Source organism: Schistocerca gregaria, chromosome 5, assembly GCF_023897955.1.
Source record: "Schistocerca gregaria isolate iqSchGreg1 chromosome 5, iqSchGreg1.2, whole genome shotgun sequence".
In the NCBI taxonomy this organism is placed as follows: Eukaryota; Metazoa; Arthropoda; class Insecta; order Orthoptera; family Acrididae; genus Schistocerca; species Schistocerca gregaria.
Window position 1 is genome coordinate 237180804 of NC_064924.1, and position 72089 is coordinate 237252892.

A 72089-nucleotide genomic window follows, 5' to 3' on the forward strand; every position below is an offset into this window, starting at 1 on the left:
AATTTTATCTTGCATAAAGGAAGTGTGGGGCCAGTGTTCGATTTGCTGGATTTTCTGAAAGCTGTTTCACTAATAACTGAAATAGGACCGTCAGAGTCAAGTACTTCCATAAATTTTATGTCATTTGTTGTGATGTGAATTACAAGATGTGCAATATTGTTCTGCTTCATGTCATGTTCGTGGAGTAAAATGTCCCTCATGTATTCCATTTTCACATAATTGATAGTCATGGCACCTACGTTGTCAGCTTCATAAGCATGTTTCGTGGCTGCCTGCAGTGCGGGTCATTGTCTCTTATTTCTTTGTTGTTGCATGTCATTACTGGGATTTGAAGATATAATTTCTAGCATTTCAGCGTGTCGACAGAGCTCAGCGCTATTTGAATCACACCAGTTCTGATTAAATTCGGGTCTGTTGTCACGACTATAGCATCTGTCATCTTGTTGGTAATTTTTATAATTTCTTTCTTGTCGGTTAAGTGGTGGAGAATTTCTCCTGGAATCGTAATTACGAGCTGGACTGTTGCCTCTGAAGTTGTTTTGTCTCCCTCGATAATAATTATTTTGGTTCCCATATTGTCTATTTCTGCTGTTGTCTCTGTGATGATTTTTTCTGGAAGCAATTGTTATACTGCCACTGGTTGTCATATGGGCGATATCTCTTTTGGTCATGATTTGCATTGTAACAGTAGCCTTGTTGTGTCCAGTTATTATTTCTGTCATCACGTAATTGTGATGGATGTGACCAGTAATTGTTGTTGTCTTTCTGTTTTCGCATAATGTGATTGACTTTCTCGATTTCCAATTCTTGCAAAAGTCCCTGAAAAGCTTCGATATTATCTTTACAAAGTCCAGCCAAAATAATATGTTTTAAGTGTTCAGGCAACTTAATGAAGCAAAAGCGAATATGTTCTGAGGGGCTGTATGGGTCTGACAAATACTGATACTTATGTAACATATCTTCAAAATATTTTACAGGGCTGTTTCATCATTATAATATTGTGTTTTACTCGATCTTGAGTAGCCTGAGACCAGTATGCAGAAAGGAAGACATGATAAAAATCTCCACTGTGAGAGTCGCGAATAACCAATCGCATTCTTACCGCTGGTTCATTTTCTAAGTTGCAACATATTAATTCTAATCGATGCTCTAATGATCAGTTAGGAGGAAAACAATGAGAAAATTGTTGAAACCAAGCTTGTGGATGTATATCATTACTAGAATTCTTGAATGTTTCAAATTTACACATTGTGATGAAGAACTTGCAAATCGGTGATTGTTACGTCATGTCGGCGGTTCCATCTCATTCGGTGCACCTTGCCAACTCGTTTCAAAATCTCCAAAATACCATGTGTTTTCCTTATTTCTAAGTCCCTCTTCCCTTGTCGGAGCATAAGTATCCTCTGAAATATGTCGTTCTTGTGTCACATGTGCCAACTGATCTTGAACTTCCTGCAGTTCTCTTTTGTGTTGCGTATTCATTTGTTTCTGACTTTCTTTGAGTTTCCTAATTTCCTCACACTCCTCTGTATCAGAGGCTACCAGTCTTTTATCATTCAAATCATCATCTACCTTCATAGATAAATTTGTTAACTGATCCGAAAGTTCAGCAACTTTTTCCGATCATTTACTAATTTCCTCCTTGTGTTCTTCTGAACCAAGTTTTAGAGTGTCCATTTGTATCGTAATCGTATCTACTGTGTCTTTTAAGTTTTCCTGATTTTTTACAAGTTGTGTGACTGTATCGTCAGATGCACCTAAATCAATTTTATACTGCAGGGTTTTTCTATTTCCTGCAAATGGGAAGCGCAAGTTATAGTAAGTATGTCATCTGCATAACACTCATATTTAACAGCTTACTTAATGTGGTGACTTAATTTTATGCAGCCATCTCACGTATTATATGCCAACAAATTTCAGAAATGGTGGCGAAACAAGAATGGATGAAGCAAGACACAGAAAATTTTATTGAAGCCATGGAGAGCTACCCGAAATTTGGGACGTACATAACCAGGACTTCAAGGATAGAATGAAGCAGATGTATGCATTGAACGAAATCTCGTCAATATTCGACACGTCAGTGAAAGAGGTACAAAGAAAGTGGCATAACTTGAAGACCCAATTTTGCTCAAGAAGTTAGGAAACTACAGAAAATAAAAAGCGGCTCTCCTGACATAGTGTCGGATTCTCGGTGGCCGTATTTTTCTGCAATGAAATTTCTAGAAAGTAGTGTTGCCACAACCTCTAACAGAATATCTTCGCTATCAACAAAGGTAAGTAGCTGAGAAGTTAAGCTGAGATTCCTTGTTTGTTTATTGTAGCTCCTTGTTGGGAAGTAAAAGTGGGGTAGGCTGCTCTTCATTGTGAGATTTCAATTTTGACTTTTACCACCTATCTGTATCATGTTAAAGAATTAACTGCTAAATACTGTGACAGTGTACTCTCATAATTTATTTATCCTCCTTGAGATGTTTGAGAACCTTGTTTTTATACCACTGTCTGTTTCCTCAATATTTGTGGAAACGATTTGGGAAGGCTTGGTGTGTGGCATCATATATCGAAGTTTGATGTCTTCAATTACGAATGTCTCTCTCGCTAGCAGGTACACTAGTCTAGATCTTGTTGTCTTTGAGAGACCTAGTGTTCTTTCTAGACAAGCCGATTTTACCTTTTCTAGTGTTTCTAGATTATTTTCTGTCAGGTGGTCTCATATAAACTCCATCCCATAGGGCAGGATTGGCAAGATTTTTGTGTTAAATAATTTCATGGCTGTTTCTAAGCTGAGTAAGCGGATGTTTTTTATGTCCTGTATTGCTATTGTTGCTTGGGCTGCACGTTCTGTTGTATGTTTTGTGAAGCATTTGGCTGTTGGTTGCAATGTCACCCCTAGGTATTTAAAGTATGATGATATTTTTATTTTTTGTCCTCTGATGCTGATTTCCGCATTCTTGGGTGTTTTGCCTCCTTTTCTGAAAATCACCATTTCTGTCTTTGTTATGTTTATGTGTAGTTTGTGTTCACTGCACTATTTCTAATTTCTATATTTTCTCAATGATTCTCTGCAGCTTCTGTATATGTGTTGAACCTACAGATATGTCATCAGCGTATGCATACACATATATATCTTCTTCATTTTCTCCAATTTGGAGTACTTCTTCAGTGGCAAAAATGTACAGCAAAGGGCTCATTGGGTCTCCCTGTAAGACTCCGTTTGATTGCAGAACGGGTTTCGAAAAAGAGAGGTTGTCTGATATTGTGATTAAGTTGTATTCGAGGATTGACTTGATTATTCTTGCCCATACACTATCCTCCCCCATTTTGTTTTCCTTTTTCGGACTATGAGATTTCTTTCCAGTAGGTCAGAGGCTTTGGTAAAGTCTATGAACACTGTGTAGAACATTTGTTTCTTTTCTAGCACTTCATCGATGTTGTTTAGAAGAAGCCTGACTGCTGCAAGTTTTGATCTTCCAGATCTGAAACCCATTTTTCATTCTGGGACATAACTGTCCATAGAGCCTTGGATTTTTTGTATAATTATCTTTGAAAACATCTTGAATTTAGTATTTTCCAGGGCTGTGCCTTTGTACTTGTTTGGGTCCGTTGGGTCTCCTCTACATTCATAGAGAACTTTTATTGTCGAGTGTCTCCATTGTGTCGGAATTCTTCCAAGTTCCAGGCTTTTGTTAAATAGCTTGGTCCATACATGTTGGAGAGCCTCTTTTGCATCTTTTATATGTTCATTCTGTATATTGTTGAGTCCTGCTGCTTTCTTGTTCTTCGGCGCTTTTATTACTTTTTTTACATCATTTAGAGGTTCCCATATATCGTCTTTTTCCTTAGTTTGATGTTGTTTCTCTTTCTTTGGGGGTGTTTTTATTCCTCGTTTGTTCAGTATCTTACTGAAGTGGTCTTCCCATTCCCTCAAGCCTATATGCCTATATTTGGTGTATGAGACAGGTTTCTTGGTCTTGCTGCTATGTATGGCTCTTTCTCTGCTTCATCTGCTTCACTTTTTGCCTCTCTTTCTATGTATTCTTTTTTTCATCTCTTCTGTTAGTTTTTTTGTAGATTTTCCTCTATTCTGTGTACAGTTTGTATGTTCCCTTGTCGTGCTGGTTTCATAATCTGTGGAGTGTTCTTAGAGCAGTGTTCCTTTTGCTGTAGCATTCAGCATCGAACCATCTTTTTACCGTTCATGTTTTTGGGTTTGTTTGTATCACTGAATTTTTTAGGAGGCCTTCTATTTAATCTGTTGCTTTTTCAAGGTCTCCTTCGTCTATTAAAGTTTCTATTTATGTTAATTGTTCTTGCTGGTTTGTTAATTTTTCTATATCAATATTTCTTTCTGTGATTTGGCGGATCTTTCTTGCTGGTGGTAACGTGACGATATTTATTTTTGTCTTCATTGGAATGTGCTTTAGTATAGGAGTAATGGAGTCATGCCATATTGGTTGAATACTTTCTATCTATTTCTCCCCTTGTTAATGCGATATCAATGGTGCTTTTCCCATTGTGGCATATGTATGTAGGTATGTGTCTATCGTTAAATAGGGTGAAACCATCTTCTTCTAGGGTTTCTATGACTAGTTTTGTTTTATAGTTTTCTGTGTCTATTTTGCAGTTGAGATCGCCTGCAATAATGGTGGGTTTACTGTCGCATTTTTTATGAGTGTGACTATTTCGTCAATTATTTCTACAGCATTTGTGTGCTGTTTCAAATAGGCTGCAATTATATTTATGTTTGCTGCTTCTACTAGCATACTATTTTCTTGTTTTGTGATTTTTTTGGTGGGTGTCATACAGGGTTTCAGTAGGATGATATTCCTCCCATGGGTAGTCCTCTTTCTGTCTTCTTTGCCATTAGATCACGCCAGCGCCCTGGGCGAATTCATATGTTGTCGCAGTGGCCGAGCTGTGCCGCCTAGCTGGCCGCGTGGACCACCCGACCGCCTTCCGAGCCTCTTGACCTTATACCATTATAAGACACAACCATGAGTTTGGATATTTTTCTAGCCGTGGAAAAGGTGTTAGAGTCAATGGGTTTAAAATGGAAACGCCTGACCAATTTAAGATTTGTAAACAAAATATTTTATCACAAATGTCTAATTTTCATATGTGAGGTTTGGGTTGGCTAATAAATAGAATAATCATTTCAATTAAGAATTAGTAGATATATTCCATTAAAAGGCCCATCTTCTAGTGACATTCCAGAAACAATAAAAATAAAAAATCCTGTTTTAATGTAAAAAATAATGATCATAAATGTTTTCTATGATTTATAAAATCAGCATTATATCCTTAAGTAAACATATAGATAGAGTCACAACATGTATACAACTGTTGGCCTTGGTCTTTCTTTATAAAAAATTTGAAAATTTTTAATTTCCTGTAGTGGTTGATAATGTACAAAAAATGAGACTAGAATTAATGTATCTATTAATGGTTATTCATTTGATGAAAGGTATCAAGTCTGTCCATTAAAAATAAGAAAATGTGAGGAAGACAAACATATCAAGTTACTGTATTTCAAAAATGGTGACAATTCACTCTATTGTTATATAAAAAACGTATCTACATTTACAACATATTAAGAAGCAAAATTTATTTGTGATATGTGTTTACTCCAGTTCAACAGTAAAGAAAAATTAGATAGTCACACATCAAAATTTATAGCTGACAAACCATTAAAAGTAGAATTACCACAAAAGGTTTAATATTTAAGATTTGTAAATTAGCGACATACACAGAAAGTTCCATTCATCATTTATTCTGATTTTGAAATATGGATGACTGTCAGTCGAAACCAAAAAGCTCATGTACAATGAAATATCAGAAATATGAAACATATGATTCCTGTTATTAATTAAGTATATCAGTGGAGGCTATACAGATCCTGCTGTATATAACGAAAAAATTTATCGAATGTTTCAACAAGGTTGAAGGAATTGGAAGAATTTATTCTAAAATCGAAGGAATGGGATATTAACATCTGAAGAACAATCAAGACATACATAATCTAATACATACTCATTATGCAGAGATTCGTATACAAAAAATAATATGTTCGTCATCATGATCATTTAACAGAAAATATAGGAATCCATTGTTTAATAATTGTGACAGAAAACTAAAAAATCCAAGTATTGAACGAATTTATTTACATAATCTCACATGATATGTTTCTCATTTGTTTGTAAAATGTCTTGGTTATGAAATAAAGTGTATAGATTTAATAGCATATATTGAAGAGATATATATTAACTATTGAAAGAAGATGGAAAATTTGATTATGAAATTTGACACATTTAAATCAATGTCTGCAAGCCTTGACAAAGTTTCATCAAATCCAAAAAAGAATCAAATGAAAGATATTAAAAACTTTTTCCAGAAAATTTATCCAATTTGGTAATCAAGAAGGGATTCTATCCCAATGATTATATGAGTGCTTGGAAGAAATTTGAAAAAAAACACAGGTTCCATCGAGAGCATACTTTTACAAGATACCAAATGACTGTGAAATACGTGATGAAGATTATAAACATGCCAAATTACTTGGGAAAAATTTAATATAAAAAATCATACTGAATATAGTGATTGGTATCTTAAAACTTATGTTTTGTTATTGGTTGATGTATCTGAAAATTTTACAGAAACATATATAAAAGCACATGAGTTAGATCCATTTCGTAGTATTCAACACCTGGTTTATCTATTGACGCGATTTCAAAATTGACTAACACAGCACTCGAATTGTTGTATAATTATAATATGCTTTTAGTGGTTGAGAAAAGTATAAGAGGTGGTATTTCCAAATGTTGTAATACGTATGTTAAAGCAAATAATAAATATATGATTGATTATAATCTAAAAAAAGATATTGAATTATTTGGCGTGATTAGATGCAACTAATTTATATGGTTCCGCTATGTATCAGTATTTACCACATGGTGGATTTGAATGGGATGAACGAAATAATTTAGATTTTGGAAAAATAAGTGAGATCTAAAATTGGATATATATTTAAATCTGATCTAGAATATCTAAAAGAAATGTATGATTAACATAAAGATTTACCACTTGCACTCTCTACTGCAATCTTACCAGCAACCCAAGAAAGTAAGGTACTGACTTTTTGTTTACTCTGGAAGACAAGCATAATTTTATAGTCTACTATAGCAATCTTAAACAGTGTCTATCTCTAGGAATCAAGACAAAAAATACACAGAATATTAAAATTTAAACAATATGTTATAGACTTGAACACAGGAATAAAGATAAAGCAAATAATGATTATTAAAAAAGTCACTATAAGTTAATGGATAAAGTTGTTTTTGGTGAGACAAAGGAGAACATAAGAATGACAGTAGATATAAAATTAGTTGCAGATGGAGGTAAGTGTGATACACATGTAGTGAAGCCATACTTCAAAGGAAGAACAATATTTAAAGAAAATTTTCTTGCTATCCATAGGAATAAAACAAAAATTATGTTTTATAAGCCAGTTTATGTTGGAATAAATTTACTTCATTTTTACAATGAACTGATGTATAATTGTGTGTGTGTGTGTGTGTGTGTGTGTGTGTGTGTGTGTGTGTGTCTGTGTGTCTGCACACACACCTGTATGCATATAGACTGAAAGGTTTTATTAAGACTTGAAATTGTTGATTGATCAATTTGATAATAGAGACTACTATACCATGGATAATAAATAAAATATCCTCAAGTAAAAAATATAGTCTTAGGAAAAATTAAAGAAGAATGTAATGTGCAACTAAAGGAAGAATTTTGTGTTTTAGGAGCAAAAACGTATGTCTACAAGGTTGGTGACAAAACAGAGAAGAAATCGAAGGAGTTAAGAAATGTGTTATTAAAATTAAAATATGGTTAGAAGATTACAAAGATTGTTTGCTTAACAATACAGAATTACGAATTTAATATGAAGCATAACCATGAATTTTATTCAGTCTTAGTAAAGAAAAAAGGCACTTGCCCACATGACAATAAAGGATTTAGAAAATAAAATAAATACATATCCATATGGACATTATTTGATCAAATAAGTTCAACATTTTTCAGAGTGCAGTTTAAATTTTATAAATAAAAATGTTTGCTATATAAATGGAGGCTCCACTGAAGAATCTCGACAACACTAACAACTCTTATTTGTTTATAAAGGCTAATGAGCTAGAAGTAAATAATTTGTATTACAATACTGGCTGTGAATATTTGAATACTAGAAATTGAGAAAAAGTAGTATGGAGCTCGATAACGAATTTAAGGTAATTTTAGCAGTCAGTTTTCTGTAGAGTAAAATATTAAGCTAAGGTATAAAGGACTGAAAAAATTGGAAACAATGATAGTCAGTTTGATAAACTAGCATTTCTAGTTTGAAGACACTGTGGGTAAACATGGAGCCTGAATTGCCAGTTGATATACTATGTGCAGTACAACTGCTAGAGGGTAGTGAGATACTGAATGCATTTTTTGGTGAAACATAATATTGTAAGTGTACAAGAGAGGGATGGAGGCAACATAGCACCCGTTAATGCGAATAATTTTGGTGCTGAAGAAATTACATATTTAAAGGGAGTGCTACTGGCTGCATTGGAATTTCTGGATGAGGACGACTGCCACACAGGGGTATAGGCTGTTGTGAGGTAGGAATACTGCTACCACTGCATTTCGTGAGAAATTGAAGAATTTAACTGGAACAGATAGGACACATATGTAGGATCCAGTGCTAGAATTTCAACATTTGTTGAAGGTCATTCCCTTCTGTGCCAGTAACACTAGACAAGATTCCAACAGGAAATGAAGCACTGATGTATTGGGGTCTGTATATAATTCCACAACTGCTGCAATCAATTTTGGAGGAATTCATAAATCTTGGTTGGCTGATGGAAATATACAAGAGAGTATTAGACCCCGTAGGCAAGAATCGTGATGAAGAAGCTTATGGATGATACTTCCTAGCAGATTAAAATTGCATGCTGGACTGAGACTCGAACTCGGGACCTTTGCCTTTTTCGGGCAAGTGCTCCACCAACTGAGCTACCCAAGCATGACCAGTCCTCACAGCTTCAATTCTGCCAGTACTTCGTCTCCAACCTTCCAAAATTCACAGAAATTCTTCTGCGAACCTTGCAGAACTAGCACTCCTGAAAGAAAGGACACATCAGAGACATGGCTTAGTCACAGCCTGGGGGATGTTTCCGCTGCAGAGTGAAAATCTCATCCTCGGTCCAGCACACAGTTTTAATCTGCCAGGAAGTTTCATATCAGCGCACAGTCTGCAGCAGAGTGAAAATCTCATTCTGGAAACATCCCCCAGTTTGTGGCTAAGCCATGTCTCCACAGTAGCCTTTCTTCCAGGAGATAGACAATAACTGATGGAAGCCACTCATTTGACACCCAGCACGAAAAAATGACACTTTGCGCTGGAAGAAGTTAGCTATCTGGACCATATCATTAGTAAGGACAGTGTGAGAACCACTCTGAAGTTAATACAATGGGTGTAAGAGTTTCTGGTACTAAGACCTACCAAGGAATTGCAATCTTTTTTTCGATCTCACAAATTATTATAGCAAGTTTATAAAGGGGTTTGCGGATACTGCCAGGCTGCTTACACAGTTGTTATAGAAAGGGGATTAAGTCTGTATGGTTGGAGGAATGCCAGGAAGCATTTGTTGAGCTGAAGAGAGTATCATAAAATCACATTCTGGGGTGTGTTTTGAGCCAAGAGGCCGATAGGCAAGAACATCCTGTTGCCTGTACATCAAGATAGGTGAACACGATGGAGACCAATTATTCCACAAGGGATAGGGAAATATTTAGCTTGATATACAGAGTGACATACTGTCAATGTTACCTGTACAGATGGACCACACTACTTTGAAGATGTTACTTCATTTGAAGAATCCACCCAGTAGATTGAAGAGGTACTCCATCTTCAGGACACGAGTGGCCTATCGGTACCATCCGACCGCCATGTCATCCTCAAGGGAGGATGCAGATAGGAGGGGCGTGGGGTCAGTACACCGCTCTCCCGGTCGTGATGGTGATATTCTTGACCGGAGCCGCTATTATTCGGTCGAGTAGCCCCTCCATTGGCATCACGAGGCTGAGTGCACCCCAAAAAATGGCAACAGCACATGGCGGCCTGGATGGTTACCCATCCAAGTGCCGACCACGCCCGACATGTGCTTAACTTCTGTGATCTCATGGGAACCGGTGTATCTACTATGGCAAGGCCATTGCCTGATTGATGAGGTGGCCATTAAAATTCAGTGAAGTTGAATATGAAGTAATTCACAAACGATGAAAGGAACAGGGAAATGCAGATGGCAAAAAAAAAAACAGCTGTCATACAGGCACTACGTCATGACCTTGGCCAATGATGAGCAGCACAGAGAACCAAATAAGATTATAAGTAGTATGGCAACCACAATGGTAACCTTGAGTGACAGAGCGTTATGCAGAGGGATGAAATTGGGTGCATGAGCAGTGGATCTGTCCAAGATGAAGCTATAAGTGTTACATAAGACCCATGATCACATTTTATTGGGCCATCCAGTTTCATTGGAGTGGATGTGTTAGGCCCATTGAGCCAAACACCAGCAGGTATCATTTTGTGTGGACTATGCAGATCATTTCTCTTATTACTTCAAAATGGTGCCAATGCCAGATCAACAGGCATTCAAAATTGTACAAGCATTGGTGAAGAGGTGGATACTGTGGTTTTGGGTGCCAGAGATGATAATTAAGGACCAGGGGACAAACTTCATGTCATATCTGATGGAAGATTTGTGTCAGTTACTGAAGGTGAAAAAAACTGAGAACCAGTCTACTTCATCCACAAGCTAACAGAAGAATGAAACGAGTTCCTCGAACAGTTGGTAAAATGCTTAGATATTATGTGAACTTACATACAGATCCATCCTTTGTGGTGAGAACGTACAACTCTAAAGTATACACTAGCACAAGGTTGTCTACATTCTAGGTGGTTTACAGAGAAAGATGCTGTCATTCTATATAATTAACCAGGAAAGTGGCAGGAGGTGAGGTGGTACAGGAGTTTTTCAGAACAGTGAAGCAAGTATGGAGGAAGGTCCAACGAGCAAATACTAAGGTGTTGAAGAAGTAGGAAGAGGCAGTGAAACGAGTGGGGACATTATCTTGACATCACATTGAGACAGCATCATTGCTAAATGTGGAGCTACAACTGCTGATGAAGACAGCAATTGGCACGTTCGGCATCTACAACAATTCAAGAGTGTACCAGATTCAATTCCACAGAGGTGTTGGTAAAAGCGAGGAGAGAGAAAGAGAAAAAGAAGAAGCAGAAAGATGAGTGATGGGAGAAGAGACCCAGAAACCTCAGGCTTGTAGTGCATTGAGGTCAAGGAATTAATTGACACATGGAGTGATTTTTGCAATTTTTGAATATTTTTCTTTTTCTGTAGTTTAGGCTTTTATCATTGTTTGGATAAAATTATGTGTGAATCGTACAACTCTTCAGGGCACAACAGAGAGACGTCTTTGCAAAAAGATGTGGTTGCACTGAAACCATATTTTCACAATCCCCTTCAGATTTAGTTATAAATTGGCACAGTGGATAGCCTTGAAAAACTGAACACAGATCAATCGAGAAAACAGAAAGAAGTTGTGTGGAACTATGAAAAAAATAAGCAAAATGTACAAACTGAGTAGTCCATGCGCAAGATAGGCAACACCAAGGATGTGAGCTCAGGAGTGCCGTGGTCCCGTGGTTAGTGTGAGCAGCTGTGGAACAAGAGGTCCTTGGTTCGAGTCTTCCCATGAGTGAAAAGTTTATTTTCGTGAAGTTATGATCTGTCCGTTCGTTCATTGACGTCTCTGTTCACTGTAATAATTTTAGTGCCGGTGTTTTGCGATCGCACCGCAAAACCGTGCGATTAGTAGACGTAAGGACGCGCCTCTCCAATGTTAAACGAAAACATTTGATCGCAAGGTCATAGGTCAACCGATTCCTCCACAGAAAAATACGTCTGATGTATTCTATACGGCACTGGTGATGGCATGTGGGTCACATGACAGGAATATGTTGTCGACCCACCTAACTTGTACACTTGGTGAATGGGTAAAAAGATTCTCCTACCTTGCCCGATTTAGGTTTTCTTGTGGATGTGATAATCACTCCCAAAAAAGTGATGAAAACATAAGAGTTTGTCACATAAACTGCAACAAATGAATGCAACAGTTTCACAGTTTTCCCTGTTCTCTGTCAAAACATATGTTTTTAACGTTTTCAAATTTTTCCGTGTGTAGACCGTCAAATCCTGCATATGTCCAAGCAAATCTCAACATGTCCTGGAATTTTGGAGAGTGAAGTTGATTATGTGTGAGTGCCTGAACTTTGATAATTGACACATGATCACGTAAACAATACTGCTCTGTGTACCTGTCAGCTATGCAAAATAATTATCGGAAAAAAATTAAATTTTTCACTGGAGGGAAGACTTGAAGGAAGGACCTCTCGTTCCGTAGCTGCTCACGCTAACCACAGGACCAAGGGGCTCCTGAACGCACACTAACCTTGATATACCTATCTTGCGCATGGACTACTCAGTTTGTATATTTTGCTTATTTTTGTCATAGTTCCACACAACTTCTTCCTGTTTTCTCGATTGATCTGTGTTCAGTTTTTCAAGACTTATCCACTGTGCCAACTTATAACTAAATCTGAGGGTGGGGGGGGGGGGGGGGGGAGGTGCGATGGGGGGTTCCCTTGTGAGTATTTCCAGGCACTCAGGTAAGAAATTGAAAAGTATCCAGTACATAGCTTGTAATTTTCTAGAGTTCATTGTAGCTTTTAGACCGTTATCATGCTACTTTTTTCGGAAATTTTAGCTCAAACATTTGTAAAATGATATTTGTAAAAATATAATTGTTGCAAGTATGTTTTGGTGGGAGTGGGTGAGGTGTGGAGGTATCATGACACCCTCCCCCCTTCGCCCGCCTGCCCTTGGATTTTCGCCCGCATTAAGGTGGTATACCGTACTTCCCCTGTAAACTGGCTTATGTATGCACGAATTCTGCGCGTCTATGCCTTGGTTTATCGGGCAGTTTTGCTTTGCAAGTGGAGCCTGAACGAAATTTCATTTGCTCATTTAGCTTGTCTGGGCACAGCGTCTCAGTCGCCTAGTTTTAATAAATCCGATACCTTTTTTCTTAGCTATGTAATCAAAGTAACATAAAATAACGTATACTCATACTGAGGCCATAAATTTAAAGAAACATGTGTTATTTTTTCGAAAGGCTTTACAGGGTGTTCATACGATAATACGTGCGTTCTACATGTAGCCACTGTCGGAGTTCAATTGTAATTAGATGAACTTTTCGTTTTCAAATGTTGCCTGTACCGCATAGTTTTGGTGATCTGAGAGACAAAGCTTCAGCAGTTCAAGGTTTAGGAAGGTGGGGATGAGAAGTGTTAGTTCGGTGCTTGTGGCTTGGTTAGGGTGTATTAAATTTTGCATTGGGTAGAAGTGGAACAGCATCTCTTGCTCACAATTGTACATGGTTGTCTGTGTTGCTTTTCAATGAAAACAATGTTCTCTATGTTTACTTACCGATGTTTGACAGTGGCCGTATTGCTAGTATGTGTATCATATGTAACAGGTAGGTCCAAGTGGTTGTTGATATGTTAAGCGTAGAGAAGTTATTGGAGGTTCTCACATTATTTCAACTTTTTTTGTCATTCTGTTTTATAAAGATGTGATTAATGTGATTATGCGGAATAGACCGTAGAATTTTTGTGATAATTTGTAGCACTGACAAGGAACAACAAACTATTTCTATCATGCTTTGCCGCAAGTAAAGTAAAGTTAAAATGTGCTTATGGCTTTGGTAGTAGCTATCTTTTAGAATTCAGATGCAGTCCTATCAGCGTTTCGTTACACTGCTATGCTGTGAGAAAGTATTTGAAGATTAATAAGCGTGAACATTGTCCGTATTAGGATGTAATGCGAATTTTATTTAATCGTGCCATTAGCAAATTTCGACTACTTGTCATTGTCAAACACCTAGCTGCATACATCGCCATGTATAACTAATACTTTATAAACCTCTCATTAAGATAAAAGATTATTCATGTTTTATCCTAATGTGAGGTGTGTAAAGTGTTCTTTATACATGGCGATGTATGCAGACAATGTAGTGCTTTCCATGTTGCTTTGACGATGACAAGTACTCGTAATCAGCTAATTGCACGATTAAATAAAAATCGCAGTTCAGTCTACTACTGAAACTGTTTATTAAACGTCTGTAGGCTGTAGAACCTGAGAAATACAAGAAAATTCAAATACAAAATTTTATTTGAAGACTCGTGATCAGCGCATATATCCCCAAAACTGCTTAAGTGCCGAAATATTCCATTGAAAATTACAAAAATGTATGTATAGTGTGAAGTTGGTAGAGCTCTCTCTCTCTCTCTCTCTCTCTCTCTCTCTCTCTCTCTCTCTCTCTCTCTATCTGGAATTGAATTTGCTGCTGTTTAGCAGCTTCATGGTATTTTTTTTAATGTAGCTATTGTATTTAAGTTTTCCACAGCAAATAACTTTTGCTTTATCAGTATTCTAATGTCATCACAGTCAGTATGGATCTTCTCTATGCTGTTGGCTAGTCATGTTTACTTACTGCCTAATTGTCCCATACTTCCATACAACCTCAACATTAATATTTGATTCTAGGTTTTTCGTGTGAAGCTGGGTGCCCAGGTTTCCTCGATGATCCTGATAAAGACAAATGCTGTTTAACTGAATATGGATTACCAAGGTGCTGCACATCTATAGAGTACCATATGCAGGTATTGAAAGATGGTGTTAATGGAGCTCTGAATGATTGGCAGGGCAACTTAGCATCAGGGGACTGGAATGGCAATAGACCACTGCAAGATAATAGAGATTGGGAGATCAGTACGTTTGACGGAGACTCAAAGTAAGTATCACATAATTTGCCTCGTTTATCACTGGTTTAAACTGTCTAAGATTCTCAAGTGTTGTATTGAGAACTGCATTTCTTCCTCCTCTGGTTTGAAGTTTAAATTAACAAAGAGAGGTAGATTTTATATTATTTGGGTGTTTAAAAAGACTGGAAAAGTGTAAATAATGTCTGTGTGTGTAGTTAAACTCAGTCCTTTATCAAGTTAAAAAAATTGCTTGCAGGTTTCCTACAATACTTATCATAATTGCTATGGCAGCACTTTTTGGAATTGTCGTTACATGTTACGTACTCTGTTTATGCTGCCCATGTTGCTTACTCTACAAGCGAAGAAAGAGAGGAGCTGTTTACAGGCGTATGTATTTGATTATGGTATAAAAATATTAAAATTCTCATAATGTGACAGTTATTTAATCTGACTAAGAAATGAATTTACAGGTGTTGTAACACCCACAGTGACAGTTCCACAAGTGAACCAGTCATCTGCAGCAGTTGTGCCCAATCATCCTCAAGAGGCGAACTTCCAACAGCCAACTACAGTTGGGGCAGGTTTGGTGCCCAGTGTATATAACCAGCCACCTCAGCCTTTGGAAACAAATTTTGCTGAGCCAGTCACAATGGGACCACCTATGGGATATAGTGGGTACAATCCAGTACATCATCCTCAAGGTAGGACATCGTCACACATTCTGGTAAATTATTTTATCCTCAAAATAAGATAACTCAAATTTAGTTAACACAAGATTGTACTAGTGGCTTGTTTATTTGTTGATCTGTGGACAAATTTTGCTAATTGTTTCAGACCTTGAATTCATAGTCCTAATAATGCACCTTTGAGTATTGTTGAACATTGTTATTCTTGACAGCTCTGCAACGACTGTTTTATGTAGTAGTTGCCACTTACACAATTTGCTTCTGAGAAATGCTGCTAATAGTTGACTGGCCTTGTAGTTCACAAACTGGACTAGGGCTGTGCACATAAGAAAGGCACTGCATGATGGGCAGAGACACCGAAATAAAATACTTTGTAACAGTTGCCCCGTGTGCTGTCTCGGTCCATCTCCATATTGTCTGGCAACTGGTCATGTTAGGTGCCAGGGGGGCCACTGTTAAAGCTTGTATCCAACATTAAAAATATTTATATTCTTAATATGCTGTCACTATCTCTTGTCAAAGCAATAGGCCTAGATGTTTTTAGTACTTGACCTACAAGTAATTGGTTAGCACACTGGACTCGCATTTGGGAGGACGACGGTTCAATCCCTCACCCGGCCATCCTGATTTAGGTTTTCTGTGATTTCCCTAAATCGCTCCAGGCAAATGCCGGGATTGTTCCTTTCAAAGGGCACGGCCGACATCCTTCCCTAATATGATGAGACCGATGACCTTGCTGTCTGGTCTCCTCCCCCCAAACAACCCAACCCCACAATTCGTACAAAACTATGAAGATGAAGATGTTTGTGTTAAATGCTTAACTGATAGCACTTGCTATAGACTGATGTCACATGGCTGGTGTCACATGGTACATACCCTCTAGCTGTTGTGCGTCACCCCACACCATCTGCCTTCGTGTGCACACTGAAGTCCAGTTCAACTTCCTGTGCATCTTATTTGCCTCTACGATTTTCACCCTCCGCGCTGCCCTCCAATACTAAATTGGTGATCCCGATGCCTCGGAACATGTCCTACCAAGTGGTCCCCTCCTCTTGTGAAGTTCTGCCACAAACTCCTCCTCTCCCCAGGTCTATTCAATACCTCCTCATTAGTTATGTGATCTACCCATCCAATCTTCAGCATTCTTAGTTAGCACCACATTTCGAAAGCTTCTATTCTCTTCTTGTCTGAGTTATTTATCGTCCATGTTTCACTTTCATGCATGGCTACACTTCTCACAAATACTTCCAGAAAGTACTTCCTGACATTTAAATCTATACTTGATGTTAACAAATTTCTCTTCTTCAGAAACACATTCCTTGCCATTGCCAGTCTACATTTTATATCCTCTCTACTTCGACCATCATCAGTTATTTTGCTCCCCAAATAGCAAAACTCCTTTACTACTTTAAGTGTCTCATTTCCTAATCTAATACCCTCAGCATCACCGGATTTAATTTGACTACATTCCATTATCCTCATTTTACTTTTGTTGATGTTCATCTTATATCATCCTTTCAAGACACTGTCCATTCTGTTCAACTGATTTTCCCAGTCCTTTGCTGTCTCTGACAGAATTACAATGTCATCGGCGAACCTCAAAGTTTTTATTTTTTCTCCATGGATTTTAATACCTACTCCAAATTTTTCTTTTGTTTCCTTTACTGCTTGCTCAATATACAATTTGAATAACATCGGGGAGAGGCTATGACCCTGTCTCACTCCCTTCCCAACCACTGCTTCCTTTTCATGTAGTAAGAAAAATGGACCTGCTAGACAAAAGCTTTTTATTAAATAGTTGGACTGGCATAGGTATAAGATTCCTGTGGGGCTCCTAGAAAGGAGATGGGGGGCTTCTGACAAACAGCATTTTGTTTGTGTTTGATCAAGACCTTGCTGACTTCTCCATTCATTGAAATGCTGGGCTTCCTTTATTATTGCTTTTTGTACCTGTGGATTATCATCTTAGAATATTATTCCCTTTCATTTCCTGTGTGAACTGACGTAAGTGACAAGACAGCAGTCCCAAGTTCCCAGAGCATCTGTTGAGTTGATAATTACATAAATCTTTGTGTAATCTTCTGGAGATTTACCTTCTTCTGTAAGCACATATTCACCTAATAAAATTCTGGGCTAGAGTGTGGTAGTGGCCCCCTTAATCTTGGGTGTGGTTCCAAACTGATCTGTAGTATACCCAATGGATACATTAGGTTCAAAAGGCTGTAATTTGGTTGTGTGTTGGTGAAGGCAATGAATATTAATCTGAAATGAAAATTATGGTAACAAGTTGATTTGTTGATTAGCCTGATGTTTACATCTGCGCCATATTTAGTGCACTTCCCTTATGAAAACGAGAACTGTAGGCAAATTCGAAAACCTATGCAGTATTATTATTTAGACATTTTTACTTACGATACCCAGTTTTTTTGCCCTCTCAAGAATAATCCAATGCAGTTCAAAAGCATAGTGATTAAGAGGGTGGTTTGAAAAGTCTGCCAAAAAGCAAGGAAAAATGTTTGTTCGTAAAAAAACTGCATGGCAATCTCGTGTGAGGAATATACACTTGGTCTAGCGATCCTCAAGTTTTTTCATCCCATTGGGAAAATAGGTTCTGTCAAACTCTGCAAAATACTCATTGACTACTACTATTATTTCATCATTTGATGAAAATTTCTTCCCTGCAAACCAAAATTTAAAGTTACAGAATGGGAAGAAGGCACTTTCACCATTTTTATTGGTGTGTTGGCGCATTATCGTGGTGAAAGAGCACTTCTTTTGCATGCTGACTTTGGTCTTTCTTCAGTCAGCTCGTTTCAGGTGTTCCCACTGTGAAGTGTAATAAGATCCAGTTATGGTTCTGCATTTGTCCAAGTTAGTTATGAGGATTATTCCTTGGGAAACCCAGTAGACAGAGGCCATTACCTTATCACTTGACAAAGTGATCTTTGCTTGTTTTAGTGCACTTTCACCAGACTTTGTCCATTGTTATGAGTGCCATTTTGTGTCTGGCGTGTAATGATCACTCCAGGTTTTATCAACAGTCATAAATTGGCATAAAGTGTCATTCGGATTGTGATTAAACTTCACTAGACATTGTATTGAAATCTTGGGATGGTTTTTGTCGACTGAGCAATTGTGGCACTCACCTTGCACACAGTTTCTTCATAGCCAATTCTCTGTGCAGGCTATTGTGTACTGTCTCAGTTGAGAAGCCTAAGCAAAATTATGAATTTTTATTCGAATGTCGTGGATTACGGCACGGATTTTTGTCAATGGTTTCCTATGTGGTGACCTCAATTGGACAGCTGGAGTGTGCTTTGTCTTTAGTGCATGTCCGACCACATTTAAATTCATTAATCAAAAAGTAAATGGTGTTCAGTGATGGCACAGTGTCTGCATGATCTTCGTCCAATTCTGTTTGATTTGTGTGACAGTCTAACTCTTCAAATGAGTGTTAATAACAGCATGAAATTATGTTTCCTCCATTTTAAAGTGCACTCACCACACCAACCGTTCAGTCTGTTGACAGTGAACTGTAAGCTGTACATTGTTGAAATTCTTTGTATGAACATTTGAATAATAAAGCTTATCAATGGTGAAAAAATGTATTCTGTTCCTTCATGGAAATTTACTAGAGTTCTGGAACCATTTTTGTACATAATTACTATATCTGAAGAAGAAGTAACATTCATTATGCCACATCAAGGTTGTCAGTAGCACAAAAAGGGTGCACAATTCTGCAACCAAAATTTACACCAAAGTGCACACCATCTTAGTTATTTAGCTAAATTTAGATTGTTGACTATTTTCAATGCTGCCTCGGTAACGAACTTGACGCATTGTCTCATACAGCGTAGCTGCTGAATGAATGATTCTATTGAGACATTGTCAGAGTTGTGAAAGGAGCCTTAGAAATTCCTGACCCCTCCTCCCATTGTTGGCAGTGAGAAATCTAGTGCGTCTTTTTGTTAATGCCGTGACATTGCCTCTGTTTACCTCCCAGCGTGTACCATTGGGTGACAATGGGTATAACATGTTCAAGTGGAAGTGCAGCACAATGGCTTAGCTTTGTTTTGTATGATGTAGTTTTCATTTCAGTTTATCCATGGTGATGGATCCTCTACGACGTGGAATATGGCAGAAAACAAGAATACACAATAAATATTTCCAAAATAAGAACAGATATGCTAATGTACCATCCACAGTTCCCAAAAGGTGCCCTTGTGGATGTAAAATCGGTCAAACTAAATCACGTCAGTCAGTTCTGCTAAGACATTCATCGGTTGAGTAGGAGGAGTTGGCCAACAATAAATCCTTTAGACTCCTCTGAAAGTAAACTTTATTCTTAGTTAAACTGTTTATGGCTGCAGGCATGTTATTGAAAATGTGTGTTGCTGAATAATGGACACCTTTCTGAGCGAAACGAGTTACAAACTTGGTGAAAGTTATTCTTATTTTGTGTACTGATTCCATGAACTGATTTGTTGATTTGAAAAAGATTTGTGTTTCATGGCAAATTTCATTAAGGAGTAAATATATTGGGAAGCAGGATCTCTAGTTCCTTAAACAGCACTTTGCAGGTCATTTTTGGGTACACACCACAGATGTTTTCGGGCTCACAGAACTTCCAAGAGTTGATTAAAAATTGGAGTCGATACCTGATTTCCGTTGTCTTTGTTTGACATTCTGCCAGGTTAAGTTATATAAATCTAAATATACAGTTTTGACCGCACTGTCGCATCAAAATATCTAGTAATTACAGTGGAATCTATATTTGTTTGCTTTCTGCAGATGGAATATTCCATCTCAGATGAAATAAAATATATGTATGACTAGGAGAGACAGATGTCACTCGTGTATAGGAAACTTGAGATATCTTTGGAGAAAGAAGCTCCTCTATAGTATCAAGAGTTCAGATGGAAAGCCAGTATTATGCAGAAAAAAGGGAGCCTGAAAGGTGGAAGGAATATATAGAATGGCTGTACGAGGGAAACCATCTGAACAACTATTATAAAAAGGGAAGAAAAAGTAAATGCGGTGGAAGACATGAAGCTGTGAAAAGAATTTGAAAGAGCATGGGAGTACATGATATGCCCTCAGAATTAAGGTGGTCCTTGGGAGAACAATCCATGACAAAACTGTTGCACTGGTATGCAAGATATGAAACTGGTGAAATATCCTCAGACTTAACAGAATAATTTAATTATTTCAGTTTCGAACGAAGGAGATGCTGACAGGTGTGAATATTAATAAACCATTAGTGTAATGAGTCATGGTTGTAGATTACTGCAGATCTCAGGAAAGATCAGTTTGGATTAAGAGAAATACAGGAAAAATGTGAAGTAATACTGATCAGAAGATGTATCCTAAGCCTGCCCCACGAGGAGTTAGTTTAGCATCCATTCGAATTAGGGGACAGTTGTGGTTGAGTGGGGGAGGGGCCAGGAGGCATCACTGTACATTCATACATACATTCATTCACACATACGTACATAAATTAATCCTGTTCCATAGCTCATGAATACGGCATTTCATAATCATGTCGAAGTGTCACTTTAACATAAGTTTTCTTTAAGCAAAATAATTAATTAATTTTTTTACAGTTACTACTTCATATCTAAGAATTCATCTATTGAGTAGGAGTTGTCATTCAGAAATTCTTCGAATTTGCTTTTAAATGTTGGTTGGCTATATGTCAGACTTTTAATACTATTTGGCAAATGACCAAAGATTTTTGTGGCAGCATAATTCACCCCTTTCTGTGTAAAAATGAGGTTTAATCTAGAATAGTGAATATAATCCTTTCTTCTAGTGTTATAGCTATGCACGTCACTGTTATTTTTGACTTGAGATGGGTTATTAATGACAAATTTCACAAGTGAATATATGTTTGCGAAGGCACTGTGAATATCCAGAGTTCCTTAAGTAAATGTCTGCAAGGTGATCTTGGGCAGGCTCCAGCTATTACTCTGATTACACACTGTGCAGTGAGTACTTTCTCTCTTAATGACAAATTGCCCCAAAATATGATGCCATATTAAAGCAGTGAATGAAAATAGGCATAGTGGGTCAATTTACTGACACGTTTATCACCATAATTTGCAATAACCACAATAGCATAAGTAGCTGCACCTAACAGTTTCAGTAGGTCATCGATGTGTTTCTTCCAATTCAATTTATCATCAATGCACACACCTAGAAATTTTGAGTATTCTGCCTTAGCAACAGACTTGAGTTCATAGTCTATATTTATCAATGGTGTTATGCAATTTACTGTACAGAATTGTATAAACTGTGTTTTCTCAAAATTTAATGAGAAAATTTGCAGAGAACCACTTTATCATTTTCTGAAACACATGGTTTGAAATTCACACAGCTGATTCTTGCTCCTTGGGTGTGATTACTATGCTTCCATCATCAGAAAAAAGAACTAGCTTTGCATCTTCCTGAATAATGGGTGGTAAGTCATTAATAAATATTAAGAATTGGGGACCCAAGACTGAACCCTGTGGGACACCATTCTTGGTACCTCCCCAGTTAGAGGACTCTGCTGGTTTTTGCAGACTATCTGTACTGTTAATTTCACCCTTCTGCATTCTTCCAGTTAAGAATGAATCAAATCATTTGTGCACTGTCCCACTCATACCACAATACTTAAGCTTATCTAGAAGAATTTCATGATCCACACAATCAAAAACCTTTGAGAGATCACAGAATATCCCTATGTGTGATGTTCAGTTATGCAATGCATTTAATATTGATCAGTGAAGGCATTATAGTGTTTTCTGTTGAAAAGCCTTTCTGAAAACCAAATTGACATTTTGTTAGTACTTCATTTTTATAAATATGTGATGCTACTCCTGAATACATATTTTTTCAAGAATTTTGGATAAAAATGTGAGAAGTGAGATTGGGCAGTAGTTGTTAGCATCAGATCTATCCCCTTTTTTATGCAATGGTTTAATAATAGCGTATTTCAGTCTATCTGGAAAAATGCCCTGTTCTAGTACATATGTGGCTGAGAATCCTACTTACTTGTTGGGAGCAAGCGTCTAGTAATCTGTTGGAAATGCCATCAATTCCATGTGATCTTTTAGTGTAGAGTCGATTTATTATTTTCCTAATTTCAGTCAGAGGGGTGGGTTGAATTTCAGTTTTATCAAATTGCATAGCTACTGCGTCTTCCATATACTACCTTGCATTTTCTTATGAATAGTTGGATCCTATTTTTGCTACAACACTTAAAAATGTTTACTAATGTTTTGTACTTCTGACTTCTTGTTAACAAACTTTTCATTGTGTTGGATAGAAATACAGTCTTTCTGTGATATAGGTTGCCCTGTTTCCATTTTCACAATATTCCAAATTGTTTTAATTTTATTATCAGATGTGCTAATCTCAGACATAATGCACATACTTATGGACTTACAATAACTTTCTTAATACAGTGCAGTAGTCTTTATAATGTTTCACTGTTTCAGGATCATTACTCCCCCTAGCTGTATGATACATTTCCCTTTTCCGTTTGCAAGATAATTTTATCCCTTTAGTAAGCCATGGCTTTTTACATGGTTTCTTACAATTATATTTCAGTGTTTTCTTAGGGAAACTGTTTTCAAATATACTCTCAAAGTTATTATGAAATATGTTAAATTCTAAATTAGCATCATGTTCCCTGTACACCTCATTCAAGTCTAACTGTTGCAAGCTTTCCCTAAAATTTTGAATTGTTAAATCGTTAATGGAACACACTATTTTGGAGGACTGTTTTACATTGCTGTATGGACCTATATCATATAGTATAACTATACTACACGGAGTACGTGTGGAGTGCACATGTGGTTTTTTTAGGTTAGAGAATTCCCTCCCTAGGCCCGACAAGACGCCTCCTGAGACGCGGCAAGGCAGGAGTAGGCAAAATGCAACAAGGAATAACAATATTAATGTGCTAATAGTAAACTGCAGGAGCGTCTATAGAAAGGTCCCAGAACTGCTCTCATTAATAAACGGTCACAACGCCCATATAGTACTAGGAACAGAAAGTTGGCTGAAACCAGACGTAAACAGTAATGAAATCCTAAACTCTGATTGGAATGTATACCGCAGAGATAGGCTGGACAGTGAAGGGGGAGGCGTGTTTATAGCGATAAGAAGTGCAATAGTATCGAAGGAAATTAACGGAGATACGAATTGTGAAATGATTTGGGTGAAGGTCACGGTTAAAGCAGGCTCAGACATGGTAATTGGATGTCTCTATAGGCCCCCGGGCTCAGCAGCTGTTGTGTCTCAGCACCTGAAGAATAATTTGGAAAATATTTAGAGTAGATTTCCCCACCATGTTATAGTTCCGGGTGGAGATTTTAATTTGCCGGATATAGACTGGGAGACTCAAACGTTTATAATGGGTGGCAGGGACAGAGAATCCAGTGAAATATTTTTAAGTGCTTTATCTGAAAACTACCTTGAGCAGTTAAACAGAAAACCGACTCGTGGCGATAATATATTAGACCTTCTGGTGACAAACAGACCCGAACTATTTGAATCAGTTAATGCAGAACAGGGAATCAGCTATCATAAAGCGGTTACTGCATCGATGATTTCAGCCGTAAATAGAAATATTAAAAAAGGTAGGAAGATTTTTCTGTTTAGCAAAAGTGACAAAAAGCAGATTACAGAGTACCTGACGGCTCAACACAAAAGTTTTGTCTCAAGTGCAGATAGTGTTGAGGATCAGTGGACAAAGTTCAAAACCATGATACAATATGCGTTAGATGAGTATGTGCCAAGCAAGATCGTAAGAGATGGGAAAGAGCCACCGTGGTACAACAACCGAGCTAGAAAACTGCTGCGGAAGCAAAGGGAACTTCACAGCAAACATAAACATAGCCAAAGCCTTGCAGACAAACAAAAATTACGCGAAGCGAAATGTAGTGTGAGGAGGGCTATGCAAGAGGCTTTCAATGAATTCGAAAGTAAAGTTCTATGTACTGACTTGGCAGAAAATCCTAAGAAATTTTGGTCCTATGTCAAAGCGGTAGGTGGATCAAAACAAAATGTCCAGACACTCTGTGACCAAAATGGTACTGAAACAGAGGATGACAGACTAAAGGCCGAAATACTAACTGTCTTCTTCCAAAGCTGTTTCACAGAGGAAGACTGCACTGTGCTTCCTCCTCTAGATTGTCGCACAGTTGGCAAAATGGTAGATATCGAAGTAGACGACAGAGGGATAGAGAAACAATTAAAATGGCTCAAAAGAGGAAAGGCCGCTGGTCCTGATAGGATACCAGTTCGATTTTACACAGAGTATGCGAAGGAACTTGCCCCCCTTCTTGCAGCGGTGTACCGTAGGTCTCTAGAAGAGCGAAGCGTTCCAAACGATTGGAAAAGGGCACAGGTCATCCTCGTTTTCAAGAAGGGACGTCGAACAGATGTGCAGAACTATAGACCTATATCTCTAACGTCGATCAGTTGTAGAATTTTGGAACACGTATTATGTTAGAGTATAATGTCTTTTCTGGAGACTAGAAATCTACTCTGTAGGAATCAGCATGGGTTTCAAAAAACAGTCGTGTGAAACCCAGCTCGTGCTATTCGTCCACGAGACTCGGAGGGCCTTAAACACGGGTTCACAGGTAGATGCCGTGTTTCTTGACTTCCGCAAGGTGTTTGACACAGTTCCCCACAGTCGTTTAATGAACAAAGTAAGAGCATACGGACTATCAGATCAATTGTGTGATTGGATTGAGGAGTGCCTAGATAACAGAACACAGCATGTCATTCTCAATGGAGAGAAGTCTTCCGAAGTAAGAGTGATTTCAGGTGTGCCGCAGGGAAGTGTCATAGGACCGTTGCTATTCACAATATACATAAATGACCTGGTGGATGACATCGGAAGTTCACTGAGGCTTTTTGCAGATGATGCTGTGGTGTATCGAGAGGTTGTAACAATGGAAAATTGTACTGAAATGCAGGAGGATCTGCAGCGAATTGACGCATGGTGCACGGAATGGCAATTGAATCTCAATGTAGACAAGTGTAATGTGATGCGAATACATAGAAAGATAGGTCCCTTATCATTTAGCTACAAAATAGCAGGTCAGCAACTGGAAGCAGTTAATTCCATAAATTATCTGGGAGTACGCATTTGGAGTGATTTAAAATGGAATGATCATATAAAGTTGATCGTCGGTAAAGCAGATGCCAGACTGAGATTCATTGGAAGAATCCTAAGGAAATGCAATCCGAAAACAAAGGAAGTAGGTTACAGTACATTTGTTCGCCCAATGCTTGAATACTGTTCAGCAGTGTGGGATCCGCACCAGGTAGGGTTGATAGAAGAGATAGAGAAGATCCAACGGAGAGCAGCGCGCTTCGTTACAGGATCATTTAGTAATTGCGAAAGCGTTACGGAGATGATAGATAAACTCCAATGGAAGACTCTGCAGGAGAGACGCTCAGTAGCTCGGTACGGGCTTTTGTTAAAGTTTCGAGAACGTACCTTCACCGAAGAGTCAAGCAGTATATTGCTCCCTCCTACGTATATCTCGCGAAGAGACCATGGGGATAAAATCAGAGAGATTAGAGCCCACACAGAAGCATACCGACAATCCTTCTTTCCACGTGCAATACGAGACTGGAATAGAAGGGAGAACCGATAGAGGTACTCAGGGTACCCTCCGCCACACACCGTCAGGTGGCTTGCGGAGTATGGATGTAGATGTAGATGTAGCTGTTCATTATGATGAGACAGACCATTCTTAACAGGAAAAGTTTTTATTTGATTAAATTTATCTTGGTCTATGAAAACATTATCTATCGGTGTACTGCTTTCCTGTACCACCCCAGTAGGAAAATCAATAACTGATGTCAAATTCAAAGAACCAAGTAATACTTCAGGGTCAAGCTTCCTATATTGGACTCTTTCAGAAAATCTTGGTTGAAATCCCCTCAAACAATAATTTGCTTTCCTTTGTGTGACAGGTAGCACAACAAAGAATCAGTTTTTCAAAAATAGTTGTAAATTTCCAGTGGGGACATACACGGCTACAATTATAAAAGTGCTATTGTTTAGTTTCTCACATGCACATGCTTGTATGTGTTGCTCTATGTAAAATTTTTTAGTTTCCAAATTTTTCACACTATGACTGATTATAACATATGTTGGCAGCTCTTCCTCTCTCTCCATAGTGTCTCTACTTACAAAATCTTATATCCACTACATTTACCATTTCCATACCTGTGACTATATAATGTTCTGACAGGCATAGTACATCTATTATACCCTCACTTTCTAAATCTCCTAAACACATATGAAGCTCATCCACTTTATTTTTTAATCCCCTGATATTCTGATGCAATATACTAACATTATTTTTCACTGTACTGTCACTGTAGTTTGATGTTGTATTTTTTGTCATTGGCTACAGACTGTCTTTCTAATCAATGAAGATGACATGACAAGATTTGTTTTATTTACAAACTTTTTCTTCCTTTTATTGTTACTGTGATTACTAATAATTTTGCTGTTCTGTTCAGATGTTTTATTAATGGTTAGAAATGGTCCACAAACTTTCATTGAATGCTTTTGTTTTTTACAGTTGCCATGCAGCCACCTCCTCCATATAGTGTTGCAGTTGCAGGTGATCCTTATCCCAAACAGGCACCGTATAATCCATTATATCAACAGTAAAAGAGAAAAAAACTTGAATTTTTTAACTCACTGCAATGACCGCATAATTTGGTCATAAATATTGCCACAGGGTGAAAGTCTGTTGTATGCTGACAAGAGTTCATAATGTCTATGTAAGGAATGGATACGAACCTCTTACTCAAATCTATGACTCCCTACCTTGCACAGTTTAGAATTTAGGAAAGAGAAAGGTAAAGAGAATTTAATAGTTCATCAGTAATAAATATCTAGGTACATTTCATGTATCATATTTTATAAATGTGACCTACTTATATTGTGTGCTTCCATATATCAGTGAATATATTTAGTGTGGGGCATTTGCCTCACAGATTTGAAAATTAATGATATTGAGCACTTTGTTTAAATTTTTATACCATTCTAAAAAGTAGTTAAAATGTTGAATTATATACTGCCATACTGAGCAGTACTTTTTTGAAGTGGGTGTATAGGAAGTTCGTTAGAATTCTGAAATTACATAATGTGCTTCCATATACAAGAATTGTATTACGTATTCAAAGACTTCAAATCGACACAGTCTTGTGACTTGCCACTAAAAGATTCATTTTTGGGTGCTATAAGGTGGGTGCCTTTAAATAGTCATCTACTTTTTAGAGTGTTTTTTATGTAACTATAATTATGAATTGATCTGGATTAGTGTTTGTGAATTGTGTTACTGTGTTAAATACCAGTAAAGATTCCTAAAATCATGACACTAGAGTTATAAGAAACTACTGTAGAGCTTTATCAATTTTTTGAAAAATAAAAGGATTTTTCTAGTTTTCTTTGTCTTCTTATAAAAAAAAATTGTGTGTACTAGTTGTCACGATAAGTTTTTGACAGTTCCCTTTGTAATTCACACTCTTAAATTTGACCATAGTAGTAGTTCAGCACTATATCATGCCTACGTGCACTTTTTTAATAACAGGAGCTGATACAGATATCAAATTCTTAAAGATGAACTTCACTAAGAAAAATGATCTCAAAATAAGTTTACCAAATTTATCTAAAATCCGTATATAAATTTTGTCTTAGAGTTGACAGAAGAAGTTGGCATTGTTAGGTGTAGGTATTGCTTCAATTCTGGATACTTCAGTTCCTTGAATGTTGTAATCCTTATTTTTAAACAAGGATTAGTCTCCATGAGAAAGTTAATTGCTCCAATACATACACTGTTTTTGACATCCAAAGTATACAAACACAAATTTCCTCACAAGACAATCCAATTCTAACATTAAATTGTTGCTGCCTGCAACTTGTAACAGAACTCACACTATACCAGACAAGTGTCAGCAGTTAAACTCTTTGATAAAATGTTTAATATTAAAATGTGTATCTTTTTCCATTTCCATCTGTGTTACGTAATATGGTTTTTATGAGGATATAAATAATGTTGTGTTTTCACAGTATTTAGTACTGTAATAAGCTGTAAGTCATAAGTTTATATTCAGCACATAATTTTTACAAAATATGGTTTGTCTACGATTCCCAATTTGAGAATTTGTATATAAATTACTAAATTTTCATAATGTTAACAATTTGATGTTACAATCTGTTCACAAATACATCTATTCCCAAAACTAGTCATTACTCCACTAAAAATCCATGTTATAAGAAAGATATGGGCTTCCGAAAAATCAGTAATATTAGTACATGTTAACAACAATGTGCAACATTTCTTTTTAGAAATACAGATAACTAAAGTTTTAATTAATTAAAACATTTAAAAAATACATAATGTGTAATTCTAAATTAACATAGGTATTGCACAAGGCACCATGTGGTGTACAGTGGAGGGTGTCCTGTAGAACTACTAGTCATTTCCTTTCCAGGTCCACTTGCAACAGAGTAAGGGAAAAACTGAAATCTATATCGCTCTGTACGAACCCTATTTTCTCGTATTTTATCTTCATGGTATGTTGGAGGTGGTAGAATAGTTTTACAGTCAGGGTCAAATACCAGCTCTCTAAATTTTCTGAATAGTGTTCCTCGAAAAGAACATTGCCTTCCCTTGAGGGATTCCTATTTGAGTTTCTGAATCATCTCCGTAACAGTGCATTTGTATGAAGCTACCGGTAACAAATTTAGCAGCCCACCTCTGAATTGCTTTAGATGTCTTCCTTTAATACGACATGGTAAGGATCCCAAACATTCGAGCAGTACTCAAGAATAGATCACACTAACATCCCATTAAACAGTATCCTTTACAGATGAATCACACTTTCCTAAAATTATCCTAATAAACCTAAGACGACCATTTACTTTCAGTACCACAATCCTCCATTCTCGTTCCATTTCGTACAGATTTGCATCGTTATGTCCAGATATTTAAATGAAATGACTGTGTCAAGCAGGACATGGCTAATGCTGTATCCAAGTGTTATGGGTTTGTTTTCCCAACTCACCAGCATTAAACTACAGGTTTCTACTTTTAGAGCCAGCTGCCATTCATCACACCAATTAGAAGATTTGTCAAAGTCATCTTGTATCATCCTATAGTCATTCACTTTCAACAACTTACCATACGTCACAGAATAGTAAGCAAACAATTGCATATTGCTGCCCATCCTGACTGCCAAATCATTTATGTACATTTGGAATAACAGTGGTCCTTTCACACTTCCCTGGGGCAGCATACCATTGTCACTGATGACACTGGCTGTCGAGCAAAACATGGTGTATTCTATAAATTAAGAATTATTCGAGCCACTCACATGTCTGTAAACTTATTCCACATGCTTGTACCTTCGTTAACGGCTGCAGTGGGGCAGAGTATCAAATGCTTTCTTGAAATGTGGAAGCCCTCTGTTGACCTTCATCCATAGTTCACTGTGTATCATATGGGAAAAGGGCAAAGTGAGTTTCACATGAGTGATTCTTCCTAAAACAATTCTGATTCATGGACATCAGTTTGGTGCCTAGTATCAATACTCTCCCACAGGCATCAACAGCAGAATTGAGAGTTTCTTTCCGATGCTGATAGTCTCGCAAGATCTGATGGACCCACTCATGCCCGCCCACTGATCCACACACCCAGCAGCTCTGTACTTTGAGGGCCATCTCCCACCACTATATAAAATGGTCCATAGCTCCACCCACTTGTGCTCAGAGCCACTTCGCAACATCATGCTATGCAGATGCCGCCTGGTCGTGGCTGTGTGTTCACTGTTAGTCTTTAGTACATAGAAACTTTTCCTTGTGGGCACTGTGATAGTTGGATCCTGTTTCTTGCTGCATTGGTTATAATGAGTACTAGTACATTTGGCATAAAGTAAAGCACATCTTCTGTTTGCTGTGTTACTTTTTTACTAATCATTACTGCTCCTGTGCTACTTTCCTTTGACAGTTGCTACACCACTCTGTATCCCAACTCTACTTCTGCTGTGTACGAAGTTGTACGTAATAGTAAACTTCTGTCTGTAGAAAATTTATTCTGTCCGAAGTGAGACTATGTTCCAGGATTCTGCAGCAAATCATGTTAGTGATATTGGTCTGTAATTTTGGGGGTCTGTTCTTTTTGCCCTGATATATAGGAGTCGCCTGCATTTTTTTCATTACTTGGAACTCAGCAAGAGATTCATGGTAAAAGTGAGCTAGGTGGGGGGCCAGTGCCTTAGTGTACCCTTTGTAAAACCAGCTTGAGATTCCATCCAGACCTATTGACTTATTTGTTTCCAACTCTTCCATTTGTTTCTGTGTCCAGGGATGCAAGGATGCTTATTACCAAGTCATCCACTTGCTCGTGTAACACAGATTCCTGCACACTTAGTGCTGGATGTTTCACTGCCAGGCCAGGAACATAGCGTCAGGTGTGAGGCTCTGCTGTGGCTGCCACCAGCAACATAGCATCAGGCTTGTGGGTCTGTAGTGGCCATGGGCGGCCATATAACATCCACATCTCTCTAAAGTACAATTACAAATGTTGAAGACTGATACCAGTCTACGCAAATCAATAATCATGGAAACTATTTCAGATTACTTGATACAGAAAAGAAAATGCTCTTGAAAAAATACCAGTGATCTTCCTCTTATACTACTCAGCTGCTGTTCTTATAGACTGCTTTATACTGAGAATTTAAGAAACTGATTTCAGGTAACACTCTCAGCTGCTTATAGACTGGAAAAGTTAAATTCTGTTTAGTATAATGTCTATTTGAGTTTACATCCACAAGCCCAAATGTTGTGATAAATTGTAAAAGGAGTGGCTTAGAAGCAACTGTTGTCAGCAAGCCACATTTGAAGCCTCCCAGGGGCTTGCCACTCTTTGGTGGGTTCATGCTTGTCTACCACGGGGCCCCAGCCTTTGCAGCATCTTTTCCCTTCCGTGCTACAAGTCTAACCTTATGCTATGTCTGGGGTGTCATTGGGAACATTCTGCGTTGTCCTACGCTGACATAAGAACAGTCTCACCACTGTTTTTCCTTCTGTTTTCCTTTCTTTTTTTTTTTTAGCTTCTCCTATCCTTCCCCCGCTTCAGTGTTTGAGTTTCCTCTTTTTCTTCTTCCTCCCTGTGCACTTTTGAAGGCCAGCCCCCAAGTCAGACGCATAACAGGTGACTGAGTAATGGGTAATTCCCAACCCCGGGTCAACAGGTAGGGTTCGCATGGTACAGGCCAGGCCCAGGGAGGGTAATGACCTGAGCTGCTACCCCAAATTGCCGATTGGTCCCTCTGTCAGAAGTTTGGGAGGTGTGAACAGTCACCTAAGGCGGGTGTGCCCCCTTGTGAAGGGAGCCCCGTGTTGGAAGGAGTGCACCGTTGGAGGCGCTGGCAATTGTGGGGATTGTGTCACAATGAGCCAATCATCTTCACAATAACTGTCTACAAAAGGTAAGCAGAGTCAGACCCTTCCAGCTGCACCACAGTTTGTCTTGGTTTCACATACTGAAGACGGTCAGTCCTTTACAACAGTAAATCCGTTTATTATTCAGAAAGGTGTTGATGCAATTGCCGGTCCTGTGAAATCCTGCTCTCATTTAGGGAATGGCACTTTGATTTTGCTGACTACTTCAGATTCTCAAGCACAACAACTGCTTCCCGTTTTGCTTCTCCACGGCTAAACTGTTGGTGTCGAGGCCCATAGAACCCTGAATTCTTTCTGGGGTGTTATTTACACTAGATTGCTCGACGGTCTGACCGAGCCCAAAACCCAAACATACGACTCTGATCAGGGTTCCATTGCTGTGCATCAGGTGATGAAAAAGGTGGATGCCTACTCACTCTTTTTCTCACCTTTGATAGATCGGTGCATCCGTCCAAGATCGAAGCAGGCTATGAAGTTATCACAGTCCAACCGTACATTCCGAACCCGATGCACTACTACTAGTGTCATTGTTAGAACCACACTTGAAGGTCTTGTCGACACCCAGCCAAATATGTAGCCCGTGGCAGCGAAGCAAATGCAGACAATTGTCTGCCTCCTTCTCCCCGCTGACATCAACTGCAATGGTGACCACACCGCTGCCTCTCGAGATTGTCCCATGTGTCTCAATGAGTGTGCTTCCCAGGACATCTGGGTAAAAGAAAGTTCCTTACCTTGTCACTCGCAAGCTATTGGCCAGTTGAAAACCCCGCAGTCTACCGTCTGGCACTTACGGTAGTGTTCTTGCTATGTCTTGCTCCATGGAGGACATGGCCACGCAGACATGTGACCTCAAATTCAGCTCTGAGGTTGTGAAATTGCCCATTGTCAACATAGCATTGCCGTCCCCTCATCCACCTGTGCAACAAGCCATCAGATTCTCACCTCAAGGGGCAAGCACCAGCTACACAAACGGCAGGCTAGAAAGGACAGGAATAGTACTCCCGTGAAGATTTCCTACGTCCATCCAGCCAATCAACACCTGAGTTTTCCTCTGCTAATCGGAAAGGCTCGAAGAAGTCCATCAAAGTAAAATGATCTTCTCCTTCGCTGACTCGAAGATCCTCTTACACAGTATTACCACGTGATACCTTTGCCTGGCCGACCTCAGTGTCGCTGGTGCGCACCACAAACTGTTTCTCTGCGTTGGACTCCACAGATCGACAGCACAAGAAGGCCGATGATTCTGTGGACTTCACAGAGCAGAATCCTCCTGCCTCTGTGTCCTGTAGCAGTGAGTCTTCACAGGTTGTCACTCAGCAGGTACTGAGGTGACACCCCTTTGTTTTCTCCTCATCATGACTCTCCTCCAATGGAACATTCGCAACCTTTGATCTAACAGAGAGGATTTATGGCCGATTTTAGAATCGCAGCATACCCTCTGCCTTCAGGAAGCAAAATTGCATCCTCAAGACAGCTATGAGCTTCTGAATTTCTTCCCAGTCCATTTTGACCACCTCGGAGGTTGGCATTCCATCTCATGGGGGGAATCATGCTGTTCGTACGGGATGACATTCATAGTCAATTGATCTCCCTGTCTACCCCTCTTCAAGCTGTTGCAGTTCATCTTTTCCTTCCTCAGCTGACATTTTCCTTTTGATGTCACCAGGGCAGACTTTCTCCAGCTTATTGGGCAGTTACCTCGCCCATTTCTGTTGCTCAGTGGCGTTAACCTTTTAACTGCTCTGGACGTGTTTACGCGCGCCACCAGGCCTTCTACCTAGTACTCTGAACGTGTCTTCGCGTAAAGACCTTTAGAGTACCAGGTAGAAGGACTGGTGGCACGTGTAAACACATTCAGAGCGCACAGGGACTGGTACAGAGGCGCGCGCGTTAACACGTCCAGAGCAGTTAAAGGATTAATGCACACCATACCCTTTAGGGTTCTCCCAGAACCTATCAGAGAACTGCCCTCTTGGCTGACCTTCTTAATTAACTTAACTTCTTCCACCTTAACACAGGAGCACCCACATTCCTTTGACTCTTAACACACCATATTCCCATATGGATCTATCCTTCTGCGCAGCCCAGCTAGCCCATTGTCTTGTGTGGTCCATTCTTCTGACACCTATTCAAGCAGTCATTTCCTGTGTGCTATCTGTTAACCCCACCTGCATGCCTACCAAATGGTAGCTTACTAAGGCTGACTAGCAGCTTTTTGCCTTCCTGACAACCTTCCACAAACACAATTTCCCCATTTGTGATGACCAGGTGGACGATCTTACAAATTTTATCCATACCGCTGCAGAATGTTCCATTCCTAGCACTTCCTCTTTACCACAAACTGTCTCGGTCTCTTGGTTGACTGAGACATGCTGTGATACAATTCGTGCCCGGAGATGTGCCCTCCACATTTTTTACCATCATTCTACGAAGGCAAACTGCATTCATTATAAACAGATGAATGCACAGTGGCATTGTATTATTCAGGATAGCAAAAAAGGTATCTGTATTTCATTCACCTCCTCTGTCATGTGGGCTAACCTCCAATGGCTCTTTGGGACCAAGATCCATTCCCCAATTTCTGGCCCGACAGTAACAGACAATGTCATCATGGACCCTATTGCTATCTGCAACACCTTCGGTCGCCATTTTGCGGAAATTTCAAGCACTTCGCACTATCACCCTGTCTTCCTCAATCAGAAATGAGCAGAGGGGGCTCAGGTAATGTCCTTCTCTTCTCAGAATCGTGAATGCTGAAATGCCGTTTTTCCTATGAGGGAGCTAGATCATGCTCTCACTTCATCCCGATTCTCTGCCCCAGGGCCAGACGCTGTTAACATTCCGATGTCGCAGCACGTTTCTCTTGGAGGGTAGAACTGCATCTGGGCAGAGGGCATGTTTCCCAGACGTTGGCATGAAGCCACTGTCATACCCATAGCTAAGCCTGGTAAGGACAACCAACCTCCTCCTACCTACCACCCCATCTTTCTCACCAGGTGTGTTTGCAAGATGATGGAACATATGATTCATGCCCGGCTAGTACGGTAGCTAGAGTCTTGCGGTTTAATAACCAGTGCACAGTATGGGTTTCGAGCGCACCATTCTGCAGTTGACCATCTCACCACTTTGTCCACCTATGTTATGATTGCTTTTTTGCTGAAATTCCAGACTGTGGTCATGTTTTTTGATTTGGAGAAAGCTTGACTCACCTGCTTGAGGACTGGTATCCTCTGCTTTCTACACACCTGGCTTCTGTGGCCACCTGACCAGTTGCTTTGACGAATTTATAAAAGACAGTTTCCAAGGTCCCTGTGGGTTCTGTCATCTCAGATACCTTTATCCAGGAAAAAAGTGTGCCTCAGGATTCCGTCCTGAGAGTCGTCTGCTGTGCTGTCACCATTGGTGCTATAATGCCCTGTCCCTCCCATGGGGCATCTCCGGCTCCCTAGTTGTTGACGATTTGGCCAGCTATTTGCAGTTCTCCATGGACCTCTCTCATTGAGTGGCGTCTTCAGCAATGTCTCGATTGTATTTATTCATGGAGCATCAACAATGGCTTTGGCTTTGCCACTGACAAAACACATTTTTGTGAAATTCTGGTGGCATAATTGGTTTCTCACACCAGTTTACATCTTGGGCTTGTTGCTCTTCCATATGTTGAAACTACAATATTCCTGGGGCTCATGCTCAATAGGAAACAGTCTTGGTCCTTCATGTCTTACCTGGCAGATCACTGTACATGGTCCTTCAGTGTCCTGTGTGTCCTCAGTGGTTCTTCCTGGGATGCGGGTTGAACCACACTCCTCAGTTTGTACCGGTCCTTAGTCCATTCGAAACTAGACTCTGGGTGCTTTTTTTGCACATTCGTCCCTCTTATGCTACTATGCACCATCGTGGCATCTGTGTGACCATTGGCACCTTTTACACTAGCCCAGTTGAGCCTGTATGCAGAAGCTGACGAACTACCATTGTCCTACCGCCGTGACTTTCTCTGTAGCAGATATGTACGCTGTTTGGCATGCATGGCCAACCTTCCTGTGCCTCCTTCGATGACACCTTTGATCACCAGTATGGGTTGCATCCCTCTTCTGTTACCTCATGGAGTTCACTTTTGGCTCTTGCTCCGGAAGCTTAACTTCACACTACCTACAACTTTTCCGGTGAACCCTTCACCATCTTAGCACCTTGGCTTACGTTCGCTTCCCATTAGCATTACTCCAGTCCGTGTGCACCTCGGCTTTTATACACTTCCTAAGGGCACTACTCCAGTCTCGCTCTGTCGCGTTCAGTTTCAGGACATTCGCATGGAACTTTGCGACTGTACCTTTGTGTACACTGATGGCTGTTGGACTCATCGAGATGCTGGGTGTGCCTTCGTAATTGGCGCCGATGTTTCTCAGTATTGGCTTCTGGTACACTGCTCAGTATTTACAGCAGAGCTGTTCGCCCTGTACGAGGCAACAGAGTACATCCAGCAACACAGGCTTTTCAATTTTTGTCTGCTCAGTCACTCAGTACCCTTTAAAGTCTCTGTACCCTGTACATTGCACGGTTAGTGCAACAGGTTTAGGAAAATTGTCACTTGCTCACTCTTGATGGAGCCATTGTGCTGAGTAAGTAGGTTCCTGGTCGTGTCAGTCTGACAGGAAACAAGGCTGCTGAAGCTGCTACTGAGACTGAAGTCCTCATATCTCTGTCCACTAGTTCTTATGTTCCCTCCAATGATATGTGTTGCCTTCTGTCAGGAGGTGGAGTCATTTTGGCATCGCCACTGGTCTTCCCATCATGGGAATAAGTTCCATGTTATCAAGCCTCTCCCAGCAGGTTGGATGACCACCTCTTGGCACTCCTGCCACAAGTTGGTCATTTTAACTAGGTTGTGTATTGGGCACAGCATTTTTAGCCATCGTCATTTAAGTGGCACTCCCCCACTACTTTATACACGTTGCACACAACTTTTAATTGTCCGCCTTTTCGTGACTGAATGCTCATTTGTTAACCTTTTATGTTCCCACTTCGGTTTGCTGTCTGAGATATCTGCCATTTTAGCAAATGATGCACAGCCTGTCGACGACGTTTTATGTTTTACCCATCGCAGCAATATAGCAAAGGCTATTTTAAATTTTAGTTCTTGACCTCTGTCTGTCTATGGTGTATTTTGTAGACCTTTTCTCCGCGTTCCTGTTTTTAGCTGTCTTCTCTTCTGTGATTTCACTCTTTCTCGGCATATTCCACTGATGAATTCTTCTCGGGTTATCAGCCGAGTGGTGGCGTCATCGTGTTGCAACATTTCAATGAGTTTCGCACCCATCATCTTCTGGCGAACTTCTGCTGTGTTCTGCATATCTATATAGCTGTTTGGCCATCGTCTGCTACTGTAGGCTGGCCAATCACCTTCCTCCAGAAGGGGGGGGGGTACCGCATTGGAGGTGGGGGGGGGGGGGGCACCGCGGACCAGTGTCGAGACCCAGTGGCTATCCAGTCCGTCTGCGGACGCCATTGCCTTCAGATCGGAGCGTTCCTGATTTATTTTGTCAATTGTGGGATTCCACGCTGCACTGAGCTGAAAATCGCTATCCCTATTTACTAAATTGTTGTGCAGACATATCTCTTCTGCCACTCTGAAGATAGAGTCCCAGAAACCGTTGGCACTGCACAGCTTCATCATTTTTTCGAATTCGAAGGTGTGTCCCTCAATAATGCTATGTTCTGCTACAGCAGACTTGTTTGTCTGTCCTAGTCGTACGTTCCTGATGTGTTCAGTACAGTGCTGGGAGATACATCATTGTTTCTGCCCGATATATTCCACCCCCCATTCATTCTCAGTACTGTAAATGCCCTGCGTCTGCAGCCCCAGTTGGTCTTTGGTTGAACTGGTGTATGAAATATGGTCGTTCTTTCGTGCTTCTTTTATATTCTTGCGATCTTGGCTGTTGACGGTCCAGCAAATGGCAGAAATGCCACATGTTTTGCTTCGTCTTCTTCTGGTTTCTCCTCCTGCCTCTTGTCTGCATGCAAGGCAGGTCTTATTTGTGTCTTGGTGTAGCCATTTTTACGGGAGGTTTCCCGCAGATGTGCTAACTCACGCGGCAAACTCTCGCTGTCACAGATCGACCTGGCTCTGTGTACTAACTGTTCAGTACTGAGTTACATTGTGCTGGATGGTGGCAGCTCCGAGCATTGAGATATAAGTCAGTGTGCGTCCTCTTCCTGTAGACAGTGTCTCCCAATGTACTGTCCGGGTTTTTCTTGATCAAAATATCCAAGAAGGGAAGGCAGCCATTATCTTCTACCTCAATGATGAATTTTATGCTGTCGTGTATGCCATTGAGATGGTGCGGGAATTCCTGCAGTTTTTCCTTGCCATGGGGCGACACTACAAAAGTGTTGTCTACATATCTGTTGAACACCTTTGCTTTATGGCAGGCGTTGTTCAGTGCCACATCTTCAAAGTGCTCCATGTACACTTTGGCAATACCTGGGGCCAGGGGGAACCTATGGCAACACCGTCTCTTTGTTCATAGAACTTCCCACCACATTTGAAGTACGTTGTGGTTGGTTAACCCGAGACTAAAGAGTCTGAGTGTGTCCTCATCGAAGTGATCTTCGAGTAGAGCTAAGGAACCATCCAGCGGCACCTGGATGAAAAGAGAAGTGACATCAAAGCTGGCTAGTAGATCCTGCTCGTCCAGGCGTAACCCTTGGGAGTACCTTAACAAGTTCGGTCAAGTTCTTGATATAGTGAGGGCAGTGACCAATGAGAGATTTCAACAGCTGTGCTAGGTGCTTTGCTACCCCATACGTTGGAGAATATTATGATACTTAGTATACAACGTAGTGGGACATCCTCCTTAAGGATCTTTGGGAGGCCATACAGGTGTGGTGGAGCCGCTGTTCGAGGGTAAAGCTTTGTGATGGTGTTTCTGTCAAGTCCTGAGCTGTTGAGAAGATCGATGGTATTGCACGTAGCAGAAGTAGTTGCATCTTTCCCCACTTCTTTGTATGCTGGATTTTGTAGTAAGGTGTCTATCTTCTGCCAGTAATCTTCAGACATCAGTAGGACTGTCACATCTGCTGCAACGCGAAGGTTCAACAGTGCCTTGCGCTCTTCTGCCGTAATGTTGTTCTTTGACATTCTTCCTTTCTCGAGTACCCTGCTGGTCTCCCTCCTCATTTCCTCGGCTACTCTCGGCGGGAGTCCACATATGTCACATTTTGGTAACATTCTTGGAGTCTGAAGAAAGTTCCGGCCTTTCGACAGCACAGAGATTGTTGGCTCATCTAGCGCTCTCCCTGTCCGGTTGATGACTGTCTTAATACTGCTGGCTTTCTCCTCCTGTTGACATGTGCCCGGAAGTCTGAGGAACTTCTGGCACTGTTTGGTGGTGGCTTTCTTCTTGAAGCTCACTGCTGGCGTACATGTTGCTATCCAGCACACTCCCAGGTGTGTGCTAGAAGAGTGGAAGCCTGAAAGAGGTAGTGAGTGAGCAAAGGCTTGGCATTCTTGTCGAGTTCCATTCTGATAATATGTATGAACCATCCCTTTCTAATATGCGTTTTGTCCTTGCCGTCAAGTCAAAGATATACTTGGTTCATCCAAAGATCAACTGCAGCTGCAAACACAGGGCATTTACAGTATTGATTGTGAATGTGGGATGGGATATATCAGGCAGACACAACAATGTATCTCCCAGCGCTGTAGTGAACACATCAGGTACGTATGAGTAGGACAGACAAACAAGTCTGCTGTAGTAGAACGTAGCATTATTGAGGGACACACCTTCCAATTAAAAAAAAAAAACAAGCTGTGCAGCACCATCAGTTTCTGGGACTCAATCTTCAAAGAGGCAGTGGAGATACATCTGCAGAAAAATTTAGTTAACTGGGATAGTGGTTTTCAGCTCAGTGCAGCTTGGAATCCCACAATTGACAAAATACGTCAGAAACACACAGATCTCAAGGCAGCGGCATCTGCAGGCAAATTGGATAGCCACTGGGTCTCGACACCGGTCCGCGCCCCCATCACCACCGACTTAGGACCCCCTTTCGGGGGAACGTGATTGGCCGGCCTACAGTAGTGGATGATGGCCAAGCATCTATATAGATATGTAGAACACAGCATCCTGACACTTCGCCAGAAGATGATGGGTATGAAACTCATTGAAACGTTGCGACAAGACGACACCACCACTCTGCTGATAACCGGAGAATAATTCATCAGTCTTATCTTCTGTTGATTGGGATTGACGTGTAGTTGTTTTTTACTCCTCTCTTTGCCTTCATTTTTCACAGTTTCGACATGGGTATGTATGACCCCAGTTGTTTTTGTGCCCTAATACAAAACAAAACAAACCACATTCAGAGTCGGAGGTCTTCCGAAATGGTTATTGTGCCACTACTAAAGGTAAAAAAAAATTTGAATGTTGGCGTGTGCCTTGGTGTTTGACATGGCTTTTTATGGACAGTACTGTTTATATGGTGATATTTGCTGTGGTTTGAAAGAGGAAGGTTATCTCAAGTAGACCATGCTCTGGATTCCTTGCAACATTTGTGACACAAGTCAACATTGCTGAATGATACAAAAAATGTTTGAAGAACCTAAGAATGCGTAAACTGCAGCCCAGAGAATTGTGTATGAATGTTTAAATCTCACTAAGCAAATGGCTATGCTGTAGCCAAAAACTGAATTGGTGGACTGATTATCCCAAAACCAAATTACTATCTGCATACTATTGTGCAATCTCAAGTTTTCCCATGAGCATGTGAAACGACATTTTATATAGAATCATAAGTCACAGGATCCATCAATACTAGTGGACCTCTGCTGCTGTGTGTGAAAAAATAAAACCGGGTTAACAACCAGCTATTTAGAAAAATTCGGGCTATTGAATAATGGCAAAAATGCACAATGTACAGAGTCTACACAAAGTTCAAAGAGCCACAATTTATATTTGAATCGGCTAATGTATCTTGCTCCATCTGTAACAGTGGACCTTCTCAGCTCTGCATGTGAGTGGCGGGGGTTCGGGGGGGTGGGTACAGATGAAGATTAATGAGTCAATTGTGAGATATGGAAAACTGAATTATTGCAGATTCTGCACACAGTTAAGTGAGAGGTCCTTAAAAAATAATGCTATGGACATCTGGGTAATGGCAGCTGATACAGGTACACCCTCAGTAAACAAGAGAAAGGAAAGATTTGTCTGTTGCCTCACATTTCGTTTTATAGTGTGGCTCAATGGTAAAGTGCCAGATTGAACACAAGGGTCTCAGATTTGATCCCAACTCAGTCGCGATTTTTTTGTCTATCACCTCTCACAATGATTGTTGTCATTGTGTTGTAGTTTTTCATTGCTGTATTTTATTTCCTCCAAGTTTTTTTGAATGCCACATAACAACTCAAACAGCAAAGAATCTCAATATTCAGTGTTGTCTGCTATGTATTCTTCACTGATATAACATTAATTTAAATTTTTTAAATTGCATGTTCAGCTTTGTACAGTGTTGAATGAAAAGATAATGGCATACTTAGGACAGGGATCATAAATGTGATAAACTAATATACGTGTAATCAATAGCATTCATTAAATTGCTGCTGAATGGCATAGAACTTCTGTACGTAGTTCAAAAATGTTTAATCAATTTCTTCTTTCCTAAAGTTGTCTTAACAAATCCACCAGCTTTTTGTTGTGCATCTCATAAAGTTCTCTCCAGGTTCCAGTGCGTAATAAAAATTAAAATGTGGCCTTATTACAATCCCGATTTCTACCTCTTCCATAAAATTCAACATATTCAAATCCAGAGAAATTATATCTTTAGCTTTCAATCTTCAGTAAACATTTATCGATCTTATGAGCATTGTGCATGAAAATGAACAAGCCTATATGATTAACTGCACTCAGCTCAATACAATTCCATTAACATAAAGCTACATATTCTGATAAGTTTCACTGAAAGGACATGGACAAAATGTGAGCACTACTCTGAGGGGACAGTGGTCTGTCGTGTGTCAACGACGTCACACTCTAGGTGATGAATTGCTGGGAATGCAATCAGTTTGTAGATTGCATGTGGGGGTGAGCAAATTGCAGCAATTGGTTGCTGATTGCATGGAAGTATCGGGCAATCTCTGATGGATAGTGTGTGATTCGCTTATGCAAAATGGCTGCCTGGCTGGTCAGCATTGAAGTGTGGCAATGTGTATTCCTGGCTGCAATTCATTTGTCTCTTTATTAAGGATGATTGTGTAGTTTTGTTTCATTTCACTTAGACCACATAGAGTAAACACTTAACATTAGAATTTATACTTGCTCAGGGACCACAACCACTCTGAGAAGTGAAGTTGAGGCAGGAGTTGCCATTTACATTAAGTAGTACAGTTGAGCCCTGGTAATTCGAGGTAATTGAGGCGGAGTTTACCTCAAATCACAAAAAACTAAAGTAATATAGAATTTCATTAAATTATGATTAAATATTTGAACCCAATAATGATTAAAAAATAAATAAAAAAACAATATAGTACAAACACATGTTAAATGTTCACACATGGACACAAATTTCAGAGTTGCAAACATATAAATTACATTTTAAAGAAATTGTCCATAGTTCTTTGTTTTGAAATATAACATCTTTTTTAAGCAGTAGTGTCTTGCCATCTTATAAGAAACATGGTATCAGTTGGAGTAGCTTCCATCTGCTGCTTGATATAACACAATGCCACATCTAGTTCTGTCAAATCCTCATTGTAAGTGATCTTTGGTATAATTTCTTCAGGCAATTCCTCGTTGTCATTGTTTTAAAGGGATCAACTAACCATTTAAACAACTCGAAGATTGGTTACTTCAAACTGTTCATCATTGTTCATCCAGTTGGAAAACATCATTTGCATTTTCACATCCAGCTAGCTTTTTCAGCAATTCTGTCAATGGAGGGTATCTTCATCTGGACTGTAGGAATCCATTTCATTTCGTAAAATCTAGTTCCAAGACTTTTTTAGTGCACGAGTACCATCACACTGCCATTCTTCCTTATCAGGGTGTGAATCAGTCTTGTCAAACATTAAGATTGCTTTGAAAGGCAAGCTCTTTGTCTTTGAAAGGCAAACATATTTTCTTTGGATATTTCTTGGTCTTTGAACAAAATCTTCAAAAAACCATTTCTTAAAAATATTTTTGTCCACCCAAGTAGATTTTTGCAGGATGTGTGTAACAGGCAGTGCAGAAACAGTGGTCTTGTTCAAAGCTCTAGGCTTAGCAGACTTCCCTACTACCAGCAGCTTCAGTTTATGGTCTCCACTTTCATTCAGTGCTGCAGAAACTGTTAACCTCTAACATTATTTTTAGCATGGGACAGCCTTTCCTCTTTTGAGTCTAGTTTTAGATGGAAGCCTTTTACAATTACCTCTTTTTCATACAGATGATGAGGAGTAGGATTTTCTTCTTACATAATCTTTCTTAACTTTTTAAAAAATTGCGCAACGGTTTGAGAATCTGCAGGAAAATTTTCACTGCAAATTTCAAACTGCCTTTTGTTGTATTGCTTCTTCCACCTACCCAACCATCTTGAACTAATGTCAGCCTTATCTTTTAATTAATTTCTAAAATAAATACAGCTTTTTTTTGCAAAAAAAAGGCCCTGAAATTGGATTTCCTTTTTGTCTTTGTTGAGTAAACCTAACGAACAAAACTTCTCATGTTTTCACTCTCAGATTTCTTCATTTACTTCAATTCAAATAAAGACGAAATATAATACTTTTTTGATGAAAACTTCTCAGTCTCTGTTTCTACACCAATTTCAAACTGTCCTTTCATCGACTTGTACTCAGCAGGAAGTTTTTTTCCACCTCTCTGAGCCTTTGTTTTCCCCTTTCAATGGTCTAAATTTTATCTTACTGCTACCACTCATTGTAACGTTTGAATTAAAATGTTAAGAAACAGTCGCATATGTACAGTACAGATGTTACTACAGTACATACAACGGTCAGCCATTGTTGTTAAAAGTGCACTGTTTTTTACTTAGGCTGTTGCATTTTAATGACCGCTGCTGCCAAATGTGCACAACAGTTGGGGTAACAATGAGGATGGTATGCACTCTATAAATGATTCAGGCAGCCTCAGTTAGTGAAGAGTCAACAAAGAAACATAAAGTGCAATCCTTAAAACATAATTGTACCTGTTCATTGGTAATGAGAATACATTAGCAATGTGAGGCCAGGGTTATTTCTGTGCATTATGAACAAAAACTGTAAGTGCAACATTGTTACGTGTAATGTACATGGAAAAAAGGAAAGAAAATTAGTTCAAAATGTATGAAAACGAATTTTTACTCTAGTTTTATGTAAAATTTTAATTTTCTTAAGACTGCTCAAATTACATGGAATCTCGAATTATTAGGTCTTGAATTACTGGGGCTCTACTGTAATAAAAAGTATGCCCTCCGATTTTACAGTGATTAGCATTTTGAAGCTTGTGCTGTAGAAAAGTAATTGATGGGAAGTTCATAGTAATATTCACAAAACACTGGGCTCTATCTGATGATATCGAGTTATTTATGAAACAGTTACATACGTTGCTTCAAGTTTTTAACATCTGAACAGATTTGTTTGTCTTAACATTAGACATTTTAATATAGCTGTTCAGGGTAAGCTTTACCCAGGTACTTTTTCATTTCATATTATCTAACTCTCCCTCATGAATCTATAACAACAGTTAAGGTAATTAGCAGTGCTGCTACTGACATTTCTATAGACAAAACATGATTCTAGAACAAATTTTGTAAATACTTAGTTAACACGTTCCCACTGTTTCTTGCTGTGGGATGGCACAAGTATTCTTCTGGCAGCACTACTTTTCCTGTTTCTCGCCATGGAGCAACAGTCAAATTCAAACGCCGCAAGCTGCTGTTTTAATATATTGACCTTTTACTTTAAAAGTCCACTCTCATAAAACAAGAGAGAACACACAATAATTTCTCACTAAATTAATCATAAAATAGATAATAAATCATTGTTCAGAAAGTCTTCTTGTTGAAGGCTCACACACAGTTCTATTCACAGCTGTTCACTGTGCGTACCTAGTAGGTAACAAAACATACATTACTGTGTTGGTCATGGTATAGTAAGTAGAGTCGAGCATGCACCCACCCCGCCTGATTCTCCATTCTAGCATGAGCCACTAGTGGTACATGACAGCATAAACTTGTTAAACTAAAGGACCACTGTAGTATGGTACTGTACTTAATAAGTGCGACACAAAGGAATGCAGAGACTGTAGGACAGTTTTATGTTATGTTATTGTGTCATCTCAAACAGCAAGGTTATTTTCCTGGCACCGTCGGTTATGTTCTTTGTTAGCTCTGGTGTTGTCACCACCACAGCTGTGTATTGGGCACTGCCTCTTTAAGCCACTGTCATTGGTGCTACCCCACCACTTTTTACGCATTGTGCCCAAATTTTAACTGTCCGCCACTTCCTGCTTGAATGCTAACTTTTATATATAAAATAGAAAGAAACGTTCCACATGGGAAAATATATTAAAAACAAAGATTCCATGACTTACCAAGCGGGAAAGCGCTGGTAGATAAGCATAATAAAAAAAAGACACATTCACAAAATTTCGAGCTTTCGCAACCGGTGGTTGCTTTGTCAGGAAAGAGGGAAGGAGAGGGAAAGACGAAAGGATGTGGGTTTTAAGGGAGAGGGTAAGGAGTCATTCCAATCCTGGGAGCGGAAAGACTTACCTTAGGGGGAAAAAAAGGATGGGCGCACACACACACACACACACACACACACACACACACACACACACACACACACACACACACACACACACTTAAAGGCAAAGAGTTTAAAGAGTTTGGGCAGAGATGTGAGTCGAGGCGGAAGTGCAGAGGCGAAGATGATGATGAAAGACAGGTGAGGTATGAGTGGCGGCAACTTGAAATTAGCGGAGATTGAGGCCTGGTGGATAACGGGAAGAGAGGATATATTGAAGGGCAAGTTCCAATCTCCGGAGTTCGGATAGGTTGGTGTTAGTGGGAAGTATCCAGATAACCCGGACGGTGTAACACTGTGCCAAGATGTGCTGGCCGTGCACCAAGGCATGTTTAGCCACAGGGTGATCCTCATTATCAACAAACACTGTCTGCCTGTGTCCATTCATGTGAATGGACAGTTTGTTGCTGGTCATTCCCACATAGAAAACATCACAGTGTAGGCAGGTCAGTTGGTAAATCACGTGGGTGCTTTCACACGTAGCTCTGCCTTTGATTGTGTACACCTTCCGGGTTACAGGACTGGAGTAGGTGGTGGTGGGAGGGTGCATGGGACGGGTTTCACACCGGGGGCAGTTACAAGGGTAGGAGCCAGAGGGTAGGGAAGGTGGTTTGGGGAATTAATAGGGATGAACCAAGAGGTTACGAAGGTTAGGTGGACGGCGGAAAGACACTCTTGGTGGTGTGGGGAGGATTTCATGAAGGATGGATCTCATTTCGGGGCAGGATTTTAGGAAGTCGTATCCCTGCTGGAGAGCCACATTCAGAGTCTGATCCAGTCCCGGGAAGTATCCTGTCACAAGTGGGGCACTTTTTGTGTTCGTCTGTGAGAGGTTCTGGGTTTGAGGGGATGAAGAAGTGTCTCTGGTTATTTGCTTCTGTACCAGGTTGGGAGGGTAGTTGCGGGATGTGAAAGCTGTTTTCAGGTTGTTGGTGTAATGGTTCAAGGATTCAGGACTGGAGCAGATTCATTTGCCACGAAGGCCTAGGCTGTAGGGAAGGGACTGTTTGATATGGACTGGGTGGCAGCTGTCATAATGGAGGTACTGTTGCTTGTTAGTGGGTTTGATGTGGACGGATGTGTGAAGCTGGCCATTGGACAGGTGGAGGTCAACGTCAAGGAAGTGGCATGGGATTTGGAGTGGGACCAGGTGAATCTGATGGAACCAAAGGAGTTGAGGTTGGAGAGGAAATTCTGGAGTTCTTCTTCACTGTCAGTCCAGATCATGAAGATGTCATCAATAAATCTGTACCAAACTTTGGATTGGCAAGCTTGGGTAACCAAGAAGGCTTCCTCTAAGCGACCCATAAATAGGTTGGCATACGAGGGGGCCATCCTGGTACCCATGGCTGTTCCCTTTAATTGTTGGTATGTCTGGCCTTCAAAAGTGAAGTAGTTGTGGGTCAGGATGAAGCTGGCTAAGGTAATGAGGAAAGAGGTTTTTGGTAGGGTGGCAGGTGATTGGCGTGAAAGGAAGTGCTCCATTGCAGCGAGGCCCTGGATGTGTGGCATATTTGTGTATAGGGAAGTGGCATCAATTGTTACAAGGATGGTTTCTGGGGGTAACAGACTGGGTAAGGAATCCAGATGTCCGTGAAAGTGGTTGGTGTCTTTGATGAAGGATGGGAGACTGCATGTAATGGGTTGAAGGCGTTGATCTACGTAGGCAGAGATACGTTCTGTGGGGGTTTGGTAACCAGCTACATTGGGGCGGCCGGGATGTTTGGGTTTGTGAATTTTAGGAAGTAGGTAGAAGGTAGGAGTGCGAGGTGTCTGTGGGGTCAGGAGTTTGATGGAGTCGGGTGAAAGGTTTTGTAGTGGGCTTAAGGTTCTGAGGATTCCTTGAAACTCCGCCTGGCCATCAGGAATGGGGTTACCTTGGCAAACTTTGTATGTAGAGTTGTCTGAAAGCTGACGCAGTCCCTCAGCCACATACTCTCGACGATCAAGTACCACGGTCGTGGAACCCTTCTCAGCCGGAAGAATGATGATGGATCGGTCAGCCTTCAGATCACAGATAGCCTGGGCTTCGGCTGTGGTGATGTTGGGAGTATTATTAAGGTTTTTCGGGAAGGATTGAGAGGCAAGGCTGGAAGTGAGAAATTCCTGGAAGGTTTGGAGAGGGTGATTTTGAGGAAGAGGAGGTGGGTCCCACTGTGATGGAGGACGGAACTGTTTTTTTTATGTTCTCGTTGGGTTTGTCATCTGATTTATCTGTCGTTTTAGCAAGTGACGCGTGGGCAGTTGACTGCATTTTACTTTTTATCTGCTGAAGCAATATGGTGAAGGCCATATAATTTTTAGTTTTGGACCACCATTTTTGTATGCTGTCTTTGTAGCCCTTTTTCCACGTGCCTTTTTTGGCTGTCTCTTATTGTCCATTGGGACTGACATATAAGCGTTTCCCTCGTCTTTGTGTTTGTGTTCTATAGTTTTGACTTGGGCGCATAGGACTCCAGTTGTTTTTTGCGCTCTAAAACAAAACAAAACAAAACAAAACAAAACGTGACAAACCACCACAGCTGCTGCAGGACATGGTAGGGCCACTGTCTGGCAGCTAGGAGGAAACACTGAAAGCCATAGTCAGTCAGTAGTATGATGAGGAACTGACGTCTTCAGGAAATCAGGGCCAGCACTGCAGTGAAAGTGGCTGGTAATCCTGCACTGTGTTTATGAGGGAGCAGGCATTTGCATGAGCACTGAGAGTGCTGATTAGTGGGCTGAGCCTGAAGCTGTTGGAATCAAGAAGAGTCTGCAACTTTGTGAAGAGAAAGTGGCAGCTTCACCTTGAGACAACATAGTGTCACAACTGCTAAGGCATGAACATAACTGGTCTCTGAGGAGCCAAGTCCAAGGGGTCTCACAGAGTTGTTGCAGAGAAATACTAGATGGACAGCGGTCAGCAAAGATGGCATGTCGTGTGGACAGCAACTTGAGGGCTCAGGTGCAGTCTTCTGCGGTCATGTGCACAACACTGCATTGAAGGTGAAGAACGGCTTCAGCAGTTTACAAGGTTCACAGTCAGAGTGCTTTAGGAGTTAATGTTGTTGGCCTGATGACTTTGGGTGCAATTGGGGCACCGTGTTATGTATAACTGTGTGGAGGTGCATTAAGTGCTGCCAATTGTAATTTGCTGTGCTTTGGAAGTTTGTGTGTGTTCTGTAACAGTTAGTTTGCAGATTGCACATGGGTTGTGTGATAGTGAATGTTATGTTAATAAGCAAGCCTCTTTAGTCAGTATACAATGGATGTGCAGTTGTGCTGAATAAATAAGAGGTGAAAGCAGTGGTTGTGTTCTGTAAACAATGATTTTTGAATGGTGCTATGATTTTGTTGTTATCAAACCAGTTGTTCACTTAAGTAGACTGAAAATTGTTATATTGTCTCATACACCTGATTTATTATATGCGTAACTGGGTTACTTGTCATTTAGACATACGTGTGGGTAGTGTTATTTGCAGTTGATGTCTTGCTGATTGCTAGTTTGAGAGTGGGGAGTAATCAGCTGTTAATTACTTAATTTCTATGCTAGATAACAGAATATTTCGTAGCATACGGACTTGATAGCGCCATTACTACTGAGGTTCAAGGGCCATTTACTGTTGCTTGTTATGTTGTATTGATTGTCTGTTGTAGGGCCAGATTCTTTGTTATAAACTGGATATTGTTATTTTAAAGAGGATATTTTGTTATTATTTGAGCCTATTAAGATTTACTCAGGCTACAAAGAATTAATGGTTTTGCCAGAGCGATTCATGTATTGTATATTGATTTTCTGCTTGTCAAGTAAATGATTAAAATTTGGTCCATGTCTGCACATGTCTCAGCCCAAAAACCACTCCATCTACATCACACCCATCATTACAAAGGCTGTAATGAGTCATATAAAGACCAATTGAAAAGAAAACAGCACAAAATACTAGGGAAGACTAGTTCAGATTCAAAAAGGATAAAGGAAGAAGTGATGCTATAGACTGCCTGGTGTTGATTAGAGAAAGTGTGATAGAAATGAACAGAGGTGCATATTTGTTTTATTGCCTGTGTGAAGGCATCCAGTAGAGTAATCTATTTTGTTGAGAATTTTAAAAGATGTTGGTATAGATTGAAAAGATGAGTTAATAATGGAGATGTACACAAAGCAAAAAGTGACAGATTAGGGACTGGGGTAGAAGAAATAAGCAATGAAAGAATTGCAAGGCAAGAATGCTCACTATCACAAAAGCTGCTCAACATACAAGGAGAAAAAGTGAGAGGTAAAGCCCTAAAGGATACGAAGCATTGTAACTTAATGAGAAAGGACAGAGACCATAAAATTACTAAATGTCCAGTGGTGCTGGCGAATCTGAAGAGGAGCTGCAACAGATGTCAAAGAGCATTGGATGAAGGAGTGAAGAGTATGGACAGAGATAAATACAGGAAAGACACAAGGTATGAAAATAAGCAAGACGGAAGTTCCAGTCCACATATTCTTGGGAGGAAAAAAGACAGAAAATCATTTATGTACTTGGGAAGTTTAATGACATGGAACAGAAGCTGTCTGAAGAAATGATTTCTATGGGAAAACGACCATTTGAAAAGGTGAGATATTTACTAACATGTAGAAGAATTCCAATGGAGCAGAGGAAGCTGCCTGAAGTGCAGTTTTGTACAACAGTGAATCATGGACAGTTAAAAAGAAAGGTATTTGACAAGTTGAGAAATGTGGCTGTGCAGAAGACTGCTTAATATGGACTGATAGACTTAAGCATGAAGAAAATAGGGGTAAAACATTATTGGAAGTGATCAGGAGGAGGAAAAATATCTTACCTGGGACATATGATGCATATGAATTGTCTGTAACGAAGAATTATACAGGGAAAGAGTGAGAGGAATGATAGAGAATGTTAGAAGAGGATGAATGTACAAACAGATGAAGGAAAATGCTCTGGTTGTGATTTGATGGAAAGCCAGATTTCAACATCTGTCACCAGACAGATACAGTTGGTAAACAGTAGGGTAATATGATGGTTGTGCATATTCAGCAATGAGAGCACAGTGGGACGATACAAACAGAAGAATAGTCGAAAAGAGAGAATCCTGCTTGGTGGTGAAGGTGTAAGAGTGGTTCATTAATCGGATGAACAAGACAACGTCAAGGATTTTCTCAAGCCTGACACTACTGATATTAGCGATACGATCGAAATTGATACACCTTACAATATAGTCACCCATCCTGTGCAGCGATTAAATAATGAGACTTTAAGGAATGGGGTTTTCTGGTGGAACATACTGAGATGATGATGATGTGCATTTGCAGCTGCGAAAATAGTTATGTTAGATGTAATCTACATCGATACTCTGCAAATCACATTTAAAGGGTTCATCAAACCACCTTCACAATTCTTTATTATTCCGATCTCATATAGTGTGCTGAAAGAATGAACACCTATATCATTCTGTACGAGCTCTGATTTCCCTTATTTTATGTGGTCGGTGTCAACAAAATATTTTCACATTCGGAGGAGAAAGTTGGTGATTGGAATTTCGTGAGAAGATTGCGTCGCAACGAAAAAGCCTTTCTTTTGATGATATCTATCCCAAATCCTGTATCATTTCTGTGACACTCTCTCCCATATTTCGCGATAATACAAAACGTGCTGCCTTTCTTTGAACTTTTTCGATGCACTGTCAGTCCTATCTGGTAAGGATCCCACACCGCGCAAAAGTAATTTAAAAGAGGACGGACAAGTGTGGTGTAGACAGTCTCCTTAGGTCAGTTAAATTTTCTAAGTGTCCTGCCAATGAAACAGTCTTTGGTTAGCCTTCCCCACAATATTTTCTGTGTGTTCCTTCTAATTTAAATTGTTCGTAATTGTAATACCTAGGTATTTAGTTCAATTTACGGCTTGTAGATTACTGACTTATCGTGTAACCGAAGTTTAACGCGTTCCTTTTAGCACTCATGTGGATGACCTCATACTTTTCGTTATTTAAGGTCAACTACCACTTTTCGCACCATTCAGATACCTTTTCTAAGTCCTTTTGCAGTTTGTTTTGATCTTCTGATGACTTTATTAGTCGATAAACGACAGCGTCATCTGCAAACAACCGAAGACGGCTGCTCAAATTGCTCCCAAATCGTTTATATTGATACGGAACAGCAAAGAGCCTGTAAAACTGCCTTGGGGAACGCCAGAAATCACTTGTTTTACTCGATGACTTTCCGTCAATTACTACGAACTGTGACCTCTCTGACGGGACATCATAGATCCAGTCACATAACTGAGACGATATTCCATAAGCACGCAATTTCACTACGAGCCGCTTGTATGGTACAGTGTCAAAAGCCTTCAGGAAATCCAGAAATACGGAATCGATCTAAAATCCCTTGTCAGTAGCACTCAGCACTTCATGTGAATAAAGAGCTAGTTGTGTTCACAGAAACGATGTTTTCTAAACCCATGTTGACTGTGTGTCAATAAGCCGTTTTCTTTGAGGTAATTCATTACGTTCGAACACAATGTATGTTCAAAAATCCTGCTGCATATCGACGTTAACGAAATGGGCCTGTAATTTAGTGGATTACTCCTACTACCTTTCTTGAATATTGGTGTGACCTGAGCAACTTTCCAGTCTTTGGGTACGGATCTTTCGTCGAGCGAACGGTTCTATATGATTGTTAAGTATGGAGCTAATGCATCAGTATACTCCGAAAGGAACCTAATTGGTGTAAAGTCTGGACCAGAATAATTGCTTTTATTAAGTGATTTGAGTTGCTTCTCCACTCCGAGGATATTTACTTCTACGTTACTCATGTTGGTAGCTGTTCTCGATTCGAATTCTGGAATATTTACTTCGTCTTCTTTTGTGAAGGCATTTCGGAAGGCTGTGTTTAGTAACTCTTCTTTGGCAGCACTGTCTTAGATAGTATCTCCATTACTATCCCGCAGAGAAGTCATTGATTGTTTCTTGCCGCTAACATACTTCACATACGACCAGATTCACTTTGGAATTTCTGCCAGGTTTCGAGATAATGTTTCGTTGTGGAAACTGTTATAAGCATCTTGCATTGAAGTCCGCGCTAAATTTCGAGCTTCTGTAGAAGATCTCCAATATTGTGGATTTTGCGCCTGTTTAAATTTGACAGGTTTGTTTCGTTGTTTCTGCACCGGTGTTCTAACCCGTTTTGCGTACCAAGGAGGATCAGCGCCGTCGTTTGTTACTTTATTTGGTATAAATTTCTCAATTGCTGCCGATACTATTTCTTTGAATTTAAGCCTCATCTGGTCTACACTTATTATTAATTTGGAATGAGTGAAGATTGTCTCTTAGGAAGGCGTCAAGTGAATTTTTATATGCTTTTTTGAATAGGTATATTTTTCGCTTATTTTAGAGCATTTGTGGATTACAATATTCAATCTTGCTTCGACAGACCTGTGTTCGCTAATCCCTGAATCGGTTTAGATGCTCGTTACTAACTCAGGATTATTTGTTGCTGAGAGGTCAAGTGTGTTTTCACAACCGTTTACTATTCGTGTGGGCTCATGAACTAATTGCTCTAGATAATTTTCAGAGAATGCGTTTCGCACAATTTCGGATGATATTTTATGCGTACCTCCGGAATTAAACATGTATTTTCGCCAACATATCGTGGGTAAATTAAAGTCACTTGCAACTATTATCGTATGATTCGAGTACGTGTTTGAAATCAAACTCAAGTTTTCTTTGAACCTTTCAGCAGCTGAATTGGGAGGTCGGTAAAAGGATCCAATTATTATTTTATTCCGGTTGCCAACAATGACCTCCGTCCATATTAACTCAAAGGAAGTATCTACTTAATTTCGCGACAAGTTAAACTACTTCTGACGGCAACAAACACGCCTCCGCCAACCGTGTTTAGCCTATTCTTTCGCAACACCGTTAGGTTCTTCGCAAAAATTTCGCCTGAGCTTATATCCGGCTTTAGCCAGCTTTCAGTGCCTATAACGATTTGAGCATCAGTGCTTTCTATTAGCGCTTGGAGATCTGGTACTTTCCCAACACAGCTACCACCTGCAGTTGGCTGCATCCTGTGCTCTTCATGGCATCTGGGAACACCCTTTCCACATCTGGAATGACTCCAGCCAGTATGCACACGGAATGCACATTGGATTTCCTAACATTCTTGTCAGCCAAGTCCCTAAGGGGCCTCATAACGCGCCTAACGTTGGAGCTACCAACTACCAATAATCCCACCCTCTGCGATTGCCTGGATCTTGAAGGCTAAGTGGTTTCCTCTGAAGCAGGACAGGCGACAGCATCTGGCTCAGCGACAGTGTCAGCCACAGTCAGCACCTGGAACCCGTTTGTCAGACGAAGTGAGGAGGCCGTATGTGCGGCCGCCTGAGAAGTCTTTCGCCATCTGCTTCGCCTTGGGGCGACCTCCCACCTGATAACAGGTGAGGGGTCAGCCTCAGTGTGAGCAGTAATTGGGTTGGCCACCGGTGAGGACCGGTCGTAGGACTCTGACGCGCTGGACGCCCGTTGGATCCCCACGGCCGACCCACAATAGTGGTGCCCATCCATTGGAGCCTGAAGCTGAGAGCGAAGTGTCGCCAACTCGGCTCGCATTCACACAAAACAATCGCAGTCCCTTTGCATACTAAACACCGTGGAAAAGTAAACTATGCAGATAAACGGAGTATCAGCACGTGCTGCGCAAATCTACTGTAGACCCAGGCGAAAACGCACGAACTGTGTCTAGTAATACGCCGATATTCAAAAACCTAACTACCGAAGCACTCAGGTGAAACTAAATAATTTGACCCTGATTTGGAACTTGAAATACTCACAAAATCGGTTTACTTTCTGACGTAAACGAAAACGCGAAAACTGTGGCTATTAGATGTTAAATCTACACGCAGAAACTCGAGAAACTAAACTATTAAAGCACACAGATGATATAATAAAATTCGCTCCTGGTTAGGAACTCGTAAATGACAAATTCGGTTACTTATCTGTTGCTGCGTCTGTCGCGGTCGGCTACTGCTGCGTGACTGACATCTATATAGTGATGTCTTTTTTGTGTGTAGAATAGCGGTCCTGAGGACTATTTTGGTGGAGCGATGGCAAATCAACTTGCCAAGATATAGTGGCTAAGGGCTGCCTTTAGCTTCTGCAACAGGTAGTACGTCTATTTTCTCACTTTTTGTGAAGTGCTGCAGTAATGCTTTTTTCGTTTGAAACTGTTTACATAAGGAATGGTATTGTTGTTGGGAGGTTATTCGCCATTGCTGACAGATAGCAGCAGTGCAGCAAATAGTCTACGGTGTTGGGAGGAGAAAGGCTGAAGGGACATTGGCTTTTCGAAGATTATTTTGGTGTTTTTAGCACGGAAATTTATCGGGAGACGTACTTCAAAAACGTGTTGAGTAACAGCACTTACATCGTTAGAGATGGGGTGTCTTCCATGAGAAATAATATTGTGAAGAGTCATTGGGATGTGTGTGAAAAGTCTTGAACCTTGACTTCGGTGTTTATAGTGGACTTAAGGGATTCCTCAGCACGGGTTTGACATATTCAACTTTTTTGTAGATTCTGACTATCAGGTCTTTGTAGGTGTCTGTTGGCAGACTACAGAGGCAGAGTTGTCTTTGCCTTGGTTTGCATATTGTGCTTAGTTGGTACTTCTGATTGTGATGGCTGGCATAGCTGCACTTGGTGTGATTCTACTGTACAGAGTCAGACTGAAGGGGTTACAGCCTGACCACTGGTAGGGCTGTTTGGACAGAGAGTGGGGTGTGTCAGCTGGATGACGATAGAAGATGCAACACCCATTTAATGACATGCTACTGTTTTTCTTGATGGGATGCAAGTAAATGTACATTGGGTATGGGCTCACTGGTTTGAAGCAAAGTTATGTATTGTAGGTATGTATTAAACCGGGGACCTAGAAATGAGGTAGCTCGCGTGCGGTTGAAGCCGTATTGAATAGCATTTTTTATGACAGGTGGATTAGTCGTCGAAGCACCATACCATGGCCTGCACGTTACCGGATCTGACGTTCGCGGATTTCTTTCTGTGGGGTAAGTTGAAGTATATTTGCTGTCGTGATCCACCGACAACGCCTGACAACAAGCGTCAGCGCATTGTCAATGCATGTGCGAACATTACGGAAGGCGAACTACTCGCCGTTGAGAGGAATGTCGTTACACGTATTGCCAAATACATTGAGAATGACGGACATCATTTTGAGCATTTATTTCTTTATCGTGGTATTCACAGGTAATCAAGCTGTAACAGCATGCGTTCCCAGAAATGATAAGTTCACAAAGGTACATGTATCACATTGGAACAACCGAAATAAAATGTTCAAACGTACCTACGTTCTGTATTTTAATTTAAAAAAAATCTAGCTGTTACCAACTGTTGGTCTAAAATTGTGAGCCATATGTTTGTGACTATTACAGCGCCATCTATCACAAAGCGAAAAAGTGGTCCAACTAAAACATTCATATTTCTTTACGTACTAGACGAATATATAATAAAAATGGGGGTTTCTATTCTTAAAAAAAAAAAACCGCAGTTGATATCAGTTTGACCTGTGGCAGCGACATCTGGCGGGCCAACCATAGCGCCATCTGGTTTCCCCCTTCAAGCTAGACAATTTTGGTTCTTTATAGTTTTTTCGCTTGACGCTTATTTCGTGAGGCATTTGGTCCGGTCACGGTCAATGTACCACCCTGTATATGTGTGCGTACACACGCAATTAAGTCTTATAAATCATGGTCTGTGGAGACCGTTTCATGCACTAGAACATCAGAGAGTAGAGTGAAGGGCTCAGCGCACAGTATTTTGGTAAGTGATGTGATTAGGTCATATTTATGTGCCATGTGAATGCCTAGTAGAACCCATGGCAGGGCTTTCACCCACCATTATGAGTGGCACAAGAGAGCAGCTTTCATTGTTCAGTGCCACCATTCCTCGAGGCCATTGTATTGGGGGTGGTAGGCGACTGTGTGGAATTTGGTGGCATCCACATAAGTAGCATAAGTCATTGAACAGTTGGGATTCGATCTGACGATCCTGGTGTGACGTTAATGACGCTGGGCAGCCAAGTCTGACAATCCAACTGTCGAAGAAAGTTTTTGCTACTGTCTATGGTGATAAGTCGGAAATGGGCATGGCATCAACCAGTTGTGTCATATGATCTGTCATTGACAAAATGTGCTGGTAACCATGTGATGTGGGGAGTGGCCCTGTGATGTCAACGTGGACATGCTTGAACTTCCCCTTTGGAACTGGGAATTTACCAAATGGGGGCTGTGTGTGGCAATCAGTTTTTAATGTTACGCCAGCAAACCATTCTGTGATGAGGCGTATGATAGGGCGCACACATGGATGTGCAGGGTTGTAGAGAAGGTCAAAAATTGTCCTGCGATACAGCTGTGAGGCGGCTGGTCAGACCCGTCCATTCGAAACATCACACCAAACTTCTTTGGTAGCGCTGGGTAGCGTGCATTGTTGCAGTTGTTGTGTGGTGTCTGGCCCGCCAAACAAGCTGTGGAAATCGGCGTCTGTCGTTTGTGCATCTGTGATCCTATCGGAGTCCACCCGGGCAGAGGTAGCTGCAAAACAGGAAAGATAGTCTGCCACAATATTATCAACCCCATTTGACATATTGTCTGGTAGTGAACTGTACTACGAAATCTAGGTGGCAGAATCTCCTGGGTGCAGAATCCATCAGCACGTTGTGGAATGTGTCTGCCAATGGGTGATGGTCTGTATACACAGTAAGGGATCTCCCCTCAACATCATCTTGAACTGATTCATATATGGCTAATAGTTCGCAATGAAATGTGGAGCATTTTTTCTGGGTGTCGATAAGTTTCTGCAGGAAAAACTTGAGTAGCATCTTGCTGTAAAGCAGTCTGATCACATGATCACTAGAATTGAATGTGATAATTAGATGTGCATCTGGGGATATGTAGGCAAGGGTTGTGGCGTATATCAGGTGTTCTTTTATTTTCTCAAAGACCATCTCCTTTTTGCGGTGTTCAATTGAGGCGCTATTTACCAGATGTTCAAAATGGTTCAAATGGCTCTGAGCACTATGCAACTTAACTTCTGAGGTCATCAGTCGCTTAGAACTTAGAACTTAGAACTAATCAAACCTAACTAACCTAAGGACATCACACACATCCATACCCGAGGCAGGATTCGAACCTGCGACCGTAGCGGTCGCTCGGCTCCAGACTGTAGTGCCTAGAACCGCACGGCCACTCCGGCCGGCTTACCAGATGTATTCTTGCTGTGCAGTGCTTGTGTGAATGGTAGTAAAGTCTCAGTGTCATGTGTCAATTGGTTCCTGTAGAAATGTATGACCTGCAAAAACATACACAGCTCTTGGTAGTTGTTGGGAGGTGGTAGGAGATATGTCTGTTCAGCTTTCTCAGGAGTGGGATGCACTCCAGGTGGACTGATGTGGTGTCTGATACAGATCACATGGGGTTGCCAAAGTTGGCACTTTTTACTGTTTATCGTGATCCCATAAGAGACCAGCTTATCAAGGACGATACGCAGGTGGTAGTCATGGTCTTGCTTATTTTGCAAAAAGGTTATGGTGTTAACTAGATACGCATTACAAAAAGGCAAATTGAACAGTACACTGTCAGTAAATCTTTGCCATGTTCGATGAGGTTTCGGGATTGCAGTCGAATCACGTTGATTTCTTGCCACGTTATTTCGGCTGGCAATCGTCCAGCCATCTTCAGGTGAGTGTCTGTCACTGGAGACTGCAAGTTCCTGGCGTCGGCATTATAGCAAAAGTTGGCACGAAAACGCATGCGCATTGGAGACCATTATAGGAGCGTCTTCTACTGAAATCCGCGTCCTCTGGAAATAGTCCTTTGTGTGGCGAGCAGGCGCATGCATAAAGGTGAAAACTACATGTCCGCCCTCTGTCGGAATGGGCGCTCGCGTCCCTAAAAACCAGATCTCGCCAGACGTGTCATTATGAATAAACTGTTTTCTCTCAGAAGAAATTAGAGGTCACCGGGTCCCGAGCCTTGTCCAATTGAAAACCGTCGTCACGATTTATAAGATTTTTTGCTAGGCGTATTTCCACAGGTTCTTTAATTACTGAAACCCAAAAAGTTCTCGCTGGGGCCAAGATTATCGTGACAGAAAAATCTATAGCATGTCCTTTGTTAACACAAGGCTCAGCTATGGCCGACTTACTGGATGCGAAAGGTGAGTGCGGCGCTCATGTTCAATGCACCTTGCATGCACTGTGCGTGTCGTCTGACCGATGTACGCTTTGCCACACCGTCAAGGAATTTTGTAGATCCCGGCCTTCCGCAGACACAGACTGTGTTTCACTGAACCAAGAAGGGCACTAATCTTCGTCGAGTTGCCACCACCCTTCACAACTACCGGCGGCGTCCTTAGTACATTGGTGCACTGGGCTCATGTTGTTTCTGATGGAGACAGCCTTACAAAGGAGCTAGAACATTTACAGTCGTTCTTCAGAGGTAATAGTTACTCTCCACATCAGATTAGCACAGCGCTAAGAAGGAAGAAACGTGACCACGCAGAATATCAAGATTAGGAGCTGTTCAAGCCCAGGGCGTTCCTTCAATACGTCGGCAACCTCTCATCTAAGCTGGGCAGGATCCGAAGGAAACATAAAGTAATCCCGGCCACCGGCGCAGATTAGTGCCCTTCTCGGTTCAATGAAAGACGATCTGTTTCCGCGGAAGGCCGGGATCTACTAAATTCCTTAACAGTGTGGCAAAGCTTACAATTGTCAGACGACACGCACAGTACAGGAAAGGTGCTAGATTTTTCTGCCACGATAATCTTGGCCCCACCGAGAACTTTTTGGGATTCAGTAGTTAAAGAATCTGTGGAAATACACCTAGCGCAAAATCTTATAAATCGTGCCGGCGGTTTTCAACTGGACAAGGCTTGGCACCCGGTGATAATTCTTCTGAGAGAAGAAATTTATAATGACACTCTGGCGACTTCTGACGTCTGGTTTTTAGCGACGCGAGTGCTCATTCCGACAGAGGGCGGACATGCACCACAGAAAGAATAGCATTTCCAGAGGGCGCAGATTTCCATGGAAGACGCGCCTGTGACGGCCGCCAATGCGCATGCGTTTCCTCGCCAATTTTTGCTATAAAGCCGACGCCGGGATCTTGCTGTCTCCAGTCACGGACACTCACCTGAAGATGGCTGGACGATTGCGAGCCGAGATATCGAGGCAAGAAGTCAACGTGATCCGGCTGCAATCCCGAAACCTCATCGAACATTCAGTATGCCAGAAAACCTTCAAGAATAAAATCTTTGTCATGTCTGTGCTGTATTTTTTGTCTGTACGGCATGCAAAGGAGCTCAGAGAGATCGGATGGTATGATTACAGAGTTTTTGGTACATCTTCGGCCAACATCAGAATTTACCTGTATTCTGTTTTACAGTTGATGACACTGAAAATTTTTGTCCCAGCCAAGACGTGGGAAAGATCTTGCAAGTTCTAAATGGGGTAACGGTCAATGACTGTATGGGCATTGAGGTAGCAGTAGTCGCTGCATAGGCGCCAAGTACCGTTCTTTTTAGGAACTAGTTTAATAGATGAGGCCTAAGCACTGTCTTATGGCCTGACTAAGCCAGCTCGCAAAAATTCGTATAACGCAGCTTCAGCTGTTTTAAGTTTGTGGAGAGCTAGATGACAGGGGCAGTGATGGATAGGGGGGCCTAGTGTGGTTGTAACGTGGTAGATTGTACCGTCCCTCATGGCATAGATTATGTGTGGTCTAATGTGGGAGCGTGAAGTGAGTCCAGGGGGCAGGCTATGACGTGATTCGCTATTGGTGCTAACGTCATATGGCATTGTCTTGGGAGAGTACTCGAGTGGTGATTGGGATGTTTCACTGGCCTGAGAAGTGTCTGTAGTAGTGGCGCCACAGTAGTGATCAGTGTCGATGTGACAAGGTAGTATAGGTGCTGTTGAGCTGCATGTAGTGATGCAGTGGCATCCACGATTCGTCTTCATAGTTGTTTATTGTTCAGGCACGTGACCTCATTGTCATGTAATGACGAGTACTTGGCTGGCTTTAAGCATAGGTGGTTGAGAAGTGCTTCACTTTGTAGCTTCATACCGAGTGGTGTGTCAAGCGGCAGTGACGTCGCTGTGCCAACAGGTAATGTATCGGCTGCTGGCCATCCCAACGTAATAGGAGCGCGCGATTTAAACTTTTCAGTAGATGGTAGTGCCGGAGGAAATAAGTTCACAGGACTGGTTCAACTGTCTCCACTACTACAAATGTCCAAGGTATTTGCGTATCTGTTCTGAGGTCGAGCGTGATGTGTTCAGTTCTAGCAAGTGCAATTAAAGTGTCACTGCCCACATCCAGTTGCAGCGGTGACAGCGGCAGTTTAGCAGGCGCGTCAGTAGGCAGTAGAGTGCTCACATCAGTCCCAGTATCAACAAGGAAAAGTATGTGCAGAGACTTTTCATGTACGAACAGTCAACAACCATCTGCCTGCTGAAACGGTGCACCAGTGCTGTCTTGTTATGGTGTGCAGAGGCATCTTGTTAATGAATAGCAGCCTGGTGTGCCCATGTCAGGTTACCATTCTAGTTTAGGTGGGCAAAGAGTTGTTTGCAGCACCCTGCATCCTGCCCAAATTTGGTGTGATATCAGCTGTAGCGGTGCTGTGTGTTGATAGTGGAAGCAGGTGATACACTTGGTCAGCACAGCTTTTATTTATACATAGTCATGGCGGTGGCCAGTTGGGGGGGGATAACAACCTCGGCTGTTGCGGTACACGACTGTTGTACGCTGGAGCTGTGGAAGGCGCTTCAGGTGGAAGAAGCAAGGTCACAGCCTGGTTCAGATCGATCTGGCTGTCGTCGGGCAGTCCGAGGCTGTATGGAATTTCAGGGCAGCTCAACTGTCATACTGGACATTGAATTCAGCAAAGCGCTGTTGATTGTAGATTAATGCTTGCATTCTGTCATTGTGTCGAAGTTTAAACTCCAGAGGCGCCTTCTCATGCAATAGCAATGCTGTCTGGGTGTTCTTTGCTAGTTTTAAGAGCCAAAGTGTCCACACTGCGCAGTAAGGCAGTGGAACTAGATCAATTAGAACTCACAGACAGCGGCAGAGCGAAGACAGTATGCTGTTGGTGTTGGGTGCAGGTGATGCACATGCAAATCACATTGCCGGACCAGAAACTTGTCACTTGTGATGCCCACATGGCTGGTGTGGTTGGGATACAAGAGACGTCACAGTCTGTCTCTTTGTTCAAATGGCTCTGAGCACTATGGGACTTAACATCTGAGGTCATCAGTTCCCTAGAACTTACAACTACTTAAACCTAACTAACCTAAGGACATCACACACATCCATACCCAAGGCAGGATTCGAACCTGTGACCGTAACGGTCGCGCGGTTCCAGAGTGCAGTGCCTAGAACCGCTCTGTCACCCCAGCCGGCCTGTCTCCTGGACCTCGTGTTTAGTCACAATGGTCGGAACCAGATTTGGAAAATCGGAAAGCACAGGTGTGGAAGATGATTTAAACCTTGATCCTGCAGTCTGCTGGCAGACGGGTGAAGACACAGAGCTACGGAATGGTAGGGCCCATTGTTGTTCAACTGTAACGAAGCTGTGGGAGGCATCCGTATGGCTCAGGTCGTTAAAGAGATTGTCATAACAATCATAATCACTAGACTGGAACATGTGATGGTCTGTTCTGCTCATAGGTCGAATGCACTTGGATACATGACGGGATAGCCATTGTTTATTGTGATTCCCTGCAGCACTTTTCTCTGAAGTACCAGGAATACATTCACTTGGTGTCAAATCTGAAATGTTTGTTGTGAAGTCACTCGGTAAATTCGGTACTCGTTGTGGCACAGTTCGCTGCTTGACATCGACGGCGATGCGAGGTTGGTCTGAAGATGTGGCGAACATTGAAGGCATTGTCGCTATGTTGTTCAGCACTGTAGTATTGTCCATCGTAACAGCAAAATCGGATCGCGGCTCGGGAATTCAGGATCATCACTGGAGAAAATGAGGCACTGGAGGTATGACAGCAGAATAGTGACACGCCATAGAGATAAGATTTCCACATTATTTATTTCTGAGCACAATGTGCGTAATTGGTGTAATCATTACAAGCATGCAGAGCGTACTATCTCCGCTTTGCCTCATGGGGCAGCGATCTTCCTTTTCTGCAGTCAGACATGTTATGCTGCCACAGCTCTTTGACCTGTACTTCCTTAGAAATTCTCCTTCAAATTGATCATAGATGTCAACTTCTTCTTTCTTCCTCGCGCTTCCCCCTCCCTCCCCCCCCCCCCTTATATGCAAGATTCACCCTCGATTCTATCTGTCACAAATTGAATCTTGTCTTTATCCCAGAAAAGGATAGGGGAAATGCCCTTTAACAATTTCGTAAGTATCATTAGGTGCAAGTTTGTATCTTCTTCCTCACATGAGCCTGCACGTACCTGTTATCACCATTCACAACTACACTCCTGGAAATTGAAATAAGAACACCGTGAATTCATTGTCCCAGGAAGGGGAAACTTTATTGACATATTCCTGGGGTCAGATACATCACATGATCACACTGACAGAACCACAGGCACATAGACACAGGCAACAGAGCATGCACAATGTCGGCACTAGTACAGTGTATATCCACCTTTCGCAGCAATGCAGGCTACTATTCTCCCATGGAGACGATCGTAGAGATGCTGTATGTAGTCCTGTGGAACGGCTTGCCATGCCATTTCCACCTGGCGCCTCAGTTGCACCAGCGTTCGTGCTGGACGTGCAGACCGCGTGAGACGACGCTTCATCCAGTCCCAAACATGCTCAATGGGGGACAGATCCGGAGATCTTGCTGGCCAGGGTAGTTGACTTACACCTTCTAGAGCACGTTGGGTGGCACGGGATACATGCGGACGTGCATTGTCCTGTTGGAACAACAAGTTCCCTTGCCGGTCTAGGAGTGGTAGAACGATGGGTTCGATGACGGTTTGGATGTACCGTGCACTATTCAATGTCCCCTCGACGATCACCAGAGGTGTACGGCCAGTGTAACAGATCGCTCCCCACACCATGATGCCGGGTGTTGGCCCTGTGTGCCTTGGTCGTATGCAGTCCTGGTTGTGGCGCTCACCTGCACGGCCCCAAACACGCATACGACCATCATTGGCACCAAGGCAGAAGCGACTCTCATGGCTGAAGACGACACGTCTCCATTCGTCCCTCCATTCACGCCTGTCGCGACACCACTGGAGGCGGGCTGCACGATGTTGGGGCGTGAGCGGAAGACGGCCTAACGGTGTGCGGGACCGTAGCCCAGCTTCATGGAGACGGTTGCGAATGGTCCTCGCCGATACCCCAGGAGCAACAGTGTCCCTAATTTGCTGGGAAGCGGCGGTGCGGTCCCCTACGGCACTGCGTAGGATCCTACGGTCTTGGCGTGCATCCGTGCGTCGCTGCGGTCCGGTCCCAGGTCGACGGGCACGTGCACCTTCCGCCGACCACTGGCGACAACATCGATGTACTGTGGAGACCTCACGCCCCACGTGTTGAGCAATTCGGCGGTACGTCCACCCGGCCTCCCGCATGCCCACTATACGTCCTCGCTCAAAGTCCGTCAACTGCACATACGGTTCACGTCCACGCTGTCGCGGCATGCTACCAGTGTTAAAGACTGCGATGGAGCTCCGTATGCCACGGCAAACTGGCTGACACTGACGGCGGCGGTGCACAAATGCTGCGCAGCTAGCGCCATTCGACGGCCAACACCGCGGTTCCTGGTGTGTCCACTGTGCCGTGCGTGTGATCATTGCTTGTACAGCCCTCTCGCAGTGTCCGGAGCAAGTATGGTGGGTCTGACACACCGGTGTCAATGTGTTCTTTTTTCCATTTCCAGGAGTGTATAACAACCTTACCCTCCCCCACTGCCAACGCTGCACTACCCATCTTCCTATCAGTTCGTCACTTTTCGTTTCTGGTTGTTGAATTTCTGCCTGTAAGTGCTTCTTATCCTGCGTAATCTTCTGGTTATTTTCTCTATTTTGCACTGCTATAGCATTCTTTATTTTTACAGTCAGTTCAGTTTGCTTAGCCCCTAGTCCCCAAATAGCGGCTTAACGTTGCTGTGGCGTCACCTCTTCGATATGTTGCCCAAAATGTGTCTCAACGTCTTGGATCTTCCACTCCACTCCTTCCTTGACTTCCTTAACGCTTTCCTCGGTTTTACTTGTCACCTTTTCTTCTTTCTTCCCCTTACATTCTCAGAGTTTTTTCAGGTATTGCTACAATTGATTATCTCTTTCACTGAGCTCTCCCTTTATCTCTTTCTTAAACTCCTGTAAGGTCTACTTGTTGTTGTAATATCTTCTGAAATCTTTCTTCATTCTTCTTTTCAACTTCTCGTAACGTTTCTTCATTTTTCATGTCCATTTTTTGGACTCTTTCTCCATTCTTCGGGACAGTTTCTTGTAACATTTCTTCATTTACCTTGTCCATCTTTCTTTATTCTTCTGATCACACTGTTTATTGCTTTGCATCTTTTCCCATCTCTCTTCAACTGGATCTCATTTGTTTTCTGTTAGTGTTATTGGTATCTAGATATAAGCAACTGAGTGAGTTAACGTGCTGTTAACTGATAATCTACCAACACTGATTCCTGACTTATCGCTATCCTCCTGCATTACCTCTATCTTCCCAAGCTCTACCTCTTCAATTTCTTGCTCAGCCTCAGAAGACATTTTTGGTTATATTCTGTACAGTGGCAAGTAGTATAATATAATCCTTGGGTAACCCAGACACTCCTAATTACAAACAAATTAAATAAACAGTGACTGCAGTGCCTCAGCTAACCCAAATTAACAGAGTATCTATGATCGCCTAATACAGTAAAATCAAATATCAATGTCAACATTCACCAGGTTACACAAATTACAAAAAAGGGTATATATCTCAAATTACTACACATATGCACCCGAAATTAATAATTAGGGAAATAGCATATACACTGAAGCTGTTAGTAACTGTCCCATTGATGTGAACCTGCATACACATGAAGACTATACTTCAAGCAAAAATTTCGAAAAATATCACAATTACTATCATAGTTATTTGTCTTATTGCAAAATGTGATATGATATTACTTATATGCTCTGAAGACAGTGTAACATAGTCTACTATTGCATTAGCAGATCATCTCCACTCGACGCTAGTACAAGTTGCATTTGACGTGGACACACCTGTTTTTACAATCCGTCGGACACGCTGTCGGTCAGAGCAGCATGGCCACTGTTGCCCGTGATGTGCTGTGGGGCCATGTGCATTCGCTGTCTCGTCCTCATAGTTCGGCTGTCTACCGATGAATGCACGCTGTTGTCATCAAATTAGTCTGCTAGGTGGTAGCCAGGTGGAGCTGCGGTAGACAGTGTGGAAGTATGTCACGAGACGTCGAGATCGACGGCCTCATTGTTACCAATGTGCCCATTTGGAGTCACTGCAGTAACCTGTCAATGTAATTTGTCTGCGCTGTCCACGTTCGTTGTACAGCGTGCTAATACATCCTGTACAATCACCTTGCTGCTCGCTGTTTTGGCACAGCTGCTGCGCAGGATCTGTGTGATGTCATTCAACAATCACATTAAAAATTTGAATTATTGTCTGTGTCACAGTTGAAGGTCACACACTATTTTAATCATTTGAAAGGCAATTCCAAGCATAATGTCACTGGAAAACACTTCTCTCATATTCTTTTGAAGAATATATTTTTCGTCGCGATAATCCTCACACGGGTCTCTCGTTAGTATTCAGTTTTTAATGTTTTTCGCACAAACTTTCTCGTTTGCCTTTTGCTCAAACTAATCTGTTCACTTTTACAAGACTCTGTTGTAGTATGCTGTTCAAAACGTACTGATTCTTCCCTCGGTTTTTTTTATTTGATTTTGCACCCTGCGTTGTAGTAAACTGTCCAAAGTTTGATACAGGTTATTATCAAGCGCCCTTCACTGATTCTCGCCGTGGTGACAACGACTAAGAATTGTGTATTGAAATATTGTTCTCAACTCAAAATTTTGCAGTTTTTTTGTCAACCTGTAAATCAAGATGAAATTGCGCACACAAATAAACGTTATGTTCTGTGGTCCTCTGCGTCCGAAAACTGCAAATTCCTGTCACAGAAAGCCACGTTGAAACACTCCCGATTGGTTTGGGTATTATTAATCACCGAATAGCAGCCTAATACATGAGTTATACTGACTGTGTCGTAAGGATAAGGGGCTGATTGGCTAATACTGCCGTGGGGAGTTACTTCTTATCAGTGTTTCGACTGATGATCAATGCTTTAATACAATCAACAAGATTCTACTGTAACAATAATCACCACGGTTTTGCACTGTAATTAAGTGTTATATTCACGATTTTACACGAATGTGAGGCAGTTACTCCCCTCGCATTACAATTGAATGATGATTATACTCATCACAGGTCGCTCCTCAATGTCTTCATAAATTATTGCACTGCCTTATCACTTTACGATGTAGATGCTGTTGTTGTGGTCTTCAGTCCTCAGACTGGTTTGATGCAGCTCTCCATGCTACCCTATCCTGTGCAAGCCTCTTCATCTCCCAGTACCTACTGCAGCCTACATCCTTCTGAATCTGCTTAGTGTATTCATCTCTTGGTCTCTCTCTACGATTTTTACCCTCCACGCTGCACTCCAATACTAAATTCGTGATTCCTTGATGCCTCAGAACATGTCCTACCAACCGATCCCTTCTTCTAGTCAAGTTGTGCCACAAACTCCTCTTCTCCCCAATTCTATTCAATACCTCCTCATTAGTTATGTGATCTACCCATCTAATCTTCAGCATTCTTCTGTAGCACCACATTTAGAAAGAAGCTTCTATTCTCTTTTTGTCTAAACTACTTATCATCCACGTTTCAGTTCCAGAGATGGCTACATTCCATACAAATACTTTCAGAAAAGCCTTCCTGACATTTAAATCTATACTCGATATTAACAAATTTTTCTTCTACAGAAACCCTATCTTTGCCATTGCCATTCTACATTTTATGTCCTCTCTACTTCGACTATCATCAGTTATTTTGCTCCCCAAATAGCAAAACTCCTTTACTACTTTAAGTGTCTCATTTCCTAGTCTAATTCCCTCAGCATCACCCGGCTTATTGCGACTACATTCCATTATCCTCGGTTTGCTTTTGTTGATGTTCATCTTGTACCCTCCTTTCAAGATACTGTCCATTCCGTTCAGCTGCTCTTCCAAGTCCTTTGCTGTCTGTGTCAGAATTACAATGTCATCGGCGAACCTCAAAGTTCTTATTTCTTCTCCATGGATTTTAATACCTACTCCGAACTTTTCTGTTGTTTCCTTTACTGCTTGCTCAATATACAGATTGAATAACATCGGGGAGAGGCTACAACCCTGTCTCACTCCTTTCCCAACCACTGCTTCCCTTTCATGTCCCTCGACTCTAATAACTGCCATCTAGTTTCTGTACAAATTGTAAATAGCCTTTCGATCCCTGTATTTTACCCCTGCCACCTTCAGAATTTGAAAGAGAGTATTCCAGTCAACATTGTCAAAAGCTTTCTGTAAGTCTACAAATGCTAGAAACGTAGGTTTGCCTTTCCTTAATATTTCTTCTAAGATACGTGGTAGGGTCAGTATTGCCTCACGCATTCCAACATTTCTATGGAATCCAAACTGATCTTCCCCTAGGTCGGCTTCTATCTGTTTTTCCATTCGTCCGTAAGGAATTCACGTTAGTATTTTGCTGCTGTGACTTATTAAACCGATAGTTCGGTAATTTTCACATCTGTCAACACCTGTAGCTACTTAAATCAAAATTTCAAATTAAATTCTACTGTCACAATTGGTATACTGCTGAGGTCAACACACAGTGTCGAGCATACACTCATTTGGCAATACATATAGTGGGAGGCTTTCTGCCATTACACGACTTCCTGCTCTCCTAGAGCTCACTTAGCGACTTCTGCCCTTGCACAGTGCCTGCACGACGCTTACTAACAAATGCTGTGTCTCTCTGGAACACATGGGGCACATATCGTTATCTAGCCTATCTCGACCAGTGTGAGGTAAAACTGTCTTTCTCTTTACGTAAGTTGCTGCGGACCCCTTGCAATATCCACTGCACTCAGCTTATGTGATTGTGTGGTGGGTTTCATAAACTCCTTCACCCTTGGTCCGCTTTTTTTCGAGAACATGACACTTTGTGGGTGTATTAAGTGTACAGTGACATTTGCATGTTATAAAGCCTCCTTGGACAACACATGATTCCAGATTTGCAAGAACACAACTGTACCCACATCGCTATTTTCATGCATGATGGGGCGACGCCACATATCGCTTTCCAGGTGAAAGATTTGGTAACGACTGCATCATTTCTAGACAATTTCAAGACATGTGGCCTTCCAGGTCCCCCAACCTAAAACCACTAGTTGTGGAGATATATGAATGATCGTTTCTATCAGTGATGTATCCAAACTCTTCTTGATTTGTGGGACAGCATATGACTACGAATTGTTGTGAGAGACCATACTGAACACATGTTGTAACCTGTGACCACACCCTAATAAACATACCAGAACCACTATTTCCATGTGTTTGATCTCCCTCCCCTTTTTCTGTACCCACACCACATCCTGACTGCTTACAGCGCCATATGTTCACCTGGAGGCAGAAAGTGGAACTATTATTTTTTCAGCATACTCCACATGTGCAGTGATTATACCTATGACGTTTGTGTCCTGTCATGTTTATAGCCTGCATTACAGCTCTCAGAACACCAACAGTTTAGTTATAATCACTCAATAAGTCACTACATCAGTTGATGTCTAGTTGTGATATCACACACTCCAACTGTAAAAGAACAGTCATCAGCTATACATGTGAATTTCTTCCCACCAACTAATTTAAGCAAGGCGGAATAGAGTATTGTATTGACTGGCTTTGAAGACATACAACAGCATTCCTAATGTCACTGAAATGAACAATGAACTACAATTTGGGAGTTGTAAAGTTATGGAAGCACCCCCATATCTTACAATACCGACTATTTAAATGCATTTATAAAACGAAATATATGAGGGTTTCAGTTATGTGTAACGTCAATACTGAAATAAAAGCGACATAACAGAAAATAGGCTTTAGCTGGGAAGGTTCAATAAGACCAATCACTTGGTTTCTCAAGGAGCCAAGTTTTGGAGAAAAAAATCTGATAATTTTTTTTGAGTCAGCACAACCTATTGGTACACTACCAGTTAGTACGATCCATGTTGAGCGTAATATTGCGAGAAATTCGTATCTCAACAGAAGATTGACTCATACAGTCTTTGGATTTTTCCCTACATTAGGCCCGTGGATACAGGATAATGAAGGTGTCTTGCAACCTCATACAGCTTCCAGTGACTACCCAGATATTAGATAATATGGAGTTGAATATTGTAGACTGGAGCAGAAATTTAGTTGACTGTCACAGCCAAGAAATTGTTATATACCTCTCCACTTAAAGCAGAATTGACATAATGTATAAAACTGGCACACACAACCATTAGTACTCCTCTTCACAGTGGAAGTACAACGTAAAAACATGAGAGAAGTACAAGTTCCTCAAATCGATAGGCTTGAAATCATGCAATGATGTCACTCAGTAAACAGCCCCAGTCCAATATAACTGGCAAATCACCTGCCAGAAATATTTCTCCTGCATACCTTTTACTTTGGTTATGTTTAGTAACAATGATGAGATTAAGATTCTTGTTCAACATAAGGTATATTAACAACTCTGAACAACAGCTTCCTATACCTAGAAGGAAAATTTGGAAAAGTGATGGAAACCCTACATCGACATCATGACTCATATGTAAAACGTTCGCCTTTCTGTTTCAGGAAATAAGATACAAACTAAATGGTGTCCAGATCAATCGCACAGTTGTATGTGGAAATCACATCGACCCATAAAACATATGCTTTCTCGTCGATTTCAGACTTGAATGGTTTAGGAAATGCAGGGTGGTTTCTAGACATATCAGTAAGTAAATACAACCACTTTAATGTGTGTATACCACTTAAATTGCTCGTGTGGTACTTCGAAGGCGTGTGTCATGAATGCTACACAGGAACTGGAACTGGCATGAATGCTAAACAGGAACTGGATCTGGCAAGAATTGCAATTTATACGTTCAGGCAGATTCGAATTCTGAAGAGGATAAAATTGTGCTGGAGAAATTAGTTTAGGAAAGTACCTTACATTACTGCAGCAGATGAGGAGCATCATAAGTTTCTGAGGCTACTGAAGTTTGGTGTTCAAGTGCCATTAACTTTCCATTCATTTCAACTGTATGTAAATTCAGTCTACTGAGCCATTCAGACAGTAGTTCAAGTAGAAACACCTCAAACCATTATTTTGACACTGCAGACCAAGAGGAAAGAGCACCTGAAAAAGGATTCGAGTGTATCTGACAATTGTAAACCAACGAATGCCGAAGTTTTCGTAAACTCTAAGTTTTATCTGGATGATAATTTACAGCTGAATTGGGGTACTGATTTGTACAGTCTGTTGTAGAAAAGGTTTTATGCTTCCTACAATGAGGGAGATGACGGATTTGCATGCACTCTCAAACTATAGAAATTTCAGGAATTAATGCCTGTCACTGTGATCTACATGTACATGGATACTCTGCTAATCACACTTAAGTGCCTCGCAGAGGGTTTACCGAATCACCTTCACAATAATAATAAAACTGCTCAGAGCAAAATGAGACAACAAAATCTCGGCCTTTATATGTACTTGTAGAATTTGAATCAGTGGAAAATTTCCCTAAATAAACTGCTGCATACACATTTTTCTACATGAGCACACAATAAATTATTGCCTGCTCACTGGCATTGTGGAGCGAGTAGTAGTAATTAACAGGTCATGTGCCACATCTATGGCATTCCATGGTAACATCTCAGAATGAAAACATCACCATAGACACTTAGGCTTCTATATTGAATGTGGCAATTTTTGTTTAGGAGTGTTACCTTCATCTTTTTCACAAATGCTGGATGTGTAATATTGACATTCTCCACAATTGTGGCGGTCCCAAACCGTTCAGAAACGTAAAATGTGCCAACGCTCAGAGGAAAGTGTTGTAAT

General features: G+C 41.0%; 1 protein-coding gene across 2 annotated transcripts; it reads left to right on the top strand.

The window, feature by feature from the left end:
• Positions 1-13138: 13138 nt before the first annotated feature.
• On the top strand, positions 13139-28104 carry LOC126272388 (uncharacterized). Of its 2 annotated transcripts, none has more exons than XM_049975206.1 (5): positions 13139-13659; positions 14730-14976; positions 15204-15334; positions 15418-15648; positions 27234-28104. In XM_049975206.1, the coding sequence occupies exons 1-5, from the start codon at positions 13581-13583 to the stop codon at positions 27323-27325; spliced, it is 780 nt and encodes a 259-aa protein (XP_049831163.1). In that variant the 5' UTR covers positions 13139-13580; the 3' UTR covers positions 27326-28104. The 2 variants fall into 2 exon arrangements, with proteins under 2 accessions (XP_049831163.1, XP_049831164.1); XM_049975207.1 differs by having other exon boundaries at positions 13401-13659; positions 15436-15648.
• Positions 28105-72089: the final 43985 nt, after the last annotated feature.

Excerpts from the sequence above, each read along its gene's own strand:
- LOC126272388 (XM_049975206.1), top strand. The coding sequence starts at position 13,581 with ATGAAAACAATGTTCTCTATGTTTACTTACCGATGTTTGACAGTGGCC. Across the intron at positions 13,660-14,729 it reads ATGTGTATCATATGTAACAG|GTTTTTCGTGTGAAGCTGGG; the intron begins GTAGGTCCAAGT and ends ATTTGATTCTAG. Across the intron at positions 15,649-27,233 it reads TCCAGTACATCATCCTCAAG|TTGCCATGCAGCCACCTCCT; the intron begins GTAGGACATCGT and ends TGTTTTTTACAG.